The sequence below is a fragment of the Silene latifolia genome, chromosome 2, assembly GCF_048544455.1.
Source record: "Silene latifolia isolate original U9 population chromosome 2, ASM4854445v1, whole genome shotgun sequence".
NCBI classification, from domain to species: domain Eukaryota; kingdom Viridiplantae; phylum Streptophyta; class Magnoliopsida; order Caryophyllales; family Caryophyllaceae; genus Silene; species Silene latifolia.
Genome location: NC_133527.1, coordinates 120,910,216 through 120,982,304, shown reverse-complemented (window position 1 = coordinate 120,982,304; position 72,089 = coordinate 120,910,216). Strand labels below are relative to the sequence as shown.

Sequence of the window (72,089 nt, the reverse complement as noted above, 5' to 3'; positions counted from 1 at the left end):
CCTTTCTTATATATAGTTTCAAGATGCCGCCCAAGAGAAACGCTTACTATGCGAGAGCTGAGACCATGAACATAGATGATGTTGTTAAGATGTTGGAGCACCAAGATGCCCTGACTGAGGCCTTAAAGAAAGTGAATAAGGATAAGGAGGTTGATCACTCTAAGATCAGTCTCTATATAGCGAGGTTTAACCCAAAAGAGTACACGGGAACCGGGGAACCAAACCTTCTTGACAACTGGCATCGTGAGATGGAGAACATCCTGGACCTGGTTCATTGTCCTGATGAGATGAGAGTAGAACAAGCTGCGTTCTACCTGAGGGACGTAGCTGGCAAGTGGTGGGATACGGTGAAGGTGGGTGCTAGGGAGATGTATGTGAACCAGAGCTTACCTGCTATACCTTGGGAAGAGTTTCGGAGAGCTATGAGGAAGGAGTTTGTACCGGAACATGTGAGGAGTAAGCTGAGGGAGGAGTTTGATGGGTTTAAGATGACATCTGATATGTCAGTTGCCGAGTATTACAAGCAGTTTAATGAGAAGTCTAGGTATCCGAGGATATGGGTCTGAGTGAGGAGAACCTAGCGCTGAGGTTTGAAAGAGGGTTGACACCCAAGATTATGGATAAGTTACCCGTGGGAGTCCTTACCGATGTTAAGGAAGCTTATGAGAGAGCTGGGAGAGCTGAGAGGCTGGTTGAGATGGCTCAGGAGAGAGTGAGTGAGAAAAGAAAGGCTGAGAGTGAGGGTGGAGGCCAATCTAGTCATAAGAAAGGCAACCACAATCAAGCTAGAGGGTTTTCTTCTGGGTCAGGGTTTAGTGCTGGGGCTTCCTTCGGGCGTGGCCATGTGAGTAGCTGATCGAGGCCATTTCGTGTTCACAATTAAGTATATATGGTCGTTGGTCAATGGTCGATACAAAACACAATTTATACTTCACAAACAACTCTACAATTAGTAAAGAGGCAAGTAAAGGTCGGATCCCAAGGGACGGGTATTGAAATGAGAATTCTATTGAAACTAGTAGTGTCTAGGGGTGTCACAAATTGGGTTGGTGTAGAAGGTCACTAAACTAAAATAACAATGAAAATAAACTAGCAAGATGAATAAAATAAGGGGTGTAAACAATTGATTAAAAGCACTAGGGTGTCATGGGATCATAGGGGAATCATGGGATATGATCATACAAACATGTTCTCAAATTATAAGCAAGCAATTATTGTTGTGATGGATTGAGTTGGGTTATGTCTTACAATCCTAGGAAAGTTTGGGTCCCGGAGCCGAATCGATTAGATTGTACAACACCTACAAGTCGACTTAATCTTTCCTACTCAACACATGCATGGTCTAATGAGACTCGAGTTGGGTTATGTCTTACAAGTCTCATTGAAAAGATAGAAGATGATAGTAAATGCAAGGATTCATAGGCTTAGCATTTCATCAAATATAACATGTGCATGTATTAAGATCAAAACAAGCAAGCAAATAAGATATGAAAGCATATTAATTTAAGCATGAATCATTCCCCATGTTGGTTTCCCCTAATCACCCATTAAACCCTAGCTAAGAGACTACTCACTCATTATCATGTTGATCATGCTAGCAAGGTTGTCAATCATACCAACAATATGAAACATGATGAATAAATGAAAGTAATTAACAATAATTAAAAAGGGATTAAGAGATTATACCTACTAATGATTCCAATAATAAAGCAAGAATAATAGAAGTACTTGAATGATAGATTGAGAGGTTGTCAATCTCCCAATAATAACCCAAATAATCTTCAATTACCCAAAATAAAGGAAGAACAAGAGAGAGATTAAAGAACTAAAACTTGGATTGTTGAGGGGGAATCCGAGCGGATTCCAAGGAGGGACGCTCGGATTGTGCTGGCTGGACGGGCGGATTGTCTGCAATCCGTTCGGATTGTTGGTCAGCGTCAATTCTTCTTCTTTTCTTCCCTTTTCTTCATAAATTCCTTGGGGATTTCCTTGGGGACGCAAGGATCCTTTCTCAACATTGTTCTTCTACTATGATATGTACAAAGGCCTTCTAGTCTTGTCTCTTCTTGATGCTTGGTCATTGAATACAATCAATTTAGCCTCGTTTTGCCATGAAAATGCAAGATTCTTACTCCTTTCCTACCAAGGGATCAAAATCTCAAAGAATATGCAAAACAAAGAACTAAAGATAAGAAATGACCCAAATAGGCACTAAAAAGCATGGAAACAATGGTAATTCGGGGGCTAAATATGCGCCAATTATGGTCACATCAGTAGCAGTGGTAGTTGGGGTATGACTTGCTTTGGCTGTGGCGGTGTGGGCCACAAGAGACATGAGTGCACGAGTATGCCCGGAGCTTTTCGGGGATCGGCTCTGGGGAGCTATTCTCGGGGACCCGCTCGAGTTATGCGAGCAATAGACCGTGGGTCATGGTCTAACCGGGGAAGTCGAGCTATCGGGTGGAGGTAACCGCAATGGCGGTAATTCTTATCGAAACCACTACGAACAACAACAACAACAATCGGGGGTCGGATGCTAAGCCGACCACATCGCATAATCTTGTTCGGGGAGGTGGACGAGAAGACCCGTGGAAAGTGTTCATGATGGACAAGAAAGCGGTGAGGAGGATGCCCATGTTATCACTGGTACTTTTCTTGTTAACGGTATTCATACCTTTGTTTTGTTTGATTCGGGGGCTTCTCAGTCGTTTGTATCTTCGAGTCATGTTAAAAGGTTGGGTTTGAGAGTATATGAGTATGTGAGTGAGAAAGTTTTTATACCTTCGGGTGAGTCTGTATCATGTGGGAGGTTGTTTAGAGATGTGTCTATGATAGTTGGGCAAGTTGATCTACCTGTAGACTTGCTAGAGTTTCCTTTTGACGGTTTTGAGATGATAGTCGGGATGGACTGGTTAGGAAAGTATAAAGCTAAGATAGACTGTCATCAAAAGAAAGTGTCTTTGAGAGGGCCTAAGGGTGTTAGTGTGTCTTATCGTGGGTTTCTAGTCAAACCCAAAGTTAAGTTGATTTTTGTCACCTTGAAGTCTTATCTGAGGAAGGGATGTCCTTTGATCTTGTGCCATGTGAGAGATGACCGGATAGAGAGTCCGACAGTTGATCAGATACCGGTGGTGGGAGAGTTTGCAGATGTTTTTCCAGAGGAGATTCCGGGGTTGCCACCGAAGAGGGAGATAGACTTCACCGTGGAGTTGAAACCGGGGACGGAGCCAATCTCTAAGGCACCGTACCGGATGGGTCCTAAAGAGATGGAGGAGCTCAGAAACTTGATTAGATGATCTAATAGAGAAGGGATATATTAGACCTAGTATATCGCCGTGGGGAGCACCGATTCTTTTTGTGAAGAAGAAAGATGGGAGTTTGAGGTTGTGCATAGACTACAGAGAGTCGAACAGTGACAAGTGAAGAACAAGTATCCTTTGCCAAGGATAGATGACCTGTTTGATCGGTTGAGTGGTGCATCAGTCTTTTCCAAGATTGATTTGAGGTCGGGGTACCATCAGGTGAAGATTAGAGAGGTGGACATACCAAAGACAACTTTCACGTCGAGGTATGGCCATTATGAGTATGTAGTGATGCCGTTTGGGTTATCTAATGCACCGGCTGTGTTTATGGATTTGATGAACAGAATCTTCAGACAGTTTTTGGACAAGTTTGTGGTGGTGTTTATCGATGACATCTTCGTCTACTCTAAGACTAAGGAGGAGCATGAGGAGCATCTGAGGATCGTGTTGCAGACTTTGAGGGACCATGAGTTGTATGCTAAGCTGTCCAAGTGTGAGTTCTGGTTAGAGAAAGTTGCTTTTCTGGGGCATGTGATCTCTAAGAAGGGAGTAGCTGTGGATCCAGCGAAGATTGAGGCAGTGACAAAGTGGGAAGCACCAAAGAATGTTCTTTGAGATTAGGAGTTTCTTGGGTTTAGCTGGATACTACAGGCGGTTCGTGAAAGATTTCTCCAAGATAGCTAGACCTATGACAGATTTGATGAGGAAAGAGAACAGGTTCGTTGGGATGAGAGTTGTGAGAAGGCGTTCCAAACATTAAAGGAGCGTTTGACCACAGCTCCTATCTTAGCATTACCTGAAGGGATTGAGAACTTTGAGGTTTATACAGATGCCTCAAAGAATGGGTTAGGATGTGTGTTGATGCGGAACGGTAAGGTGATTGCCTATGCTTCTAGGCAATTGAAGCCGTACGAGGAGAATTATCCTACACATGATCTGGAGTTGGGTGCAGTGGTGTTTGCTCTTAAGATTTGGAGACATTGCCTTTATGGGGCGACCTTTAAGGTATTTTCAGATCACAAGAGTCTCAAGTACATCTTCACTCAAAAGGAGTTGAACATGAGAGAGGAGGTGGATGAAGGCGATTGGCGAGTATGACATGGATATTATCTACCATGAAGGGAAAGCCAATGTTGTTGCAGATGCTTTGAGAAGGAAGAGTGTACATTCCCTGTGTACAGCTCTATCTTTGATGAGGTTGAGAGATGAGGTGGGGAAGTTTGGGATACATATGATGCGAGAGAGGGGATCTTTGTGGGAGATTTGTGATTCAACTGATCTTTATGATGATATTCGAGGTAAACAGGCTTGAGATCCTAAGATGAATGAGTGGAGAGTGGAGTAGAGAAAGGGACAGTGTCCCGATTTCTATTCATACAGATGGTAGTTTGAGATTCGATGGTAGGTGGTGTGTCCCTAATGATGAGGAGTTGAAAAAGACAATCATGACAGAGGCACATTGTGTGGGAAATAATTTGTATACTTCCCTTAAAATGAAGGATTATAACGAATTTAATGATGACGATCACTAGTCATAAATTAAAATACATAAACAAAAGTAAAGGATTAAGAATTAACCTTCGGTCCTAGCAAATACGGCCTAAGAACAATATCAAAATAGATATTCTCCTATCAGCTGCACCCAAGATGCTCCGAGAAATGCCCTTGATTTTGCTAGAATCGATCCAAAAATTAAAATAATTTTTAGGTTTTTTTTTTGTGTTTCCGATGAGAGAGGAGGCAAAAATGAAAAATGAATTAGGTCAGAAAATCCTCTCCTCACTCACCTATAAACCATGTATAGGAATGAATTAGGGTAGGCTTTTCTTTTCTATTTTTCTCGGCCCATAACCGAAATAAGGAGTATTCTTTCCTTATTTTTGGTTATTCCAAAAATGTATAAAATGTGTTAAATTGTCATCTAGTGAGGATCGAGCCCATGACCTCTTGGTTTGTGTACCCTCACTATTACCACTATGACACATTCAACTTGTTGATATTAAATATAACCGATTACATTTAATTACGAATTAACAGATTAATTCGTCCAAGCTAACATTACATACATTTAATTAAATATAACTTATTATATTCAATTTACGAATTGTGATTAATTGTCTCAACTAATATTATTTAATCTTCATTAAATAATTGTCTCATCAACACATTGACTAACTGTTTAGTCATATTAGGCATCAATGTGATCATATTTCTATAATCACATCTCTCAAACACATCCTATAGGTGTGACCTTTAGGGACCAGTTGATCACCGCCATCTGTATGATAATAACGTCAAACTTTCTAGCAAGCCAACCGTTATTAGGTAAACGTTAATCAACTGATTAAATATACGAAGTATACCCTTGTGAACCTGTAAGAGATTTACAAATGTTATCACACTAATTTGTGGAGGACACAAGCTCCAACACATTGTATACCGTATTCAAGTACATCCGGTGGTGACAAGCTATACAAAGATTTAAAGAACTCGTTTTGGTGGCCTGGGATGAAGAAAGAAACAGCAGAGTTCGTGGCCCGTTGTTTGACATGCCAGAGAGTTAAAGGGGAACAAATGACCGACCACAAGGTAAGATTCGTCTTTAGAGGTACCTGAGTGGAAGTGGGAATCCATTTCTATGGATTTTATCGTGGGTTTGCCAAAGAGTCAACAAGGTAATAACATGATATGGATGATAGTGGATCGATTGACCAAGTCAGCTCACTTTGTTCCAATGAAAGATACATGGACTAAGGCACAATTGGCTATGGCTTATCGAAAGAATGTGCTAAAGTTACATGGAGTCCCTAAGGACATAGTTTCGACGAGAGATGCGAGGTTTATATCACGGTTTTGGAAAGAGTTGCAGAATCTTTGGGAATAACTTTGAAAATGAGTACGACTTTTCATCCCTGCGACGAGACGGTCGACCGAGAGAACAATCAAAACTCTTGAGGATATGTTACGAGCTTGTGTGATGGACTTTGGTGGTAGCTGGGAACAGAGGTTGGATTTGATAGAGTTTTCTTACAACAACAGCTATCACACTAGTATTGGCATGGCACCGTTTGAGGCTTTATATGGGAGGAGATGCAGGAGTCCGATTTGTTGGGACGACAGTGCTGAGGCAGTGGTTCTAGGCCCAGAGATGGTACATGAGATGGTTGAACAGATTAAGATGATCAGGGAACGGATGAGAGCAGCTCAGGATAGGCAAAAGAGTTATGCAGATCTACATCGCCGGGATATAGAGTTTCAGGTTGGGGATAAGGTTCTTCTGAAAGTGTCCCTTATGCGTGGGGTTATGAGATTTGGGAAGAAAGGCAAGCTGAGTCAGAAGTTCATCGGGCCCTATGAGATCTTAGAGCGAGTTGGGGAAGTTGTTTATCGTCTGGCTTTACCTGCTGCGTTAGAGAGAGTGCATAATGTGTTTCATGTATCGCAGCTGCGAAAGTATGTGAGTGACCCGTCGCATGTGTTAGAGGCAGAGAACTTAGAGCTAGATGAGTGTTTATCATATCTTGAGGTACCTAAGCAGATTCTTGACCGGAAGGTTAGGAAGACTAGGAGTGGTGAGACAGTTTTGCTTAAGATCCTTTGGTCTAACCACGAGACTGAGGAAGCTACATGGGAGGCAGAGGATGCCATGAGAGAGCGCTACCCTTTCCTTTTTTATCAGGTATGTTTGGTTACGAGGACGTAACCTTGTTTCTTTTAGGGGGGTAAGAGATGATCGCAAAGAGTTTTAAGAGCTTTATACCCTTTTTATGTTGTGTCGGTACGGTTGTTGTCGTTTGAGTCGGGCTGAGTTTGAGTTAGTAGCATGTTTTATGTCGAGTTTTGTTTTGGTTGTTGCGTCGGGAGTGCGTAGTGTGAGTCTTTGTTTTGTTGTGGTTTGAACTTCGGGGACGAAGTTCTTTTTAAGGAGGGAAGACTGTAATACTCCGTATTTATAAGTCTCTGGGTACTCTATCGAGTAGGCCTTACTCTGTCGAGTAAGGGTGAGTTGCGTTTTAAAATAGTTTCTGACCTGTTGGGTACTCGATCGAGTAACTATGATACTCGATCGAGTAAGGGGGTACTCGATCGAGTACCTTAGCTACTCGATCGAGTAGCCGGTTTACGGGGAGTTATTTCTCGGGTTTTGTTAATTATGCGATTAAGGTATATAATCTTTTCCGTCATTGTTCTAAACACTTTTCAAAACCTAATTTACTGTCAAGAGTGAAAGCAAAGTACGTTCATCACCTTAATCGCATTGTTAGCAAATCCCGGAGTTTGGGAGGTCGGATTTCATCGTCCTTTATACCGTTGTGATCCTTGCGTCAAGGGTAAGACCTATATACCATTTTTATAATGTTTCTTTAAAGTTGGTTAAACCCTAATTTGGGAATTGGGGGTTTTGTAGTATGTTATGCTTGGTAGTGATTATATGTTTGTATGTTAGGAGGAGGATTCGTAGAGGAAGCTTTTTGATATCAGCTGTGAGATCGTCTGATTGTTGTGCTTTCCAGGTAGGGTTTCCCTACTCAGTATTAGTTACATAATGTGTGGTGATTGTGCTGTAATTAGTGCTTGTTGTTTGGTTTCGTGACGGTTGTTGATTGATTGTTGTTGGTGGATGTGATTGTTTGTCTCTGGTTCTCGAGATGCGTTCTCGGCTGAGTGGAGTCACTTGCGGGAGTGGCTTCAAGCCCTAGTTTCACCCTTCGTGGAACCCGCCACGGAAGGGGATGTGCACATTAATGGGACAGGGTTATCGCTCGGTATGATGAGCGGGGCTTAGGTGGGAACGGCTGCGGTCCCCCACCGCGTGGGTGGTCCGGTGGACGATCGGTGACGGAGATGGAGTGGAGTGGATGATTGTGTGTGATTGTATGAGCGGTATTGTTTTCTGTTCAGTTGGTTATATGATTTATGTAAATAGTACTGACCCCGATTATTGTTTTAAAACCTGCGGTGATCCATTCGGGGATGGTGAGCAGATATTGAGCAGGTATGAGATGAGTATTGGGATAGCTGGGATGTCCCACGATATGATGATATAAGTCTTCCGCTGTAGCTTAGTAGTTTCGATGACATTTCAGTTAGATCAGTAAACAGTCAGTTTGAGAACATGTATCTGTACTTTTGGTTTTGGTTTTGGTTTTGAGATTGTAACCTTTCACTAAGTATTTTTATTTTAAACGTTGTTTCTCTATTGTTATTTGATTATCATTGCCTCGGGTAACCGAGATAGTAACATCCTTATACCTGGGTGGTCCTGGTAAGGCACTTGGAGTATGGGGGTGTTACAAATCGGAATTGACTAATTTTTTTTTCCAAATTGATTAACTCTTCGAGATCTATAAATTGATAAAACGAAATTGGTCATTCAGAAATTTATGATCGAAGATATGTTTGATTTGAGATTTTCGTTAAAAAAAACCCTATAAAATGTCAGTCGGCAATTTTTTTTTCCTCAAATCGTAGATTATGACGAGATTTCATTTAACGAAAAAAATTGGCCGATTCTAAATTACGATCTAGGAGTTATGCGCAATTGAGTTTTTTTAGAGCGACAAAAAGGATATGTTGTGCATGAAAATCAAAGATGGAGGGTACAATGTACACAAACTTAAAAAGTTGGGTACCATGTGCAAAATGGGAAAGTTCGAAGGTACCACGTGAATTTTCCGTAATAATAATAATAATAATAATAATAATAATAATAATAATAATAATAATAATAATAATAATAATAATAATAATAATAATAATAATAATAATAATAATAATAATAATAATAATAATAATAATAATAATAATAATAATAATAATAATAATAATAATAATAATAATAATAATAATAATAATAATAATAATAATAATAATAATAATAATAATAATAATAATAATAATAATAATAATAATAATAATAATAATAATAATAATAATAATAATAATAATAATAATAATAATAATAATAATAATAATAATAATAATAATAATAATAATAATAATAATAATAATAATAATAATAATAATAATAATAATAATAATAATAATAATAATAATAATAATAATCACTGTGACACATGCATCTTGTTGTTCCTATTGTATCTCTTTTAGTATATATCTTTGTTAAGACCTGAGTTAAAACAATATGTACTTCTAATAAGTATTAAATGTACTTCCAGTTTATATTTAATGTACATTCCTTATAAAATCAATGTACATGATGAGTTAGTTAAGTGTACTTGATAAAAATTGAACAACATATTTTATGTACTTATGTTAATTATTCTTTGTATCTATACTTTATATTTAATGTACCTCCAATATATATAATGTGTCCCCGATGAATAAGTGAAATAAAAATAAACAATTGTGGTAAATATGATATGTAGCTATAATTATTAAAATGTACATTTATTATATATTTCATGTCCCTTCTATATTATTAAAATGTACTTGAATAATTATTGAAACATGCCTTGTAACTAATTAAGATATACATGGTATGTAACTTTAATATTTATTATATGTACCTATAATATATATTTAATGTGCCTCTTATATAAATAAAATGTACATAATAAAAAATCGAGTCATAATTGATAATTAATTAAAATAAACATGATATGTACCTTTAATAAGTATTATATGGACCTATATTAAAAATTTAATGTACCTCTCATATACATAAAATGTAAATGATTTATTCATCCGTGAAAGATAATTAATTAAAATAAACATGTTATGAATCTATAATCGTTAATAAATGTACCTATTGTAGATATATTTAATGTATCTCCTAAACAAATTAAAGGTACTTGATGATTTGTTGAAACGTGATTGATAAATAATTTAAATAAACATAAATACTTTGATATGTACCCATAGTTATTATAAGATGTACCTATATCATATGGTCAATGTACACCTTACATATATATATATATATATATATATATATATATATATATATATATATATATATATATATATATATATGATGAACCTAACGAATTAATGATATGAATTTAATAGATAATTGAAATATACATGACATGTCATATAAGAATATATTATGTACCTCCAATGAAAATAAAATGTACCTTCGGCATAAATATATTGTACGTACATTTTTCATTAAAATATTATAACCTATAACAAATGTAAATTTTATAATAAATATGTAAATAATAAGTACAAATTATCATAAGTACATATGATATTTTGTTCAATTTTTATCAAATATATTTAACTAACTAAGCATTACATTGATTTTATACTGAATGTACATTGTATATAAGTTAGAAGTACATTTAATAATTATTATAGGTACATATTGTTTTAACTCAGGTCTTAACATACATACATATATCAAAAGAGATACAAAAATAGCAACAAGATGCTTGTGGCACAGTGGTAATAGCAAGTGCATCTCAACCAAGAGGTCTTGGGTTCAAGCCTCACTAACAACCTTTTTGAAGTTTCACTTAGTGGTTTATCATCTTTGACTACTGGCCGTTGACCGACCGCCAGCCACCGCCATTGACCATTGACAGCCACCGCCGTTGACCGACCGCCATTGACCGTTGACTGAATTTGTCCGGTCGTTGACCGGCGGCGTTGACTTTTCCGATGGGTCACTGAATTTGTCCGGACGTTGACCTTCCTTGACCGGCGGCCAAACCACCGTTGTTGACCGCCATTGATCGGTGGCGTTGACTTTTCCGGTGGTCAATGTTGGTCAATGGATTGGGTTGTATAGGTGGTTGTATAATAGAGTTAATCACAACCCTTAGATTAGATTTAGTGGAGTTAAATCTAATGGTTGAAAAGTGTTCTCACCGTTCTCACCTAATGGGTTGTTCTCATATGATCCCAAATCTAATAATAATAATAATAATAATAATAATAATAATAATAATAATAATAATAATAATAATAATAATAATAATAATAATAAGGGTAAATTCATAACTTATACCTCATATAATTCCACTTTTCAATTTTTATACCTAGGATACTTTTTTTTCAAAACTTATACCAAACATCCTAAGTTATTCCAAAGTTAATACCAAGTTTCACTTCCGACGAAAAAAATCACCGGATTCCGGCTAAATTCAATTTTTAATGATAAAATATGTTATTGTTTGTCAAAATTGCCCCTAGCCAATCTTACCCAATAGTTTCAGCCTCAACGCCCCAACACCAACATCATCTAACAACACCCCCTCATCAGCTAATACCACCACATCACCACCGAATATCACCTCCGTCTAACACCATTACACCACCACCAACTAGCCGCACCACCAGCAATATTCCCCAAGACCAACACCATCACCACCATCGACACCGACCAACAACACCAACACAACGACAAGCATTGAATGTCTAACATCAACACTACCACAAGCACGCTCAAAGCCGACGCACCATTAACTTATCCACCACAAAATCCATCACCACAAGCCTCTACAAGATTGTTGGTGAGAGAATGAGGGACTAGTGGGCGCGTCAATGAGGGTGCCTACGCCGATGTTCTGGTGGTTGCGTTGCACCATGGATATCGATGGGCTTAGGTCGTGGCCGGATGTGCAGGGGAGCTTGGTATTGGGCCGAGTGCTGGTTGTTGGAGGCGGCTAAATGAGTGAGTAGGCCAGTGGTGATGCGAAACCGTAAATGGGATCGATTATGGCTTGATGGTGAGAAGTAACGGGAAGGCGCCGATGACGAGGTGGGTAGGGAGGTCGCTGGCGAGAGTACCTAGGTTGTGGCGGTGGTAGTGAGTGTTGACAGGGATGTGGGATAAAATGGTTGTTGGTTAAAAATGGTGGGGGATTGGTGTTGATGAGTTAAAAGGCCAAAAGGGTAAGGGCAAAACGGTCACTTTGTTATTTTTTTTGCCGGAACTGCGACTTGGTATTAAGTTTGGAAGAAATTAGGATGTTTGGTATAAGTTTTGAAAAAAAAATTATATTAGGTATAAAGTTTGAAAAATGGAATTATATGAGGTATAATAATAATAATAATAATAATAATAATAATAATAATAATAATAATAATAATAATAATAATAATAATAATAATAATAATAATAATAATAATAATAATAATAATAATAATAATAATAATAATAATAATAATAATAATAATAATAATAATAATAATAATAATAATAATAATAATAATAATAATAATAATAATAATAATAATAATAATAATAATAATAATAATAATAATAATAATAATAATAATAATAATAATAATAATAATAATAATAATAATAATAATAATAATAATAATAATAATAATAATAATAATAATAATAATAATAATCGACACACACAACAAAGAAAGGACACATATCGACACAAATGAAACAGAGCAACAGACGGAATCAAGGGACCCATGCCGGTCCACCGGCGGCCGTTGCTGGTGCCGGCAGCGAGCAATATGCGCCAAGGAGAAGAAATCGTTGTTGGGTGTTGCGTGCCGGTGAGGCGGCAGAAGGGCTACCGGCAAGGAGAGCAGAAATGATGCGAGATGGGTTGGGGTGTGCTGCGTGCCGGTTGGCTGGCCGCCGGGGACAAGGTCGGCACCGAGCGTTTGAAGGCAAGGAGAAGTGTGTGTGTGTGTTGGCGTGGGAGCGGTGGCCAGGGAGCCGGTTTGCCGGCAGGGGGGAACAGAGTGTTTGTTGATTTGGTTTCGGTGGTAAGGGAGGCGTGGCGGCTTGTGGTTGCTGTTGTGGTGTTCGTCGGCGAGAGGGGAGTGTTGGGATGCCATGGTGGTCATGGGTAGCGGCCAAGGTGGTCCATGGTGGCTGTTATGGTGGTGAGAAGATGATGTAGAAGATGGTTTAACTTTTGGTTGTTGTTTGCAATGTCGATGGATGGGGGTGGTTGTGAAGAATGTAGTGGCTGCTGGTGGTGGATGTGGTGGCCGTGGGTGAGTGTTTTATGGTAGTGGTAGTCAAGGGTGGCCAATGGTGGTGATTGGTGGCTATCACGGTAGCCGGAGGTGGTAGAAAAACCTCAGCAAAGACGGTCACAAACATGCTCGATGTAGCTTGCTTCTTTACTTGTTTTCCATACTTAGCTTATTTCTCATCCTCCGATTTCCGTCTAAAGATCCCGTCTCATAATTCCGCCTTGCTTTCCCGTCTTGCCTACGCATAATATTAATAAAGTAATAATAATATTAATATTATATATAAATACAACTAATTATTAAATATAACTAATACGACTAATTATTATAAATTAGTAATTAAATGAGCTTTTTAGACATTTAAGCACACAAAATCGAGTCGGAATAAGGTAATAGCACGGGGCTAAATCGTCCTAAATTAAGACGATATCAGTAGGATGCGACAAAGAGAGTTTGATGGTTGTGCATGTTATAGTATAATTGGAAGTAGAGTGTTGGTGTAGCATAAAGGATGGATCTTTGTTGTGGTTGATTTTATTAAAGGTCATGGCCGTGCTTGTAGTAGTTCGATGTTTAGGAATGGGAGAATACTTCGATAGTGTTGACAGTTGGATGATGATGTTTATGAGTGTGAATAAACTTCGAGGACGAAGTTCCTTTTAAGGGTGGTAGAATGTAACATTCCGTTTGATATTTATGAGTGTCTTGATATTGGATTTTCTAGTGGATAATATGTAGTGAGACGAAGCTAGCGACGTTGGTAGATGATATAACGAGCCGTTGTGGAAGTAGGCATAGTTAGTGGAGTTAGTGTGAGGTGTACCTGTTTTGTGCGTTGTGGTTGGGGTTTTGTCTTGAGTTTTGTTGCGTTGTTGTGTCGTAAATAAGTTAGTATGTTTGTTTCTACGTATGGGTTGAACTTCGGGGACGAAGTTCCTTTTAAGGAGGGAATACTGTAACAATACGGTTTTCTGTGCTATTGGGTACTCTATCGAGTAAGTAAGTTTGGTTTCGAAACAGTAGTCCGCCTGATGGGTACTCGATTGAGTACGTGTGGCACTCGATCGAGTAAGGGGCACTCGATCGAGTAAGTCACTTACTCGATCGAGTAAGTCGGTCTTACGGGTTATTTGGTCGGGTTTTGTTAGCAATGCGAGAATGATATAAAAACATAAGTCGTCAGTTTATTTTCACTTTTACCCTGATCTAAATTCATAAGAGATAAAAACAAGTTACGTTACTTCTTCTTCGCATTGCTATCAAATCCCAAGGCTTGAGTCGTCGGAATTCAGTGTTCTTTACGCCGTTGAGTCCGTAGCGTTGTGGGTAAGATCCTAGTATAATTTTTACGTTGTTTCGTCAATTTTGGTTAAACCCTAATTGGTAGATTTGGGGGTTTTGAGTGTTTGATTGGCTTAGTAGTAATTGCATGATTGTATATGTGATTATAGGAGGAGATTTCGTAGAAGAGCATTTTGATTAGCTGCTTGTGACGGTCTTGTGATTGCTTATTCCAGGTAGGGTTTCCCTACTCAGTATTCTTTACATGGCATTGTTGATAATTGATTGTTGTTATTGTTGTTGTATATCATATCGGTATTGGATTTGGAGTTGGTGATTGTTGATAGTATAATGTGGTTGTTGTATAACTGTCTGTGGTTTGCGAGGTGCGTCCTCGGCTGAGTAGAGTCACTTGCGGGAGTGGTTTCACGCCCTTGATTCACCTTCTGTGGAACCCGCCACAGAAGGGATGTGCACATTTAGGAACTTGGGTTTATCGCTCGGATGAGTTGAGCGGGGCTTAGGTGGGAACGGTTGCGGTCCCCCACTGGCGGTGTGGAATACTTGTTGCGATGAGTATTCTGGTAGGACTACACACTTTAGTGTGTAGTCAGGTGTGTGGTGATTTGATGGAGATTGGTTTGGTTGGATTGGATTGTTGTATTGCTTTTGTTGTATCGTTTGTGTAATCAGTACTGACCCCGTTTAATTGTTTTAAAAATTGTGATGATCCATTCGGGGATGGTGAGCAGTTATTGAGCAGGTATGAGATGGCTTGCGCGAGGGATAGTTGAGATGGAGTTATCACATGAGTCACTAGAGTCTTCCGCTGTGTCATGAACTTAGTTTATTTCATTTGGTTTGACAGTTTTGAGAAACAGTTGTATCTGCTTTTATCAATTTTGGGTTTTGGACTTTTATCACTTTAAACTTATTTATTTAAGTACGTTTCTTTATTGTCTATTTGATATACATTGCCTCGGGTAACCGAGATGGTAGCACTTCCATGCTTTAAGTGGTCCAAGTAAGGCACTTGGGGTATAGGGGTGTTACAGGTTGACACTAATATCGATAGGTGGGTGTCTTTAAGCCTAAACAATTATCATTACTATCTAATCCGAGTTTGACATAAAGCATTTACATATATTTGCATGTGTGACCCGACTTCTCTAGACTCTTTCTTTATTATTGTTTTTACATCAACATAAATCAAATCAATCAATCAACCGCATCGACTCAAGATAAAATTCACTCCATAACAACTAATTAACAACTACCGTCTCTTTATGGATTCGACCCCTGCGTACTACATTCATTTGTGTCTAGGGTATTTATTTTTGCATAGGTGTGCGATAGCCTATCAATAAACCTATTTTAAATGAGAATTTACTTAATCGGAACTACGTTAATGTATTTTACCATACCCATTCTTTTTTAAAACGTATATAAGTCAAAAAGGCATTATCAAAAAATTTGTCAAATGAATATTTTTATTTTAAGGAAAACTAATTGGTTTTGTTGTTGGTTTATTTCATTTTTAAAATAAAGATCAATTTATTAACGTAATTTATTTTCGCAGTACAAATTTTACTCGTTTCAGTACATTTTGCACCAAATTTTCCATTTCTCTACCCTTGACTAAAAAAAAAAACCTAATCCTCTCTACCTTCTCTCTATTGTAAATTGTAATTATCATCTTTTTTCAAGAATCATAGATGATAACTTGAATTTAGAACATGTATTTGATTCCTTAATTACAAATTATTTATCTAATCCGAGGAAGAATGCTCCACAGATTAAGACCAATTAATTTTTTGATGGCTGCCATGTGATTTTTTCTCCCGATGCATCATACAAGATAGCAAGTAAATTATTCCGTACTACTAAATTCACAATCATCTAAATTCAAAAAATAAAGATGGTCTATGCCGCTGACTTTGATCTGTTGTGCTGAAATCTTCACACCAAATGCCAATACAAAATTCATCCAATACTCCATAAATCAAACTGCATAGCATTGTGTAAAGAAGATAGTAGTGATGGAAGCAGTGATGACATCATCAAGAGAAATGACAAAGCAAGAAAGCAGAAAAGGAAGCATGAATATTCATGCTTCCTTTTCTGCTTTCTTGCTTTGTCATTTCTCTTGATGATGTCATCACTGCTTCCATCACTACTATCTTCTTTACACTCCCCATCAAGATGAGAGTGGAGTCCTGATGAAACTCCCATCTTGGATAGAAGGTACTTGTGCTGGTATACAGGACACGACTTGGTGAACACATCAGCTATTTGTTCCTTGGTGTTGACATAAGAAGTTGTGAGGAGGCCTTGTTGTATTTTTTCTCGAATGAAATGGCAATCCACTTCAATGTGTTTGGTGCGTTCATGATACACAGGATTAGCAGCTATGGCTAAAGCTGCCTGATTGTCACACTTGAGGTGGGCAGGACCCAGGTGTTTGAGTCCAAGATCCTGAAGTAATTGGAATAACCAGGTGACTTCACACGTAGTCATGGCCATGGCCCTATACTCAGCCTCTGCTGAGGATCGTGACACAACTGTTTGTTTCTTTGACTTCCAAGAGATAGGGGAATCACCAAGCAGTATACAGAAGCCAGTTGTAGACCGTCTGCTGAATGGGCAAGATGCCTAGTCTGAGTCACAGTAAGCTGTGAGGTGAGCAGCAGAGTTGCTGGCAAATAGAATGCCTTGATGGGGTGTTGACTTCAAATACCTCAAGACCCGTTTAGCTGCCTGCATATGGTCAGAGGTAGGGCATTGGAGAAACTGACTTAACAATTGGATTGAGAATGCAATGTCTGGTCTGGAAATAGTTAAGTATATTAATTTGCCCACCAATTGTCGGTAAGTGTCAGGATAAGGTAATAGGGTGCCCTTCCCAGGCTCAAGTTTAATGACAGGGCAAACTGGGAGTTGAAGTGCCTTGGCTTTATCCACCCCAAAGGTGCTAAGCATGTCAAGTGTGTACTTCTTCTGAGAGATAAAAATGCCAGCTGCACTCCTCTCAACTTCTAATCCAAGAAAATAGGAAAGCTCACCTAAGTCCTTCATAAGGAAGAGGGAATTGAGATATTGCTTTAAGGACTGGATTTCAGAAGAGCAGTCACCGGTGATGACCATGTCATCCACATAAACAAGTACAGCTGTGGTGTGGCCATCATGTTGTTTGACAAAGAGAGAGTGATCTGCATAGGATTGCTTGAAACCACAGTTCAGTAGGGCTTGAGATAATTTGGAAAACCACTGTCTGGGAGCTTGTTTGAGCCCATATAGAGATTTCAGCAATTTGCAGACTGTGTTTCCTGAGATGTGATCAGGAAGCTCCCCCTGACCAGTGAATGTGAGAACCCCATCACCATATCCTTGGGGCAGTTTCATGTAAACGTCTTCATTCAGATCCCCATGCAAAAAATGCATTGGCCACATCCATTTGACAAGTCTCCCAATTGAACATGGCTATGATGGCAAGAAGAGCCCTAACAGTAGACATCTTGGCCACAGGTGCAAATGTTTCATCATAGTCTATGCCCTGCCTTTGTCTGAACCCTTGAACAACCAATCTTGCCTTGTGCCTTTCCACTGACCCATCTGGATTGTACTTTGTTTTGTAGATCCATTTACAACCTATTGCTTTTCTCCCCTTAGGTAACTCAGTGAGGGTCCAAGTGTTGTTGTCATGTAAGGCTTGGAGTTCCAGATTTATGGCATGAATCCATTTAGGGTCCTGGGCAGCTTCAGTGAAGGTGAGAGGATCAGTAGGACTGTTGACACAGACATGACCAGCAAAGGGTTTGATGAGATGCAGTTGAGCAACATTGGCAATGGTAGTTGGTGCCATTACAGGATTGGTGACAACATAATCCTTGGTCCATCCAGGAGCCCTTCTATCTCTGATGGGTCTGGTAGTTGGATCAGGTGTAGGAGTGGGAGTTAAAGAGGTTTGCTGTTGGGTCATTGTAGGCATGGAGGGATCAGCACTTGCAGGCAGAGAGGAGTCAGGTTCAAGAAATGAAGATGATGGTGTTTCAGCAGGCATGTCAGGTAGGAGATCATGTGTTCCTGACTGTAAAGAAGGTATGTATTGACTAAACTTAGGAGTTCTGCAAGGAAAGATAGATTCATAAAACTTGACATCTCTAGATACAAAGATAGTCTTGTTGGTGATATCGTACACTCTATACCCTTTCTGAGATAGAGGGTATCCAAGGAAGATGCAGGGAATACCCCTTGGTTGGAACTTGTCTCTGTCCCTGCTCGAGTTGTGTACCATGGCCAGACAACCAAAGACCTTCATCATGTTATAGTCAGGTGCTTTATCAAACAGGGCTTCATATGGAGTGCTATTATTCAGCAATGGTGTGGGCAGTCTGTTTATGATAAAAGCTGCAGTGAGAACACAGTCTCCCCAAAAGGTGAGTGGTAAGCCTGAACTGAACCTTATAGCTCTACTAATCTCAAGCAAGTGTCTGTGTTTCCTCTCCACCACTCCATTCTGTTGGGGTCTGTCAATGCAACTGGTTTGCTGCCAGATCCCTTTAGATAAAATGAACTTCTTACTATCTCCCTCTGTAAGTTCTAAGGCATTGTCTGATCTGAGCACTTTGATTGGTTTTCCAAACTGTTTTTTGATAAACTTATAAAAGTGCATAAGCAATGAAGCAACCTCAGACTTGTGTTTCATCAGATAGACCCAAGTAGCCCTAGAACAGTCATCAACTAAGGTAAGAAAGAATTTGTGCTTGCCTCTAGTTTCTTTCCTGTAAGGTCCCCAAACATCTATGTGAACTAAATCAAAGATGTGAGCAGCTTTCTCATTTCTAGTAGGAAAGGGTAGTTTTGTTTGCTTAGCCATGGAGCAAGTGATGCAAATTCTTTGGCAATTTAAAGTTGATGGTTTTATATTAGGTATAAATTTTAATTTGCTATCAGCAGCATGTCCCAATCTTAAATGCCACACATCATCATCCTTGTCATTAATAGTAGGGAGAGCATTACATGATATACCAGGTGCATTACATGATTGGAAAAGTATGCCACCTGATTTTAGTACTGGATTGCTAAGATTACCATCTAAACTAGCATTACATAGAGTAGCTAAGGTGGGGTGGGATTTCCTGTCCTTATTTAGTAGATAATAGACACCCCTAATTTCTCTTCCAAGTCCCTTAATCTTCTTGGTTTGTAAGTCCTGTATCACACACAGATTTGCATAAAAAACCACAGAATAATGTTCATCTCTGGTTAGTTTATGAACTGATAAGAGATTGTGTTTGAAGGTTGGAACAAATAATACATTTCTGAGAGTGATTCCATTATCAAACCTATACGTGCCAATGTGAGAGACAGTGGATGTCTCTCCATTGGGTAGATTTATTTTGGGTGTGTGTGTCAGTTTAACACATTTGTCCAAGAGATTTAAATCAGAGACCATGTGGTTGGATGCACCTGAGTCTATGATCCATTCTGGTGGTGTGTCTGAGGCAAGATTGCAGTTTAAGAAGGTCATACCTGCAAAGTTAACCTCCATTTCATCTTCTGTTTCAGGATAGTGGCTTGTGCCCTTGCCCTTGCTCATTAACTGTTCAAACTGTTGTGTTGTCAGGGTGATGGTGCCACCAATGTCACCTTGACCTTCATTCATTGATACATTTCCTGCCATCCTCCTATGCTTGGCATAGGAGACAGAACAAAGGGAAATCTGACTCTTATGCCAAGCATGGGAGGATGGCAGGAAATGTATCAAACTGTTGTGTTGTCAGGGTGATGGTGCCACCAATGTCACCTTGACCTTCATTCATTGATACATTTCCTGCCATCCTCCCATGCTTGGCATAGGAGACAGATTTCCCTTTGTTCTGTCCTGACCTAGGTTGCTTGGAACCTGAGCTCTGATACCATGTAAAGAAGATAGTAGTGATGGAAGCAGTGATGACATCATCAAGAGAAATGACAAAGCAAGAAAGCAGAAAAGGAAGCATGAATATTCAACTCCTAAACATAGAGATCCACCTTAGTTCTAGGAATCTACTATGTTAGCTTTAGTCTTACATAAGCAAGTTATTATCCAGTTAGGCTATTACCCTCTGTGTACTACCAAAAAGCACAATCTTGTAACTGCTGCATATATACTCCACTATGTACTCTCTTTTCGTACATACAGAAATAATCAATGCAAAGCTTCAACCATATTCTGCTCTCTATGCTTGCAATGTCCTCTAATCCTGAATATATCTTCAATGCAACACATTGTATACTGCATTATTCCCTCTCGATCAATATCCTATAATACCAAATGCAGATTGTTGACACTTGTCAGTGGTGGCAAGGGTGGATGGCTAACGGAACGTGGTGGGTAGGCCGATGAAGTCACTGTATTACGGGATTTCCTGAATTTTTCTTTATGCAGTACAATGTGTAGCCACAGTGTAGGTAAAAAGGAGAGATAATAAGGGGTAAAATGGTCAAAAGTGTACTGCGATAAGTAAAATACGTACTACGAAAATCAACACCCTTTATTAATTAATGGTTAAATGTTATCTAAAAATGAGGTTAAAATTGATGAAATACAATATTATTAAAATTAAACAAAAACAAGATTTTATAGAATATGAATCACTAATTTAAATATATAATCATTCTCCGTTGCCCTTAAGTAATGAATTTTTTTTCGTCTTAAAAAGCCTTCACATAAAATTGTCCAACACTCTATGCCTACTTTCGTCACTCATTTATATTATCAATGGCTTGCTTTTTTAACCTTCAAATGAATTTGCTAAATTTGCATTTCCTTCGTTCTATTGAGTTATTTGGGTATTTTATTTTAGGTTGTTCCATTAGATTGTTTATCTTTCTCTGTATGGACCTTTTTTAATCATCTAATTAACCAAACTACTCTTATTAAGTACTCCTTATTATTAGTGACTCCTCTTGGTGATTGTGACACTAAAGTTGTGAGTCATGCATGAGGGTATTTTGGTCATCTAGCATATGAAAAGATTATATACTCAGCTTGTTTCCATTAACATTTGTGCAAAAATTAACTGTAAAGAACTCAATGGCAAGGAGGGAGAATTTTTTAATTGATACAAACACTAAAAAATAACTTTTTTTTATAAGTATGGCTCAAATATTAATGGCGTAACCTAACCAGAATTAGTAGTTAAGTAACAAAAAATTTAAGGAGGCAAACAAGAAATATGATATTTTAAAATTTTAAATACAAATTTGATAATTATGTTGCGTGAAGTTATGCCATAAGAATCATCTTTCTTATGAAAAAAAAATGGATTGATAAAGTGAGATTACGCGGAATTCATTATATGTATATATAATCGTATTTGGTAAAAGAAGAGAATTCCTCACTTGAAATTTGTTGCAAATTTGAGAGACTGAGATCCCCTTGGTATACGCAATTCTACTTATAGAATGCATGCATGTTGTTGTATCGTGATGTTGCTTGAAGACTTGTAGTTGGTATATTGTGATAATGTTTTTTGAATAATATAAATATAAATTAGTCATGATAAAGACTCCTGGCACTAATAATGTATAGTACTCCCTCTGTCCCGATCATTTGTTATCCTATTCCATTTTAAGGTGTCTCAGTCAATTGTTGTCCTTTCTATTTTAGGATTGCATTTGATGAACAATTTGATGTTTCATACTCACTTTTGTCCACTTGTCATCTTATAATTGACCTCCTCCTATTTCCTTGGTCTTTGTGCCAAAACCAAAAGACAACAATTGACCAGGACGGAGGGAGTAGTATCTTAGTGGTTAGCCATTAGTCCATTACTCTTTACCCCTCCTGGGAAGATTCCGGTTACCCTAAATGTGTTGATTTATTGTTGGCGCTTAATTTAGTTAAGTTACTAAATTTAATATTTTAAGGGTACATAAGTCTATTAATTAAAAAATAAGTTATTGGACCGTACCTAGTGATAGATGAAGTCTAAGGAGAAGAATGCTGGGCTAGAGGATGCTATATCAAACGCTTGGATGAAGTTTTAGGACACCCGGCGGCGATTATTCAACCACATCCCCACTAAGCAATTACAACTCCACTAAGCAATAACAATGTTGTATGTATGTACTTGATTGCATAGATGAATTTCATTCCGGGCAAATCTTCTTTGGCGGTCTGCCGAAGAAGATTATGCCCTGAAATGCATGGCTGCACTTTACATGGCTACTCATAACAATAAGGACAATGGTGTGTGTACTTGATTGCATAGATGAATTTCCGGGCAAATCTTCTTTGGCAGTCGGCATAACTTAAACAGTGCTGTCTGCCGAAGAAGATTATGCCCTGAAATGCACCCTTGCACTTTACATGGCTACTCATACATCAAACTGAATTGAAACTCGGTATTTATAAACACCATACTCCATCAACATTATTTTGTAAATAACATTCCTGATATCAGCATATTCCTGGTACAAGCGTGTTTGAACTTCCTACATTGATGATATATAAAAGTTAAGGAACTATGGTACATCCATTCTGGATGCAATGCAGTACTAGTGTCTCTGGCATAGTACAAAAGTATTGTATAAGGAACGGTTGCGCAAGGATCACGAGTATTGGCAAAATTTAAAAAGCACTCTCCAAATGCTTTTATGTCTTCTTTCTATAATACCAAGCTGGAGTAGCTTTTCACATTAGTAAAATATGTTTTCACAAATACTTACCTAATCTGAAGATGGGTTATGAAGTAGGCAAAATCTACATAAAATTTATTACTTCCTCCGTGTCAATCATTTGTCTGCCTTTGATTAAAATAACCCTTAAAAAGAATAAGAAAAGACAAAATAAATGATTGGGACAAATCCCACAGAAATTATGCCTCCTGTTTATCTTTAGGCTGTACAGTTTAATTAAGCCTCCTGTTTCGAATTATCATTTTAATTTCATTCTCGGAATAATTACAAAATCAAAATGCTCAAAAGTAGAGCAAAACCAGCCTAAACTTTTCTGAAATGCTATTATTCCCTGCATACACTCAAGATTTAAGCATTTTAGTTGTTGTCACCTTGTCATGCATGTATTTCATTGATATACATACACTCAAGAATAGAATAGAATAAGCTGTCTTCTAAAAGCATATCCAAATCAAAGAAAGTGAAAAAAGGAGTGTGTATGTGAGTGATGGAGTATCATCCACCGGAGACTCGGAGGGCAGGACCAACAAAAGATGCATCAAGTCTTAAAGACATCAAATTATGCCAGCATATGCTGTCTTCACCTTGGGCATATTCAGTTTGAAGCTGAGAAACGATGACGGCATATCAAAGTACCCCTTTCAGAATTCAATACATGAAAAATAAATATATAAGCTTCCTCATACTTAATTGGTGTTTGTTGGTGAATAATAGGGAAATTCTCGTTTGGCATGCACAAAATGGAGATGCATTCTAATTGCCCTGCCATTCACCAATACAAGTAAACCGTCTTTCTATGCTAGCAAATGTGTTTTGTTGGGGTGAATAACGGGGAAATTCTCCTTTGGCATGCAGAAGATTCAAATGCATTTTTACCGTCACGCCAAAGGAGAATTGCCCTGCTATTCACCAATACTTTTTATCTTGGAAGCTTAATTAATAAGGAGTATATAAACTGGCTGCCTTTCATGACTGCTCTGCATGGATCTGAAATGCTGAATTGCATTCTTCAACACCTGGTGCTTGTTTTTATACTGCAACAGTTACCTTTTGCAAGTGATATAGACATTGTCTAGAGGCCGAGAGACTCCTAAAAATGGTTCATCTTACTTAATGAGAACATTAGTGCGCTACGGCATACTTCTATAAACCATATTGGCTTATTCACCATCATTTGCTTCCGATAGAGTAGTAACACTGATTTGTTATCATGCACAAGTTGAGGTGAATGACCAACAATTATCAGTTATCATAATCTTGCTCAAGAAGCTCTTTTGTAAACTATGCTATTTGTTGCTGTCAAAAAAAAGAAAAAAAAAAAGTTATCACGCACAAGTTATTTGTGCAAAATAAAAATCTATTTCTCTGTCATCTACAAACAATACTTTTGGGTTGGTGTTCAATTGAAGCCAGATTAAAATATTGATCGGCCCTTTTTCAGCTATGTTGATGAATGATGATAGTTCAATGCTAGGAACTAATACATACACACAGGGTCGTGCTACGAAGAAATACATACATACACAAACATACATGCGGGATCATAAGTTACACAAACAATAACTATTTACAGTTTCTAACTATATTTTTCGCTTCCCTCGTCTTCCAGAATCTAAATCAAGCAGCCTAGATGATGAAACCTGAGGCACCGTTGCAGTCAGACCTACAGATTCAGGAATATCAAGATTGACCTTCATGGACGAGCTTTCCATGGCACGTTTATTATCAGAGTCTTGTAATTGCTGGACTTGAATTTTATCCTTATTAATCTGGAAAACATAAATGAGAGTAAAGACATGCTAAATGTCGGGGTCTGAGACATGTGCAGATCGTCATACTAAGGCACCACAAAACTTGAAAGTCTAGATTATACTCGTAAATGATAGTTTTAGAAAGATCAAGGCACTAACTAGCTCAATATGATGAATAGATGCATAAGCATTCCCCAGTCTTTTCTGCAGATCATCTTCCTTTTTCCTATGGTAGTCTGAATTTTCCATTTCATTTCCCCTTTCTCCCAGCTCCTTATATAAAGCTGCAATCGCAAAATAATTTACAAAACGTATGGCGAAAATAAACTTTTGTTAAGGAATTTACTCAAAAGCTGATTACCAAATAAACCATGAGCAAGAATTCATCTTTGTTATGACAGAGACATATTAATAACCATTTATATAGTATTATAGTCTATTTGATGCCCATCAAGCCAAACACACGTGCAACACAAATTGAAGGTTGATATCTTATAGGCAATTGATTTTCCTACTACAACAATAACATTACACAATATGCTTCAATGGCTCCCGCTTGTGGTTGGGTAGGAGGTGTCTGGTGTACAAAAGTCGCAGCCTTACCCTTGTTTTTTTTTTCACTATGAGAAATGACCCAAAATGAAAACCGTGTCATTAAGTGCATCAATTTTCTACTACTTCACAATACAATAAGCATCAAAGTTTATTGAACCATTGAACTTTATTCTATCCTATTCCACAACTGAAATCAAGTCTTGGGACTCAATGAAAACGAAAAGCAAATTACCAACTCTTCCTAAGTCAAACATTTCCGCCACTCCCCTCTCCACAGGAACCTCTATTGAAGGAACTGTAAGAATCAAGAATAATAATCCTACTTCATATGAAGCAGATGTTCAATGGCGTGAAGGGAAACAAGGCACCTGATGCACACGAGTAGCATTTTGGCAAATATTTTTTTTTTCCCAAAATATAACATTGTACAGAGTTTTAAATAGAACTAACATGTAAGATAAGGATAATGGGGCAAAAGAAAGGGTAAAACAAAAGAAAAACAATAATAATGGAATTTGCATAGGAGTGAGGGTCGCTTGCAACCATCCATACAAAAGGTTCACCCTTAGGCTCCCTAAGTCGTTTAGGTGGGTACCTCTAAGCCTTCAGCAGCCTCTTTTAAAACTATGTTCGTGCACATCAATGTCAGCTATTGAACCATATCGCGTACCTGTCAGAACAGAGAGAACCCAGATCTGAGTGGGGACGTCATTGAGTTTCTTGGCTAAAGTCAAAGCAGACCTTAGAATTTCTCTAGCTTGAGCAGTGTCATGAAGAGCTAGAGCCAAGCTCCCAAGAACAGTAAGGTACTGTGACACCAGTTGCAGATTTCCAAGAGTACTATGTGTTAACTGCAATCCAGTGGCCAGGCGTATACTGAAAAATAGAAGAGGAGTTGTGATATTAAAACTGAACAAAACTGCTCTCATTTGTGTCCGACAATAACTCTATTTGTAATCAAAAACAAAATCACATCCTGTAGAATTCCGTGGAGACAATAATTTTTTTTAAACTGAAGTACATATACAGAAAAACATTGGGGCAGAACTAGCTAGTCCATAAAAAACAATGTCAAGGCAAAAGCAACATATCTATAACATGAATAAAACTTCAGTAGATTAAGGTTGTCATTGTCATATGATTGAGAAGGCTGCAGGAGCTAACAATATTTCATGCCAACCTAACAAGTACGCCGCAGCAATATTTAACAATTACTGATTTTACACAATTCTTGGATTGACTATTCGTCGTTAAAACATGAGTGAGATCAGAATTAAATAAAAAGTGAACTAAATTTTGGATTCCTACCGTGCATCCTGAAGATTTTGCTGCTTCATTAACAGAAGACCATAACCAAACAGAACAGTTGTTTTTTCGCGCACTCCTATGAAAGAATCCATGACCCTGAACACTGGCCCTATTAAATCAAGAGCCTGAGTGGAAAGCAAATGAGATGACTGCTGGTCTCAGACCAATCAAACAGACAGACGACTGCATAATCTTGTTCTGTAAAAATTTACAACACAAGGGAAGAAGATAAGCTCCATGAGTGAAGAATTACCCGTGATGAAGATTCTGCATCCCCAGCACAAATGTAAGAAACTGCTGCATAAACTTGACACACAGCCTGGATTGACTTGCTCTCCGTTAACTGCAAAATATTAGACATGTAAGCACACTAATAAAGTTATAAAACATGGGGTTCATGTGGAGATATGATATTTTACCAAGAACTAGAGATATAACCAATCAATCAATCAATCAATCAATCAATCAATACTATATATTAAATCCAGAAACCAAGGGACTTCAATGTAATTAAAGAAAGTTATACAAATTAATTATACTATATAGTTTTAAATCAATAGCACCGTGTGATGGACCCGATTAAGGGATCTCAATGCAAATATTATATAGTTTGGGTTAAAATTAAATTATATAGAAGCTTGGTAATTTTCCTAAACATTTGTAAGAGACTAAAACATGGTCGATTTCCTTAAAATAAAATAATTAATTAGTATAAACATGCACACTTATGATATTAATTATTATCATCATAAAATTATATATTAAATTTAAAATTTATGCAATTTTATTAAACTTTATAGTTTATTAGATGTATAGAGATGTTAATTATTTAACATACAAAAATATAATAAGTAGGTTATAAATAATTCAAGTTAGATTCCATAATATATAATATTGCATAATTATTTCGATTTGATTTAATGCATATATGTAATATATTTATATAAATATATAATCCTCTTAAAATTGCATGCCTAAGTAGTAAAAGTAATTTCGTCAGTAATATGATAGTAATCACTCATTTGAATAGTAAAAGTAACAATATTATAATTAACGAGATTAGTGAAAGTGGTGGAAACAACAACAAGAGTAGTATAATAATCAATATTAATGCGACAATAATGAAAGTAACAACAATAATTAAGGCGGGAGTAGTGAAATTATCATATTAATTAATGCGGGAGTAGTGACAGTAACAATAATTACGACGGGAGTAGTGAAAGTAACAATGATTACGGGCAAGTAGTTAAATATTACTATTATTTCATTAATAAGAGTAAAATATTAATAGCGGGAGTAGTGAATTTGTCTCAAAATTTATTTCATCGTAATTTTAGGATATGTCATAGAAATATATATTAATGATAAATTTATGGGTTATGCAACTTTAAGTAATTTTATTTAATGAAAAAAAAAATTTAATGGTAAGTAGAGGTAGCTCGGGCGAAGCCGGGCACCAATACTAGTCTTCTCAAAAATACAAAAACCATATACTGGCTTCCAAAACCTCATTCCAGGCAGATAAATATAGAACACCTCAACCTCAGATGCACGGGCCGCACGGCAGTATGCTTAAGAGACTGAGACACCCCCTTTCATTTCATAGTTAACAAAATTGGCATCTCTGTTGATAAGGTCTGTTTCTTTACAAGTTCATCTTGTTGCATTGCTGCTAACTCACTGACTATTTGTTTAATACTTTAATCATTCGTTTCCGCAATTACTTTTCAATGGTGTAAGCCACCAGAATAATAAGGCAAAAAGGACACAACAGCCTTAATCAAGCGAACCATCCGAACATCTCGTTATTTCTATTAATTTTTATTTTCTCGTAAAAAGTTAAACTTAACAAGTCTAGCAGGGGGATTAAAAACTTTATGCATTCACAATAACCTAATTAAAATAAACAGCAGCCCTAATCTATGAGATGCTATGCTGTCCGTAATTCACACTGAAAGACAAACACTTAAATAAGTTTAGGTTCCTATGATGCGCTGCAGTCATTGAAATACAGAACTACCATTAATCCATAAACCCATATATGCAAATTTGCTCATTCATTTTCTCAAGTGTTAGTGCATCAGTGCATGAAACTATTTTCACGTGTTACTTGTAATAAAACACACTCACACTTAGTGCATTTTATTTGAAGGCTTGACGTAAACATTTAAACAAACTAGCTAAAAACACCAAAAGAGAAATGAATGTACAAAAAAAACTTCCTAGTGCAAGTATAATACGCTAAATTTCCTTAATGATTCTTTAATACACTTTACGAATCTCTCAAGTTATACATACACTACAAATTCACCTAATACATCACCTGTGTTAAAACTCGTGAGGGAGAGCTTTTACCGCCCTAGTGGTCCTACCCGGCTAGAATCCGGACTAAACCGGATGATATACACCAAAAAAAAATCACCTAATACATTATCATTAACTACTAAAAATCCCCCAAAACTAATTATCTTCAGCTCAAGCTATTCCAAATGCTGCAATTGTGCGTAAGTATTAATTTCATGTAAATACATTTGTATCCAGTGTTTGCACATAATAGTTTTAAATAAATTATTGGCACAAATAGCTTCGAAAAAATATACTGTATATTATAGAAACCAGCTGTTCTCTCTCCTTTCTCCCCTTCCTCTCTATAAACCCTAGCATTATAATTTCCTAAGAAGGTCCTAGTTTTGAGTTTCATTAACTAGCAGCAACTCTGATATAGTGTAGATCACAAGGCTGCCAATTGTCTTAAATTCAACAAGGCTATAAAATTTCATAAAAATCGAGTCCTCCAAATAGAATATTAAAAGACTAAAGTAGAGGGCAAGCAATATTAAATTTGCAAAAAGAAATATAATAGTACCTTTGCTGCTTCCAGAAAATGAAAAGATGCCTCACTGAAACAGCCAGCTGAGTGAGCATATTGTCCTCTTAGCATCTCAATAATGCTCTCGCAAGCTTGTAAGATAGTAGGAAATCGGATATACCAATTCCGCATCTGCACCAAAGCCTACAAAAGCATTAAACAATAAGTGAGATGTCTTTTAAGTTTTTACTCATCAATCTATGTTACTCATACTTACCAGACACGGTGTCAAGTGTGTGACACTCCTCTTTGAAAATTTAAGTGACATGTGGAAACAGTCAAACAAATTTCCTTACCAATACCAACATCGCTCGTTTTGTAAAATATTTAAACTACCCATGCATCATGGACCCAAAAAAAGAGGAAATTATATGGCACTCGCCTCTGCCATATCTCCCTCCTCTTTTTTCTTCTGAAAAAGTATTTTTATTACATCCTTTTGCCATTTTCCTTTCTTCTTTTGCACATGTTTGACACCGTTAAAGTCAATCTAAGAATAGCAGTCAAGTGTCAGAGTCGTATCTGAATTTGGTTTGTCTGACGCATGTGCTGTGTCATATCAGCCGCGAATTGTGTCGGATATGCGATCTGAAGCTGAAATGTCGTGTCGAAGTAACATAGTCATCAATACACCAGCTACTGCCTACTAGTATAACCAACAGGAGACATCAATGACATTGTCTCATCTCCATTCTCATCTTGGAAATTAATTTTTGAATATACCACCCATGCAAGTGTCCATCCAATCTAAGGTGGAGTTGCAAAACAAAAAGAATGGCATGATATCCCAGTAGCTTGTAAGTTTTCACAACTTGTAAGAAAACAATTTAAAACCAAGTGAAGCTTGATCGAAGAAATGTCAAAATAATGAGTAGCTGTTCTTTGTTCTGACTAAAATTTGCAATGTTAGTTACCAAGTCTAAAGTTCAATCCTCTAAATCAACTTTCACTTCCTTGACCTCGGGGTATTGAGAGGTCACATCAGAACAAACCTGGGGTATTGAGAGGTCACATGAGTCCAACTTCACATCCTCTCCTCACAAAAACGAACACATAAAAGACGTGGTTTTAAATTTGATCGGTCATGCCTCATCACGACCGAATTATGAAAGTTGTGAAGGGTATCAGTACCGCAAATTGTTACAGTAGCGAAAAATTAGGAAAAGGGCTACAAGAGAAATGGATAGTGAAAGAAAAAAGTTGTGGAAGAACATTTCTATCATAGGCAAAGAGAGTCCATGACTCAACCCTGTAAGCTGTAACTGTCTTAACAATTCCTGCAGAGAGAAGGCTTAACTGTATTCTCCAGCATTCCATTAAAATTCCACTAAAATCCAAAAACAGTGGACATAAGATGTGACTGAATTGGTTGAAGGAAACCTAAAGATATATTCCGTATGATTTAATGTTCTTTATCAAATTCATGCAAAATCAAAGCCAATAACCCACCTCTTGAGCTTCAACAAATTCAGCCCTTGTGAGATCCACAGCAACCTTGTTTTCTAGGAACTGCATTAGCAGCATCAGATAGACACCAGCCATCCAGATAGCTGAGTGCTGCAAATCCACTTCTGTAAACAGACAACACCGTTTCTCATTTGTTACAACACAAGAATGACGACGAAGACCTAAAAAACACATTACAAAAATGAAGCAAAGAAGAGTTCTTCACCTCTCACACCTTCAGTGATTCCTAGCTTGGATAACTCCACTGCAGATAATAGATGTTCATTACTCAAATCAGTTCAAAGCAAAACATGTTTATTGTATATGACTAATATATATACTTCATTTGTTTCACAATGTTCATCCTATTCGACTTTACGTTGTGCTGACGACATCTTGATTATATATCAATTATCATATGCATATGTATCCATATACATATATATACATCTTATGAAAATTTTGGTGAAGAATAGATGTTAAAACACCTATGCAAGACCAAATTATAGAAGTCGAAAATGAACATGGAATGCTACAGTGTGACACATTTCTCATGGTACCCAATTTAGTAAATATGACCACATTTTAGCCCTCGAGTTTTTTTACCTAGCATGGCAAAGATTGTAACATATATAAAATGTTGGGGTTTCTATGACATGTGCCTGAAAAATGGTAAATGAGTTTTGGAGGGAAGTCGGTTATAAATTTGCAACATAAAAAAGCAATCTTTTCATGGGTGCAATATTCAGACTTAAATAGTTTTTTTCGTTTTCAAATTCCAAAAGAATTTTCTCTCCAAAGTTATAAACCGCAAGGGTACTAGGAACAAAATTGAAATATTTGGCTAACTTGAGAAATGTGTTCAAGGCACTCAAAGCTGAAGAATACCATGTGAAAATTACATAAAAAGAAAAAACAAAAACAATGTCATATATTACTATGAGTACCAACCTTGGATAGTCTGAATCCCAGATTGAATCCTCTTGCCACACTCCTTAAATAGTCCTTTGGGACGTCCAAAAATTACAACCGTAAGATCCACCAAGGCATAAACTGCACTCTTGGGCAGCCACTCGCCATCGATGGGATAAGGAGCCAGCTCAAGCTTATCTGCAGATGGCTTCCTCACAAACCCTAGATCAGCTGAATCCATGTCATTACTGGGACAAGAACTTGATGTGGTCAAATTCCGAAGTTGCTGTTGAAGCTGAGCACGCTTCTCAGTTAATGCTGAGCTATCTTTATAACTAACATTAGGCTGCGATATTGTTTGAGTTAGAGCATTAATCTCACTAGTCAGTTCCTGAACACGCTGGGTTCGTTGCATGTCAGTCTTCATAGCAGCATCCAGCTTGTCAATGTGTTGAGCAACATTCTTGTAGTCACAGATACGAAATCGATAGAAAACGTGTAATAGCTCATTGTAGAAGAGTAAACCGGGGCACTGCTCTCTCTGCAAAAATATTGAGCCTACTTAAGGGCATGAACTTGAGATGACCAAACTCTCACACAAAATGGATACCAGATGGCTAAATGCACTAAATGCAAAATTACCATTTAGTAAAACAAATAAAACAGTATTTGCGAAAGTCAAAAGGCCAACTAATATTTAAAACAAAGCTTGCTTTTGAAAATAGAGATCTTCACGAGAAACAACCTAATAGAGAATCAACGATCCCAAAGATTTCTAAGGATCTGTGATGGACTACAAGGACAGAAGGGATGAATAAACAGATTTAGTGGTCCTCGAAAACAGTGAAGTGTTTCTAATCATTTGCCACTGCATGTTTCTGATCGTTCGCCCCATTCTAATAATGTCACCAGTCAAAATATTAAAGTGCTCTTTCTTTCCCACTTCAAATTGATATGCCACCACACCCACCAGTGACCCATCTTATTCTAAAATGCATTGGTAAATCCAACCATGCCTCATTGGAAAATACAGGTGCAATCCACATTTACACCATAGACTTTTGTTTTGATAAGTTAGACCTAAAACTCCGTATTTATCAAAGGGCAACAAGGGTCTCATGGCATGACACCCAAATATAAAATGAGAGCTATAGTAAGTATACAACTATGCAATATGGATAATGGATAAGTGCAGAATAATATAAATTTTTATAGCATTAACAAAAGTATGAAACTACCAACAAAACTAAGTACCAGCTAAAATGGGCAAAGATAAATAACTCATCAAACTGATTTATCAAGCATCAAAACTTAAGAGTATAGTACCTTATTCACTGAAAACGACTCCCAGACTTCATCACATTTCCGTAGAGACTGCTCCACCAAGTTTACGTCATCCCACTGCATCACATGGACATGGAGTATCGACGTTGCAAAATACATCTGATCACCAGAGCATGATTAAGTATTTGAAATAAGCTCTCCCACAGTTTATATCTAAATTTATTCAAGACATTATCTACTTTTATAACGAACCTAAGATACAAAAGACAGTACAAAGAGACTTAAGAAGAAGTTGAAAACATAAATCCTGGCAGCAACAACAAAAGAGACTTCAAAAACTAATCCATGAAATAAACGCAGGAGATAATAGGAATTAATTGGAGCCGAGATATAGAAAAGCTAAATTTGCACAAATAGCAATACAGCTTCATTTAAAAAGCTATAAAACATCTGTAACAAAAAAACATTTTAACTACAAGTCAGTTTTCACAGTGCTAGCCGACCTGGAATTAAGTCACTATCACGGGTCTAGTACTTACGCTATAAATATATAAAAATATCTGTAACAAACATTACGTAATGAATACAATGTAACAAATACAATATAAGAGTACTCTCTAGTATATAGAGACATACAACAAAAAAAGAATTGCCATGACGGCTCAAAGGCTCTTGCTTTCCTGCCTATGGCGATGCCAGGGGGCCTAATGTACAGTTTACACAGACCATTGCTGCAATCACTACCAGTTCTGAAATTTAATACTCCCTCTGTCTCTGAATAAGGTTCACTCTTTCCTTTTTTATATTGTCGCACAATAAGGTTCACCCTTTGCTTCATTCCATTTTTGTCTGTTTTTTGTGGTTATGAGGATTTGTGCTCCCACATTTTTCTCAACTCTCATTTTCGTCCACATATCCTTAATTCTTGTGCTAGTGAAGGAGTGACTCTTATTTAGAGACATAGGGAGTACTACGATGACGATAACGAGGATTATAAAAAAAACTTAGATGCATGTTTACGGACTAGTCTAAGGGTGTGTTTGGACGAGGGGATTTGAAGGTGAAGGGAGGGGAGGAATTTGGAAGGATGAGAATTCCTTTGGTTAGTAAAATGGAGGTGGAGGGATTTAGAGGGGAGGGAAATTGGATCCCTCCATGTCCCTCCTCCAAGGCAAATTATTTCCCCTCCATTAAATGGAAAGACTTGGAGGGAAAAGCACCTTCTCCATTCTCCCTTCCCTCCCTTACCCCTCCTTTTCCCTTCCCTCTTTACCCCTCCTCTCCCCTTCCCTCCCTTTCCTTTCCCTCTTTCCCTCCCATTTGTCTATCCAAACAAGGCCTACATGTAAACTAAAAGTAAACATACTTCTGATGAATAATTTGAAATAAATGGTAACGAGTTAATAAATCTGTCGCATACATATGATATGTTAAATGATAAAACACAGAACCCTAAGCTCATTGATATCTACATATTTTTACCCCATTTAAGGTGCATTCTAGACCCCTCTTAGACCTTACTGTTATGCTAAAGATTACGCGGTCTGAGAGTATTTGTTCACAAAAATACCTTCTTTTCATTAGAGAAACCCAGTTCGAAGACAAATAGTGCCTTCAAAAACACCACCCTGAACCCCTCATCCCCATGCTATCGTTTTGTTTCCTCTTTTGCTTTGCTACCTCAAGAAATAATTCAGTTTATATTAGTTAGTTGTCAAGGCACCTCATCACGTATTTCACCAAAAGAGCAGTTCAATGTAAGATTTGTTGTAGTTAACTTACCCAGAATACTAGAAAAGAGAGGCAAATATAGGAATCCAGTGATAAATCAATATCTAAGGACTAACCTGCAGTTCTAAATAACATATTTCAGCAGCAGCATTGTATCCCTGTGTCAGAGAAATGAGCGAATTTTGATAATCTCCTTCAATTATCAACGCCGTAGCAAGCTGTGAAGTGAAGTTACAGTACCATAACTTTGCTGCAAAACTACAATCAAACACACACAAACCATTCAATGATAACACCCAAAGCCTCATGAAATATTCAGCATATTAAGAGCAAAACTTTACGTTGCCACTAAATAACGTACTCAGCACCTGTGAGAGATTAACAGCATTGATAACACTCAACAGTAGCAACAACAACAACAGTATCCCAGCGCCTTAGGGACTTTCAGAAGTGCCGGGGGATGTGAACAACAAACAGTTCAGATGGTAATGAAAATCGAATTGATAATTACATCTAATCATTGCTACTTCACAATAAAAAGAAGCATAGCCACTGAACTGAACCATTTTTCCCCAACACATCCAAATTCAGAACCAAAGATCAGAAAGTATTTGGCTCCATTTTCAAATTGAAACGTAACAGCATAATATCCCAAAATAAAAAAACCAATACATGCCCATCTCCAAGCGACTGCGTAAGCTCCAAAATGGGCGAAGATATTCAACAACTGTGAAATGCTAAGCATTGACAGCATACCCATGAAATGAACAAATTTTAACATGAAAATTATGTTTCTCTTGGACACACAAGATTGTCAATAGGGAGAAACATAAAAGTAACCGCAAAATGGGCATTACATACCCATCTCCAAGCGACCGCGTAAGCTCCAAACCCTTGTTCAAAATCTGCTTTTGGGAAGGAATAGCTCCAACAAGATGATAACACTGACTAAGTAAACTATACGCCCTACATTTCAACTCGAAACACGATGGTATCGACTTCAACAACAATTGCTGCACAAAATAAAATAAACCACATTACAAAAAATGTTCTGAAATCTTTCCAATTTAACTCCTCATTTTCACATCACTCGCATCGCAATTAAAAGTAAACAAATGATCGGAACGAAAGGAGATACGGGTTCATGTACTGTGTGGGTATCGATAAAAAAAAGGAAGTTGACTTACAGAGCGTTCAAGGTGGGCTTTGGCGTGGTTGACATTATGAGTGTGGCGCAACAAGAGAGAAGCAATACGAAGGCGGGTTTTGACCTCGATGATTGGAAGAAAGGAAACAGAAGATTGGCAAATAGCTTCAAGACATTTGATTGATTTGGGGATTTCTCCATTATGTTCATGGTAATCTGCTAATCCCCATAACCCTTCTGCTACTCTATCCATGCTGATAATCTTGCTGCTTCTAACTCATCACCTCACTTTTTCTACTCTGAATCTTCTTCTTCCCTATAAAATGCACCAATTTTAATCTAACAACGAGTATTGCTTGCTAAAGTACGGAGTAAATTTAATTTAAGGGAAATTTTCATTTGTACCCATTTGGTATGAGCTAATCCCACTTATACCCCTACTTTTCAAGAAAGCCCACTTGTACCCATCAACTTCCTAGTTATTCTCACATATACCCTTTAAATATAGTAAATGATGAATATTGAGGATGAAATGTGGTAAAATGATAAAAGATGAATGTGGAAGATGAAGTGGAGTCATAGAAAAATGAATTTGGAGGGAAAAACTATTTTTGTTAGAGAGAGAACAAATATTTCAATTAAGGTATCATATTGTTGACATAACCTTTAACATCTTACGTGAGGGTACTTAACACTTCTTCCCCACTTCATAATGACAAACGGGAATTCACTTAATGTCTTAATTGTTGGTGCTTAGTGTTATGATGTTGGAGTGTGGACTTTCCTTAAAAGTAAGGGTACAAGTGATACTAATCTATACTTAAGGGGTATAAGTGAGAATAACTAGTAAATTGAAGGGTACAAGTGGGCTTTCCTAAAAAGTAAGGGTACAAGTGGGATTAGCCCATAGCAAAGGGGTACAAGTGGGAATTTCCCTTAATTTAATCTTCTTCTTTCCTAATAACCCGCATATTAGGGTCAAAACCCACCAGACCCGTGACCCGATCCAAAATAGGTAAATTTAATAAAACGTTGTATTTAAAGCAAATCTATCTATCTATCTATATTATTAAATGAACATATGAGAGGTCTCCAACTTTCGCGAACTACCTAATGCATTAAAATAAATTATTAAATATAGAAAACTCAATAAAAAAAAATATTAGATAGACTATCAGTGCATAAGAAATTGAGTACTACTACAATCCTATCAATAAAAAGATATTAGATAGACTATCAGTCTATCACCATAGAAGAAATTGAGTACTACTACAATCCTATGATGAACCTGTCAGAAATTGAATGCTGCTTTCAATCGATATCTACTCAATTTGAAGATCAAATAAAATTTTAATATATATTATTAATTATTAAAAACAAGATGTTATACATTTATAGAAAGTGAACTTTTAATATACTAGGTAGTATCCCGCGCTTCGCGCGGCCTGTTTTAAAATTTAATTATTATAATTGAAGAAAAATAACATAATTTATATATGACCTTTAATATTTTTACTTATAAATAAAAATAAATAAATTTTTCTCAAATTTAATTTTTTTAGGTTTATTATTTTCAATATTTTAAAATAAAATACATACAATTTTAATTAAAATTAATAAGTGATAATTAATTATGCTGATCAACGTTTTATAAATTATTTTGTGACTGATCAAATATCATATTAATTAAAATAAAATTTATTCGAATAATGCAACAATCAACATTAAGTTCTCAAATTATATCATTTCACAATACGTTAGGTTCCAAATCAATTAATATTTGTTCAAAATAATGTGAATATAATTTTATGTAACTTTTAATTTTTTTTTTATGTATAACGTGTGATATTTATGTATCAAAGATATAGAGTTCAAACTCAATTTATTCAAATGTTTTAATTGTGTTTTGCATCTGTTATGTGTCAAACATATCTATAAAAATTGCACCTTTTGTATTTTTAAACAACAATATATAAAAGATGTTTAAGAGTTTACCTGTAAATAAAATAGGTTAAACTTTCTCAAATAATAATTTTTGAGGTTTAACTTCAAAGTATTTAAAATATAACATATAAAATATTTAACTAAAAGTAATATTTAGCTAGTCATAATCAATATTTATACTTGACGTATACGTATTTTAATTGAAGATATTAAAGAAAAATGTAACGTTTTTTTCCTACTTTTTCATGTCTTTTATAATACTATATTATTTAATTTAATAATCATTACTTTTGTTTTGATTATTCAAATTCATTCGCGATCACTATGTACACACATACTCGTTATCATACTATTTAAACCTATCAAAATCTCATATGTATTCAATTTCTCGCAATATAATTTTTTTTTCATTCCCACATAAAAACTTATCTCTTAGTAGTTTTTTTTAAGTTATGTTTTTAAGAAATACAATGACTCTTCCAAATATATTTTTCAGAGGATTTAATGGTATGTTTTATAACTTTCTCAAAATGTCTTTTTACGTAAACATAAAATATTATGAGACACTCACTTTAATCATCTCTACAAATCAAAATATTTCAATAAATATAATGAAAATTATACTCAATTTGAAGCATATTCCTCAATAAACGTAATTATTTACTTTTTTAATAAATTTAGAATCAAATCATCGTAATTATTTAATGTAATTTTATAATAAAATTTATTAAGCTATAATTAATATTTTGCTGAGATTTATACCACATTTATTATGTTTATATTTAATGTTCTGCTGTAATTAATACTTATATTTAAAGTTGGGTTGACACGTGGCGCATCCACAGCGCTTCAACCCAGTTATATATATATATATATATATATATATATATATATATATAGATCTAGGATCCGGTGAGAACGATCACTCGGTGAGAACGGTGAGAACGCATATCTACCATTAGATTAAAAGAGATCTGACGACTCACACTATACTTTAGACAAACACAAACTCACCCAAAACCAAAACTTCTTCCCATCATCCCTCTCCCCCTTAACTCCAGCCACCACCCCAACACGATCTTGCCTCCGATGGTGCCACGACCACCAGATTCCTCCGCCACCGACACCCACCCTGGCAGCCTCCACCCTTCATTTTCACCATAACCCGACAATCTGCAACCACCGCTCATCTTCCCTCGCCTACCGTCGCCGCTAACGATGACTAGAAACACCGGCAAACCACCAGATAACATTGTCGGTGCTGGCGCAACTCCGACGACTAGCCCTGATCACCCCGTATTACTCCAATCAACTTCTCTTTTTATCATCTCTTATCCCTATAATCCTAATGCTTGCTGCCTCCGATGAGTTCCAATTTATTCGATGGTACACCGCTAAAAGATGATAAAGTTAAAACTAGCTGTGGTTAGGCAAGGTTGTTTAATTAATCTGCAATTCAAATTAATGGTTTGTGCTTGGTGTGGGTATCGACTAAAGGGATTGATTCATGAGTGAAGTTGTGTAATTAATTGATTTGCGGAGATTATTGCAATAGTTTATAGACAACATTCTTGAATGTATGCGTTACAAGTGACGAATTGTATAAGTAGCTCTTATGTACTGTGATTTTTTTGTTTTTGCATACATTTGTATTCTCTTCATTACACAAAGGGAAAGAAAAATGTGGTCAAAATTCTCAATGATTTGACATACTCTTCTTTGGATTTGTACCCACTATCTTGCTGAAGTATATTTCATTTTAGATACATTAAATATTTTATAGATATATTAAATGTATTGTGAAATAAATTAATTATACTACTAGATATATTAATTATATGTGTCGTGCTAGAAAGTGTACCTAAAATAAGAAAAAATGTATCTACATGATTATAAAGTGTATCTAAAATCAATATAAAAAGTGTACCTAAAATAGTATATCTTCCATATACCGAGTTATTTAATGTATCTAATGGCTCCAAGTATATATACAAAAAATGGGGAAAAAACGTACCTACGGTAATTTAAAGTGTATAAGCGATTTCGTAAAACGTGTATTTGTGATAAATTTTGGTGAGAACGCAGTAGATACATTTAAATTTATGTCAAATACACTTTTTTCTGTCCTAGGTACATTTTTTTTTCTATCCTAGGTACATTTTATGACAATGTAGATACACCTTTTCCCATCTTAGACACACTTTTATCCCGCTTATAATTAATGCAATTAATGTATCTGTAGTATTTTTTACAGAGTATATGTTTATAAATAAATCAATGGTTAAAATTAAAACCCGCTTTATCACCTATTTCTTTACACGGAGTAGCAACACACAAGTACACAACCATTCACCCACCCACTTTAATCTCCCCTACACGTCAATATTTGTCAGTATCCATTTCTTTAATCATCCTATACCATAATCACCACCCTTGGGCCCAATGAAATATATTGGCGCTGAAGTTTTGAGCGCCACCCATTCCACTACAACGCACCTCCGACACGGTTCCAATTCCTCTCTGTCTCCTCGGAAATTTTGAGCACCACCCATTCCACTACAACTCGTAACCCGAAATTTATTGGGCTTAATTTAATCGGTCTCTTTATCACCGTCTTATCGCCGGAGTGGATCTAAGATTAAAATTGCAAACGATTTTAATTTTAAAAGTTTAATAATAACTGAGAGAAGATTACCGGGATACAGTGCGATGGGGATGGTTGTCGGAGGAAGTGGAAAGTTGAATGGTGAGGAGAGTACACCGGAGTGACGCCTGAGAAAATAAATGATGTCGGAGCTCCGGCAGTACGCAAGGTAATCCACAAAGAGAAAAAAAAAAACGGACGGAAAAGAAGCATATGGGTGGTGCCCGGAATGACGATGTGAGTGGCGACGACGGACGACGGTGACAGAGTTGGTGATGGGTGTGTCAGGTAGTTTTGTGTCAGGGGTGGATGGAGATGAGAGAATGTGATTTCGGGTGACACGGAGTTCGTAGTTCGTATGTCAGTTAGGCGTGTGTTAGTTGTTATTATAACTTATTACAAGTGTGTTCTGACCGTTCTCACCGAATGATTGTTCTCACCGGATCTTGACTCTCTCTCTCTCTCTCTCTCTCTCTCTCTATATAGAGAGAGAGAGAGAGAGAGAGAAAAGAGATCAACTAAGTCTCTTATATCATATTAAGTCCATAAGTCTTAATGTGGGCTGTTGGATCAAACAAACCAATGGCCAAGATTGCACACAAAAAGCGCAGTAAACCCCACTCAACTTATATTTCATATTTACCTCTCTCATCTTACCCACTAACCCATGCATGCTACTGTTATGTCCATCAGTTTGTCATCATTTCCCTCCTCATTTCCAATAGAATTCAAAACAACTTGCGGTTTTTTTTGCCTCTATTTCCTGTCATTTCATCTTCCTTTTTCTTTCTTCACATTCCTGATAACTCCACTCGCCATTTTCATCTCTACCAATTAATTCCAACTCGGCTGCAAACTCGTCTGTCTCCATTTTTTTATAAGGTATTTTTTCCATTCCTTATTTAGTGATTTGTACTTTGTTTTTTGTTAATTATTGTCTTTTGTTAAACTATCATAAAACGAGTTCATTTGATTTTTCAATTTTCAATTATGGGTTTGTTGCTGTTGATTTGTTCAATTGTTAATTATGGTTTTGCAGATCAAATACGAGTTCATTTGATAATTAACAATGGTTTTTGCCAAGAAAACTTACAATAAATCTAAATCAAAGGTAAAAAAATCTCGTCTTTTTTGTATAACTCTTATCGAATGATGTATAACTTCAACTAAATATATGCATAATTTTAATCCCAATTGTTTGTCATCTACAGATGGATGTTGTAGAAAGTATTGACAAGGGACTTGATACCCAAGTTAAAAGTTTTGACTTTTATTTATCTACAGTCAGTCGTTGTATAACTCTTACTACATTTTGAATAACTTTAGTATTCAGTATGTATAACTCTGGGTACTAGATGTATAATTCTACTTTTATTCCGTTGTATAACTCTTCTAATTCTGTGACCAACTCTACTTTCATAATGTATAACTGTTGTTGTTATATGTATAACTCTACTTCTAGCTTAGAGTTATACAATATATGCCTAGAGTTATACATTTTATACCTAGAGTTATACATTTTATACTTGGAGTTATACATTATATGCCTAGAGTTATACAGTATATGCCTAGAGTTATACAGTATGTACCTAGAGTTATACCTGGAGTTATACCTAGAGTTATACAATATATGCTTACAGTTATACATTTTATTGTTAGAGTTATACATTCTATGGCTAGAGTTATACATTCTATAACTTTAGTTTTCAGAATGTCTAACTTTTGTTATTATATGTATAACTCTATTGTTATTCCGTATAACTCTTCTGATTATCTCTTCTTTTGAATGGTGAAAAGAAATTTGGATTTTACAGAATTTTGGTTGAAAAGAAGAGATGACAAACCATTCAAAATTCTTTTTTTGTACAATTCTTATAGAATTATGTATAACTTCAATTAAATATATGCATAATTTTAATCCCTATTGTTTGTCATCTACAGATGGATGATGTACCAAGTACTGACAAGGGACCTGATTCCAAGGTTAAAAGTTTGACTTTTTATAACTGCAGTCATTTGTTGTATAACTCTGATTACATTTTGAATAACTTATGCTTTCAGAATGTATAACTCTTGTTATTATATGTATAACTCTTGATATTCTCTAACTAACTCTACTATCAGAATGTATAACTTTACTTATATTTTGTATAACTCTGACTGTTTATTGTATAACTTTAATTCACAGAATGTCTATTTCTTTGTTGCAAATATCTCTAATTGCAACTACAGTATGTCTAATTTTGGATGCTGTCCTTGTTTTCCCCCAGATTGCTGAGGCCAAGCCAAGGGTAAAGAGGGTGCATGAAATCACGGTTTCGTGTCGACCTCAAAGGTTTGTCTCTCTCATTCAAAAGCTTAATGAGGATCAGGTGGCCGCTGTTAAGAACATTGGGTTTGGTGGCCTTTTGGAGCTTAAGATTAGCAGCTTCCCACTCGCACACGTTCGCCTATTCTTGGAGTCCTTCTCTGATGGGTCATATGTGTTCAGAGCTTCTCGGAAGAAGGAGTTTATGATCAGTAAGCATGATGTGCATGACTGTTTTTTGATTCCTTTTGGACCCAACCCTCTCCCGTTGGTACCTACTGGTGCACAGAAGGGGTCCAATGATGCCGAAAATAAGGCGCTTAAGGACAAATGGCGGCAAGCTTACGGGGTGGATAAAGCTTCTACTTCAATAAGTTTAGGGAAAGTTCACAAGCAACTTATGGAGTACGAGGAGGCGAACGATCATTTTTGCCGGCTATTTGTTTTGTTCTCTATGTCTTTATTCCTCGCACCCACCCCAAACAACGGGATAGATTTGAAGCTTTTAAGGGCTGTAGAAGACCCTAAAGCCATTCTGCATTTTGACTGGTACTCTTATATTTTGGAAATTATGGTGAAAGCGGGGACAGACTGTAAAAAGGGGGTAACGATGTTGGGTGGCTGTATCCCCTTCCTCATGATAACCTTGTTGGAGCTAGTGTCCTCCACAGTTAGTGTGATAACGTATATAAATCTCTTATAGGTTCACAGGGTATACTTAGTATTTTATCAGTTGATTAACGTTTATTAATAACGGTTGGCTTGCTAGAAGTTTGACGTTATTATCATACTGATGGCGGTGATCAACTGGTCCCTAAAAGTCACACCTAAAGGATGTGTTTGAGAGATGTGATTATATGAAAATATAATCACATTGATGCCTTATATGACTAAAAGGTTAGTTCATGTATTTGACTAAAAAGTTAGTCAATGTGATGATGAGACGATTATTTAATACAATTAAATAATATCAGCTGAGACGAATTAATTGTTAATTCGTAAATTGAATATAAACTGTTATATTTAATTAATGTATATAATGTTAGCTTAAACGAATTAATATGTTAATTCGTAATTAAACGTAACCAGTTATATTTAATAAGCAAATTATAAATATGCGATATTTATAGTTAATGTATATATTATGCGAAATTGTCATAATAAAATGTTGACAGACCGGTATTAATAAATCGACTACAAACTGTTGTGTGTGGACTTATTAAATACGTGACGACATAAATGACATTAGAGAAATATGATACACATTATATACAATTTGATAACTACCTAAAAAGAAGAAGATTTTTCTCCTTATTTGTTTTGGGGGTTACTCGGTCAAAGAGGAAAAAAAAGAAAAAAAACAATCTTCCCTTATTCCTCCTTTTACACGGTTTAAAGAGGAGAGAAGGGTGGATCATTTCACTTACTTGTTTTGACCTAATTCTCACATCACAAAAAACCCTAAAATCATTGGCAATTAGGGATCTCTTTCTAGCAAGAACAAGGACATTTCTCAGAGCATTTTGGGTACAACGATTAGGAGAATATCGATCTCGATATTTTTTCTTAGGCCAAATTGCTAGGACTCAAGGTTAATTATAATCTCTATTCTTTTTGTTTATGCAATTTCGTTTATGACTCGTAATTTCATAATTATAATTTCGTTATAATCCGAATTTCTTGATGAAGTATACCGATATTTCTCACAAGTGGTATCAGAGCATAGGCCACAAAATTATTTTATATGAATTTCATAAATGGATTTAAACAAAAAAAAATTTGAAGAGAAAAAAAAAAAAGGTTTCGGCCGAATTAATTTTTTTTTGCCGAGACAATTTTTGTTTTTGATGCCCTATTTCTATTTTGATTTATTCATATTGTTGTTTTAATATGTTAAGATGATAATATGATAAATTTGTAGATGTTTTGATTTAATAAAAATTAAATTAAAATGGAAATGGAAATCGTTTTGATTGTTGATGTTCATTTGTTTTTGCTATATAGTTTTGGCATACAAGTTAATTTAATAATGTTCAAATCAATTGTGATGATCGTTTTAATCATAATTTGGATATTCTTTTTAAGAGATTAAATTGAATCATCTAGTTTGGATCTATGTTTAAATTAAACATTGATGATTATGCCAATCTTGTTATTATAGCAACATTAAACAAATTTGTTCACATTAATAAGTTTTTTTTTTCGTGAAAAGCAATAAAAAAAATTATTTTTTTGTTTTTAGGGCTATATGCCGAGAAAAAAAAAACTGTTTTTTGTTTTTTAGGGCTAAATGCCGAGAAAAGAGAAAAAAAAAACTGTTTTTTGTTTTTTTAGGGCACAATACCGAGAGGTTAAAAAAAATTTGTTTATTTTTGGCCAATAATAATTATACATTAAATTTATAATGTATGATTGTTTGTTGTGAAAAAGTTCACAAATTTTAGATACCCAAATTATTTTAAAGAGGTTTAAAATAATGTTGGATTAATCATATCACTAGTTAATGTGAATAAAGATTGGAATTATTGTGAATAATTGAGGAATTGTCACATAATTTTGATAATTATAAAATAGGTAGTTTGGATAAATTACTCTACATAATTAAGGAATTATGTCTTAAATGATTAATTTATAGTTGATGCATTTTTATTTAGTTGTATGAATTGTTGAATGATTTAATTTACGTATATTTGCAATCAGTTGTAATTTGTAATACCTAGTGTGCCTTAGTTGATTATGTTTTCGTAATGATGGAAACATAATTTTTATGTAATTTTGAGATCTCGAATCTCCTTTGGTTTTCTTTAGTATTAGGTTTTTTGAAATTAGAATGTAAATAGGTTTATTTTGTAATTTTATTGTAATTTTGAGAAGACTAAAGATGGAGATTGGATTGCTCACTCCCGCTACATGGACCAAGATGGAACATCAAGACAAGCTTCTCGGGTCTAAGGATGGATTCCAAAGTTGTATTTATGTTCATTTTGGTAGATATGCCACACTAGGACTTTATTTTGTTTTACGTTTTTTCATTCTCGTTGCTTTTCATTCGCATGATAATTAGTGCATCATATTCCGCCTAAACCAAACCACCTACTAATATGCATGAAAATTGACTCATATAGATTGAATGTTAGTTATCATGGACATAAAGATGTCACACTTTTTTAAGCCATCATCTTAGTTTATTCATTCTCGCATGCTAGATATTAGTTCACTTAAAATGAATAAAATAAAGTTGATGGGATCTTCTCTAAAACTAAAATTGAGACTAGTCTTTATAAGGGCAAACAACTATTAATCCCTTCTTCGTCGGTAGGCATATAGGACCTTACTCTCCATGTGACCCCTTCTACGTTGGGTAAGTAGTTTGTGTTGACTTATTTTACCTCAACATTATAATCCGAAGAGTTTCTCGTGATTATGATGGACTATAGATAGAATTTACAGAAATTTATCAACCAAGAATTCTAACAGTAGAATTAGCCAAGAGGTTGGCTTATCAATTTACAGATAATTGAGTCTTGGGATCATTTATATAATTCTTGAGGGAGGTCAATTGTATAAATGCTTGAGTATTCGCTTATAACAGTTTTGCATTAGACTTAAATCATAACGATGAGTATGCTTATTATATTTTTCTTCTTTTCGCAGTGTAGAATTAGTTTTATATTGATATTACTGCTTACAACAAATGGCTGGAAATAACGAAATCCCTATGCCAAGTGCCACACTTGCACGCGAGTCCTGGCTCAAAACTTTCATGGACCACATGAATTAGTCCACACGACTGAAGAATGACGGGTCCAACTTTGCGGACTGGGAGGCCTCATTACGGAATGCTGTCATTGCTGACGGTAAGCTTAAGTACTTAACTGAGCCTATACCGCCAAACCCAGGCCCCAATGTAAGAGCTAACGAGTCACTTGCTTATAGTGACTTCGTCATGGAAGCGGGTGCGATAAAGAACGTACTCATTTTTGCAATGGAAACCAATTTGCAAAGACGCTTCATTGCCCAAGGTGCAAACAAGATTTTCACCACGCTCACTAATGAGTTCTCAAAAGCACCGAGAATAGTTACTTATGAGCATACCTGTCGCTTCTTTGACGCGAAACTCCAGAAGGGCCAACCGGTTAGCCCACACATTCTTAACATGATTGAGAATGTAGTGAAACTGGAGGCACTTGATTGCAAAATCAGTGAGAGCATAGTCATTGACCGTATGCTTCATTCACTTCATGATGGGTTTGCCCTTTTCAGGGCAAATTACTACATGAATGACATGAAGAAAAGTCCTCATGAGCTACATTCACTTCTCGTATAGACCGAGAAGGATATGAAATTGAGTGGGAGCATGAAGCAAGATGTTCTCATGATTTCCAACAAGAATAAGGGTAAGGGCAAAGCTCACGGCGACCTAACTGTAGGAAAGCCAAAGTTTAAGAAGTCAGGAAACGGTAAGAGTGGGCCTGGTGAGACTAGTGGCTCACAAGGCAAGGAAAAGAGCAAGGGCGGTAACGTTGAGTGCCACCATTGTCACAAGACTGGGCATTGGAGGAGGAACTGTCCCGTGTACCGTGAGGACCGCGTCACTCCTGTTGGTATGTCATCTTATATTCATATGATTGAGATTAACCATCCAAGTTTCGGAACTTGAGTACTTGATACTGGATGTGGTTCTCATCTGAGTAATCATTTGCAGGGCCTAAAAAGCATCACACCCCTCGCAAAGGGTGATGTGGACCTGCGAGTTGGGAATGGAGCAAGAGTTGCTGCAGTCTCAAAGGGAACATACGTAATCCAGCTCCCTAGTGGTTTTGAGTTATATTTATATAACTGTTACTATGTACCCAGTTTATCTAAGAATATTATTTCTGTGTCCGTACTTGATAAAGACGGTTTTTCATTTTCAATAAAGGACAATAACTGTAGTTTCTCTTTTAATGAAATGGTTTATGGCAAAGCAGTTTCCATGAATGGAATTTATATCTTAGATCAAACCACAGATATATTACATGTGAATAATAAAAAATTAAAGGTTGGTGACAAAGATCAAACTTATCTATGGCATTGTCGAATGAGACATATAAATGAAAAACGTGTAAAGAAACTCATTAAGAGTGGGACTATCCCCACATTTGATTTCTCATCATTTGGCACGTGTGAATCATGTCTTATCGGCAAAATGACTCGAATTTCCTTCAAAGGTGTTGGAATGTGCGCCAATGACCTATTAGGACTCGTACATACTGATGTATGTGGACCTATGTCAATCACCGCAAGAGACGGCTATAGATATTTTATCACTTTCACGGATGATTTGAGTAGATACGGATATGTCTACTTAATGAAGCATAAAAGTGAGTCTTTTGAAAAATTCAAGGAATACCAGAATAAGGTTGAGAACCAATTGGAAAAAAAGGTTAAAGCACTACGTTCAGATCGTGTTGGCAAATATCTTTCAAATGAGTTTGATCAACACCTTAATAACTGTGGAATAGTTTTATAGTTAACTCCACCTGGAACACCTCAATTAAATGGTGTATCCGAACGGAGAAATCGAACACTACTTGATATGGTTCAATCCATGATGAGTCACACGGTAGTGCCTGATTCATTATGGGGCTTTGCTCTTTTGTCAGCTGCTCTTATACTTAACCGAAGTCCGTCTAAAGCTGTCGACAAGACTCCGTATGAAATATGGAAGGGAACGGTCCCTAACTTGTCCTTTATTCGGGTTTGGGGCTGCGAGGCTTATGTCAAGTGGAGACACGAGGATAAGCTCAGCCCGCGATCGGTCAAGACATACTTTATTGGTTATCCAAAAGGAATGTTTGGTCATTACTTCTATTCGCCTACCGAACATCGAGTTTTTGTTGCGGCTAGTGCAAAGTTCTAAGAGAAAGAATTTGTCGAGAACAAGTCAAGTAATAGAACCTTCGAGCTGTCGGAGATTCAAGAACCAACAACCGAGGAACAGATGGAGGAAGTTGTTCCTTCAACTAATGATACGGTTAATATTCCTTAGGAACCTAGGAAGTCGGGTAGAGTCTCTAATCCTCCAAACAAATACATTGGTATGGTCGAGGAAAATGACGTTTTGCTCCTAGAGAGTAATGAACCCGCTATCTATAAAGGTTCTATGACCTGTTCCGACTCTAAGCTATGGCTTGAAGCCATGCAATCCGAGATGGACTCCATGTATGAGAATGACGTATGGGATCTTGTTGATTTACCTAACAAGGTACGACCTCTTCAGTGCAAATGGCTTTATGTAGATACCCGTATCCGTCGATATTGGAATTTATAGAGAACCCGACAAACACCCGATGATGATAGGACACATGTATTCTTTAGTTGTCACCGTCATTATTTGGAGCTCGTTTTACGATGTAGAATGGGCGTCGTCGATGAAGTATTTTATTAATTTAAATGATATTTAAATTAATGTTTTTTTAAGTGAATTCATTTTATTAATTTAAATGATATTTAAATTAATGTTTTTTTAGTGAGTTCATTTTATTATTTTAAATGATATTTAAATTATGGTTTTTTAGGTGAATTCAATTTATTTTATTTTATTTTGAATTTATTTTTCCAAGTTTATTTTATTGAAAATAAAATAAATAATTGATTTGAAAAATCATTTTATGAATATATTTGATTTGAAAAATCATTTATTTTAATGTGTTAATTGATTTGAAAAATCGATTTAAAATTCGAGAAAAACTCGTTTTAAAAGCATGTTTTTGAGCTCGATTTTAACTCGGTTTTTGGGCCCGTTTTCTTTACGAGTTAGCACGAATATCGAGTACACTAACCAACCTAAGCCTATACCCATACACCCTTGTTCGAACCCCCTATCCACGGCCCAAAATTCCATCCCAAACACCCCCCAAACAGCCCGCAACAAACGAGCAGCCCCCTGTTTTGGCAGCTCAATCCCGAGCCCAAAACCCGTACCCATTAACCCTAACCCATACCCTAATATCCTACCCATATTACCTTACATTAATCACCAAGAAAACCCCCCATACGAACCCTAGAAAGCCCCCCAAAAGCTGCTGGACAGCAGCTATGCTCAACAGGCCTGATTGCCTCTCCCTCTCTTTTACCCTACTTTAACTCCTTATAAATACCACCCCTTCACCATACATTCACTCCTCGAAGTTCTCCATACATCCTACCATCACCCACAAGCTTTAAACCTCAGAAACAAACCCTAAACATCCTTCAAAAACCCTAAACAAAACCGACACACAAACTGAACTGTTTGTGTGTCTCCTTCGAAAACCCTTTCGTTCCTCCATCAAACCTCCATAAAAACTCGAGTTTCTTGTTCCTAATTAACCACATAACATCCATCTACACATTAGACAAAGAATTACGAGCCAAATTGCCCTTGAGAGTACACGAAATCCCTAAAAAAAAGCAGTGAAATAACACTCTGTTTTCGCGATTTCTTCTTGTCTGTCCAGTTCTGTTTGTGCTCGTTTTTCGTGCCCAATAACCCAAAACGAGCAGGTGTTGCTTTAAGATTCCTGTTCTCATCTCTTTCTAGTTTCCAAAACATCTTTCGAATCGAATTTTCGTCGTGAAACGAGGGAGATATCACTGTTTTAAAATCGCTGTCCAGAAACTTTCCAAAACGCGTGTTTGCTTTATTCTTCGTCGACGACGGCCTCTCGAGATAAAATCTACCATCGATTACGACCCAAGACGGTGTCAACGATACATGTAGGTTGAGGGTGCATCAAATCCCCTTTTCTCTCCTTTTTTTATTTCGTTCTTTTTATGCTTTTTTTATAGTTTGTTTTTTGTTTGTTTTCGTTTTGTTTATCGATTGTTTTAAATTAACTATGAAACTAGTTAGTCCGAGTATGAGTTAAAGTACCACCATGAACACCCGCGTTGACTTGAGATGGGAAAAGAAACCGCTACTTCTGTCGGTCGTACACCCCCGTCTCATTTACATATCCTCGTGTTCAAGGTAGGGCATAAATAAAACGAGTTGTCTAACTTTCATCGCTTTCGACCCCTTCTTGTTTCGCCAAATCGACATACCCTAGGACCCGTTGTATGTTAGTTTAACCTCTGATTGTTAACCTATGACATATTTAGATAACATTAATTTAATTTAATAACCTAATTAGACACGATAGGTGGCTTCGACGTAAGTTATAAAATCAATCGACGATTCTGTAAATAATTGAATGCATCTCTCTCTTTCACCTAATTTCTCGCTAGTATAAGAGTGCGTGATTAGCACCTTCTTATTGACACTCGATGAGTTAAATTAATTAGCGAATTTGACCTAATTAGACCCTTTAGGCCGTGTAGAATGCACCCTCATGCGACAATCAATCAACATCGTTTTTAACTCGTTTTCTAACTTGGTTCCTATCCCTTTTCGCAATCATTCGATCTAACTAATGAACCTAACTTAGGAACTAGGTTGGCCTTGTCTTGGCCGTGAGGGTGGCCGTTGGTTTGGGCCGTGAGGTGGCCGTTTTCTTTACCTTTCTCGTTTTGTTTTTATATCGTTTGTTTTCTCGTTGTTTCATTGTTTGTAATTTATCGTTGGTTTATCGAGTTGTAATCTTTCAAGTTTGTTTTCTTTTATCGAGTCAAATGATTTCTAAAAACCTTAGTCTTGTTTGGTTAGACGGTTGTTCCCCAATGCTTGTAGAAGCGTAGTAAACCGCATGTTGTTTAAAGCGACATGGCCCGGTTTATGCTAATGCATGCTTTGGTGCGTAGCCCTATGTCTAATTCGATGAGATTAAGCGCGAGCACGCATTACGAGGAGTGACCCAAGGACCGTGGGTCATGTGAGCCGTGGGCCACCCCTCATGTGCACGGTTTTCAAGGCCAAACGGCCGTGTGTTTTGTGTCGTGTACGGTTGTATGTAGCAATTGAATTTAGATCGAGTTGTATCTTTAATTTGTTGTTGCGTCGGCATGAAATGCCTGGTTTGTAATAGGTAGATCCCAACGGCTCCCCCATTCCCCCTTAAGCCTTGTTTGCTTTCGTTTGAATGTTGCTAGATCAATCAACCCACATGCTAAATTATAACTTTGACAAAGTTAGTTTAGTTGCATCTAAAACGACATAGAAATTGTTGTCACATGATAGGGTTAAAACAACATTTGCATATCATACATCGTACGTAGCTATGACCTTGTTTGAAATCCGACACTTGACTTAGTAGAGGCCGTTATTGACGGGCGGGGTTGGGTGTCCTTATGGGCTTCCCAACACGTACCCTCACCCCTTACTCAAGATCTATGGTTTGTGGATCCGTCTAAATACCATTGGATTACGAGAGTCATTCTAATCGAGTGATATAGGGTACAAGTCTTTATCTTTAATCACTCGTAGTCGATTGGCTTTATGCTTTTCGATGAAAGGTGTAAAGTTGACTTGAACGGTTCCAAGTTCCCAAAAAACTTGGTGGCGACTCTAATTTGTCTTAATTCGATTCGAAAGAACCTCGAGTCGATTATGCCTAGTGTGGATCCCGCGGACGCAGTTCCCGAGGGCCTTGTCCACACTTTACAAAATAAAGCATTCTGTAGAGGGGCAACCAAATACCTATAAGGCACGACTAGTGGCAAAAGGTTTCACTCAAGTGCACGGATTGCATTATGATGAAATTTTTGCACCCGTAGTTATGCTGCGTTCCATTCGGATAATCTTAGCGATTGCCGCTTTTCATGACTATGAAATTTGGCAGATGGATGTGAAAACCGCCTTCTTAAACGGTTATTTGGAGGAGGAATTGTACATGGTACAACCCGAAGGTTTCATAGATCCTGAAAATCCTAAGAAAGTGTGCAAGCTTAAACGTTCCATTAATGGACTTAAACAAGCTTCTCGGAGTTGGAATCATCGTTTCGACCAGGTGATAAAAGAGTATGGTTTCACTCGATCGGTAGAGGAACCATGCTTATATGTCAAGTCGAGTGGGAGCAAGATTGTTTTCTTGATATTGTATGTCGATGACATACTCTTGATTGGGAATGACATTCCTCTCTTATCTTCGGTAAAAGGATGGTTGAAGAACCATTTCCAGATGAAAGATCTGGGTGAGGCACAACGCATATTGGGAATTCGTATCTATCGAGATAGATCACGACGGATGTTATCACTGAGTCAGGAGTCTTATTTAGATAAGATTCTTGAAAGGTTCAGCATGACCAACTCCAAGAAGGGGAACCTTTCAATGACTTCTGGGATGCATTTTAGCAAGTCTCAGTCACCCCAGACACCTGAAGGGGTCAAACGCATGAGTCGTGTTCCTTATGCATCAGCCATAGGATCAATCATGTATGCCATGATATGCACACGTCCAGACGTGGCATATGCATTGAGTATGACGAGTCGGTACCAAGACAATCCAGGTGAAACACACTGGATGGCTGTTAAAAACATCCTTAAGTACCTACGGAGGACTAAGGATTGGGTATTGACTTATGGAGGAGATACTAAGCTATGTGCAATCGGTTACGCAGATGCTAGCTTCCAAACAGATCGAGATGATTCAAAATCTCAGTCTGGATTCGTCTTTACTCTTAATGGTGCTGCGGTCAGCTGGAAGAGTTCCAAACAGGATGTTGTAGCAGATTCTACTACTGAATCCGAGTACTATGCCGCTTCAGAAGCAGCAAAAGAAGCTATATGGATGCGTCAATTCTTACAAGAACTAACCATAGTTCCTAGTTCGAATGACCCAATCACCATCTATTGTGACAATAGAGGTGCCATCTTCCAGGCCAAGGAGCCTAAGTCTAGCAACAAGTCTAGACATGTACATCGGAAGGGCAAGAGGAGATAGTGATTGACAAGATTGCTTCGGATGACAACATCGCGGATCCTCTCACTAAACCATTGAAATATGATAAGCATGAAGGGCACGTCATTTCCATGGGAATTAAACGTGTTCCTGAGTTGTACTAGTTGCTAATGGATTCAATACATTATCTTTTTCATATGCTATTTATAACTTCCATCGTATTATTTCATATTTTGTTTTTCATGTGGATTGTACGATGACATTGAACGCCACAAAGTGAACTGAATTACATTATATTTGTTTTGGTCCGTAATCGCCTACATGAGCTGGTAACTCTGGCTATTATTTTGTGAAGTTGATTGATGGTGGGTTCAATGAGCCATAAGTCAAACGGTTGGTTGATCGATCATAGATGCGAGTTATAACGATACCTCGTAGGACATTGTGACAACGTAATGGAGTCCTAAATGTTTAAAAACATTCGGTGCCAGGTCGTGGATTGGACGTCCATTGTGTTCCTAGAGTCGATTCTTTTGACTATCGACTGTCTCTTGAGATTAAGGCAGTTTTTGGGTGACTTTGGTTTCTTTCTCATGGTCGACCGTAACAGGAGGCTAAGCAGATTTTTTCTGGGTCATTTCATACTGTGTTTATATCTGCAGGATTCGAGTTGAAGAAAATATCCAACCTTTATCAGGTTTAGTCATTTCTCAGGGCCACTCGAGGAGTTTTAACTGAAATGCATGACCATGCTCGAATGATGATTCGTTTATCAGTTAAGTTACTCTCTAGTCGGGAAAACCACTCTTGATATTGATCACTTGTAAAATACGACCTTTGTGAATACGGATTTTGCAAATTGTTTTACATTGAGTGGGAGAAATTTTAGGATATGAGAATCGGTTATCGCACATACACTTGTGAGGACAAGTGGGAGATTGTTGGAGCTAGTGTCCTCCACAGTTAGTGTGATAACGTATATAAATCTCTTATAGGTTCACAGGGTATACTTAGTATTTTATCAGTTGATTAACGTTTATTAATAACGGTTGGTTTGCTAGAAGTTTGACGTTATTATCATACTGATGGCGGTGATCAACTGGTCCCTAAAAGTCACACCTAAAGGATGTGTTTGAGAGATGTGATTATATGAAAATATAATCACATTGATGCCTTATATGACTAAAAGGTTAGTTCATGTATTTGACTAAAAAATTAGTCAATGTGATGATGAGACGATTATTTAATATAATTAAATAATATCAGCTGAGACGAATTAATTGTTAATTCGTAAATTGAATATAAACTGTTATATTTAATTAATGTATATAATGTTAGCTTAAACGAATTAAGATGTTAATTCGTAATTAAACGTAACCAGTTATATTTAATAAGCAAATTATAAATATGCGATATTTATAGTTAATGTATATATTATGCGAAATTGTCATAATAAAATGTTGACAGACCGGTATTAATAAATCGACTACAAACTGTTGTGTGTGGACTTATTAAATACGTGACGACATAAATGACATTAGAGAAATATGATACACATTATATACAATTTGATAACTACCTAAAAAGAAGAAGATTTTTCTCCTTATTTGTTTTGGGGGTTACTCGGTCAAAGAGGAAAAAAAAAGAAAAAAAAAATCTTCCCTTATTCCTCTTTTTACACGGTTTAAAGAGGAGAGAAGGGTGGATCATTTCACTTACTTGTTTTGACTTAATTCTCACATCACAAAAAACCCTAAAATCATTAGCAATTAGGGATCTCTTTCTAGCAAAAACAAGGGCATTTCTCAAAGCATTTTGGGTGCAACGATTAGGAGAATATCGATCTCGATATTTTTTCTTAGGCCAAATTGCTAGGACTCAAGGTTAATTCTAATCTCTATTATTTTTGTTTATGCAATTTCGTTTATGACTCGTAATTTCATAATTATAATTTCGTTATAATCCGAATTTCTTGATGAAGTATACCGATATTTCTCACAAACCTACTTTCAGCGATATGATTACAAGGGTAGGCCGTGCCTCCACGATCTACCTTTGATTAAGCATTGGGATGAAACCTCGCTTGCAGAAAGGCTAAAATTTGAGGTGTCTCAAGGGGGATTGGGTCGTTTAACTTTGTCTAAGACCAAGTATCCGAGGTGCCTTCAAGATCCCTCTTATATTAAGAGTTTGGACAGTATCACCCTCAGCGACCCTCGTGAACCCAAACTGCTGTTGCTATCAGCCCCCCACCCCCTCTCTCCTGCTCAACTTCTGAGAAGAAGTTCATTCATATTGAACTACCAGCAGGTGTCGAGGATGACCAGGAATTGAAAGCTAGGGCCGTCGATGTAAGTTCAAACTATTATATATTTTGCAGATTGATTCTGTTTCAACTGAGCGAACCCATCTATTATAATATAACTAACTTACTGTACTTCTTCAATGCAGCGTACTCACGAGCTTTATCTACAAATGCAAAGGAACGCTATTTTGTTCTATTCATGGTATGCTGATGTAACCGCAAGGATCAAATGTGCAACTAGTGATCCGACTGGCCTAAAGCCTAGTCAGGCCTCTCAAGAATTCTTTGAGGGTGAAAAGATTCAAAAGTAAGTCGCTGAAGCAGAACATATTGCAGAAAGGCTGAAGGTTTCTGTTGGTAACGCACCTGTATTTGGAGAGGTAGTTCATGAGTCCCCCCAAAAAAGATGACGGGATCGATGCATCTACGCATCAAATAAGTGAAGTTCTGTCTAGTCTGGCCAATGAAGGGGGTGGCAGGGGTGGTAAGCCTTGTGTTGAGTCGCGTGGAGAGTCGGACAAAGCTGACGCGCCAACGAAATCAGTTGCAGTTTCATGGTCACAGATTATGGAGGAAGTGGGAGGTGTTACAGTAGATTCTAATCCGTTGTCAGATGCTAGCCCAGGGTTAGAGGATCATGTTGTTCACAGCCCCGTCCAAACTGACAGAGAGCTGTTGTTGGAGGCGAAGTACACCGTGGAGGAAATTGACCAAGCTTACGGACGGTCAGAGGACGCTGAAACTCGGCCTGGGGTAGGTGATGAGGTGCATGAGCAAGTTCATGGGGAGGGAATGAAAGAAAATGTTGAAACTCGGCCCGGGGTAGGTGATGAGGTGCATGAGTAAGTTGATGGGGATGGAATGAAAGAAAATGTTAAAACTCGGCCCGGGGTAGGTTATGAGGTGCATGAGCAAGTTCATGGGGAGGGAATGAAAGAAAATGTTGAAAGATTGTCAGACCATTAACCGTCAGATAAGGAGATGGAAAAATCTACGGTCCCATCATTGCCAATGGATACACAAGAATTGATGGAGTCTATGTTTTCTACTGTTGAAATGAAGGAAGCTTTATGTGGACCTCCAGCAGACAGGAATGGTCCTGGTGGCGTGGTAAGTTTGTGAATTTGTGCTAAATACTTGTTATACATTCGTTTTTTTTTTATACACTATTAGTCCTATAAATTTCATATAAGGTAACAGTATGCACAACTCCAGGAATTCTGGAGTGAAACTTATATTTACGTATAATAGTTATGTGGATCTGTATAACTCCAACGACCATTTTGTATATGCCTAGAGTTATACATTCTATGCCTAGAGTTATACAGTCTGTGTCTAGAGTTATACATTATATGTTTAGAGTTTTTCATTATATGCTAAGAGTTATACAGTATATGCCTAGAATTATACATTCTATGCCTAGAGTTATACATTCTGTGTCTAGAGTTATACATTATATGTTAGAGTTTTTCATTATATGCTAAGAGTTATATAGTATATGCACAGAATTATACATTATTTGCCTAGAGTTATGCATTCTATGCCTAGAGTTATACAGTTTGTGTCTAGAATTATACATTATATGTTTAGAGTTTTTCATTATATGCTAAGAGCTATATAGTATATGCCTAGAGTTATACATTCTATGCGTAGAGTTATACATTATATGTTTAGAGTTATAGATTATATGCCTAGAGTTATACAGTCTGTGTCTAGAGTTATACATTATATGTTTAGAGTTATACAGTATTTGCATAGAGTTATACAGTATGTGTCTAGAGTTATACAGTATATGCCTAGAGTTATATATTCTATGCTTGAAGTTAGAGAGTAAATGCTAAGGGTATACATTCTATGCTTACAGTTATACATTTTCTTGTACAGTTTAATTTTATTTATTTTCATTTAATTTTATTTATTTTCATTCAGGCCACTGTACTAAAGGCTGAAATTGAAAATGTGGAACAACATTCTATCCACGGGGGTGAAAACGTAGTTATTGTTGATGGTGCGGAGGTCACCCCGGGAGATATTTCAACGGAATGGAGTGGAAATCACATCCCTCTGACTTTCATGAGCACGACAGATGTGAATGAGGCATTTGTCGGGGTTAATGAGCGCACGAGTAGTGCGGCCAAAGAAGTTGGGGTAGTTGAAAATGCTGGTGCTAGGGTGGAGCCGGTTGCACCCCCTCCCCCCATTTATGTGCCGCGATGTGACATGATCCACCATCCTTTCTTACTTCATTCAACTGTCCCCCTATCGTGTATGGACATTATACCCGAGAACCTAGGTTGTTCTGAGGATTGTGGGGCACCCGAACCTGACCAGCATGTATGCTCACAGTTGTTGTGATTTAATAAGAAACGTTTCAGGACGGTTTTCAGGTTGAGGAAGGATGTAATGGATTACGTCTTTGATCAATTCCACGACCATAATAAAGAGTAAGTAAAAGATAAGTTTTACCTAGATTTCAATAGGACAGTGAAACAGGTCATGAACAACACTTGCTGCGTGTCTCATTTTGCTAATCCTTTGTAGGGAACAATTGGTCACATATAACACCCCAAATTGCATAACGCGTATTGATCTCTAGACGTTGATGCCCGGGTTTCAGATTATGAGCAATGTCATCGACTGCTGGTCTGTACTACTCAATCAGCTTACGCACGCGAACACCGTGGTGCAAGTTGCAAGTTATTTGTTTCTTTGGCCTAGGTCACGCTGTAAGTGTGCTCGAACTCCGCAAGTAATTTTGTGACTAAATGTACGTAACTTGTGATATAGGCTGGCTAACCCCCGTCTATCATTTTTATAGGACCTAGCAATTGAAATTTGGAAAGGCAGGAAAAAAAACGTGGTTGTTGATCAATCTGAAGGCTTTTGTGCCTCGTGGGACATGTGGCAAGAGTCGTGTTCTAGTTCATTCCAACTGGACTCTGATATGGTGACCTCAGATATCAATATAGAGACATTTCCATACTGGAGTTATATATTATATGCCTAGAGTTATAGAGTATATACTCAGAGTTTTGATGAGTGACTAACTTCACTCCATAACTCTAGGCATAGAATGTATAACTCTAACTATAGAATGTATAACTCACTGCACATAATGTATAACTGTAAGCATATGCCTAGAGTTATACAGTATATGCTTACAGTTGTACATTATGTGCAGTTAGTTATACATTATATGGTTAGAGTTATAAATTCTATGCCTAGAGTTATAGAGTGAAGTCAGTCATTCATCAAAACCCTGAGCATATACTGTACAACTCTAGGCATATAATGTATAACTCTAGACCCAGAATGTACAACTCTAGACATATAATGTATAACTCTAACCATATAATGTTTAATTCCAATTATGCACAAAATGAATACCTCTAAGCTTCTAATTATGTTTTATAACTCTTAGACTTTTCAGTATAATCAACTAATCTTGTGGTGCATGTTTGTAGGTTTTCTTCCCGGTAAGCACTGGCGATCAAAATCACTACTCTTACATTTGCATAAATTTCCTCTCTGAGCAGATCGAGTACCTTGATAATCGTTCTTACGAGGACGATCTTCTGACGTTACCATATGGAGGGATTGCGCGTATTACTTGTAAGACTTATAAAACTGGTGACTAAATTAATTTTCAGCTCCATTGTTTTGTTAATTGGTCTTCCCTTTAAACGCCTTGCCTAACTTCTGTCAGGCTGATGAGATGGTAAAGTATATGGTCTCCAAAGGGCTCGACAAAGGGAAGAAAGTTGAAGGGTTTAATTTTGTAAACATTAAATTCAACTGGCAGGGAGCAGGGTATTCTGACAATGACTGTGGTCTTTACGTCATGGTTCATATGTTGCTATACCGTGGAGAGCCATTTGAGTGTACCATAGGGACAAAGGACAGCAATGCCCTCATGCGCGCGGAAGTTGCTGCCACCCTTGTCCTCAGTGACATTAACGTGGAAAGAGAAGTTGTGTTATCTAGGGTAATAGAATTTAAGGAGGTTAAAGACCGTGAATTGGAGTCGATGCGTGAGGCACAGAGGTTAGCCGGAAACACAAGTGGAAGGAAGAGAGGTATTGGTATCGCCGGAGAGAGCAGTACTGCTAAACGCCCTTGCTCTAAAGTCAGTCCAACCTATCGGACTCCACCTTCCAAAATAGCCCTGGGCCGGACGCCGTCTAATCGGGCCCTCTTAGCTGTTAATAGCCGCTCCCGGGTAAGGGCGATGGTCTTGGTTGCACCACATATTGCGGGGAACCAGATGCCGACCTTATAGTGGTCGCCAAGATACTCAAGTTAAACAAGGCATTAATTAAGGATATCCCGTTGTATCGCAAACAAGTGGCAGATTACGTTTTCCTTGATGACTACAAATTTCCAAATGGGTAAGCTGTCTAAAATCAACAGAACCACTTGAGTACTGTTTTATGCTTTGTATAACTTCAACTATGAAATGTATAACTTTACCAACTAAAGTTATACATATTGTTAATGGATTTACACATTCCTAATCTGCAGTTATACGTTTCATCACTGAAGTTATGCAGTCATTTTAATAGCAGTTATCTTCCCATTTAATAGACGTTATAGCATGATTAACACCTACTGTCTGAACCACATTGAATCACTTGTGAACTATGCCCGACACGCAACAATGAATAGGTTGCAAATGTTGTCGATGCTCCCTGAGACGCCAATAGATGATTCAGTAGTTGAGTGTTGGTCCTTGTTGCTTAATCGTTTGGAGGCAGAGAAGTGCGCGTTTTCTCATTCGTCTTTCTTCGGTATCCGTCATATGGTATGGTTTTAATCAATCCTTTAATAGGCTATAAGAGTTTCACATACCCTCTATGGAGTTATACATAGAGGGTATGATATTTAAAATTTTCACAGTGGAAAATATGACTAAAGTTATACATACCCTCTATGGAGTTACACATATTGTTTTGAGAAGTTATTAACGGCCAGTATGAAGTTAGTCATACTTCAATATGAAATAAGAGTTATTGTGCAACTCCATTGCACAACCCCTATAACTCCTCTGCTATTCTCATTCATATACTTCTACCTGAGCAGGAAATAATCTTGGACTTTGTACGAAACCATGTCCAACAAACACAGAACATCGAAAAGTTGTACAATGTGTGGGACGTCTTCAGAATCGTGATACGTGCATTTTATATAGTCTTTTTAGCCTATTTTATGCACGTATTTCTATGCTTTTATCGTAGTTTTATGCTACGAAATGCCCCGAATATGCTACTTTGGGTTATTTTGTCTTATTTGCAGGAATGAACCATAAAGTAGCGGAATCAAGTCATTTACCGTCCATTTTGCATGCATTTGGAGGAAGAGTAGATTTGGAGCGGGAAATGTTGATGTCTTGGGATGCGTGGAGGTGTTTCGGGAGCTAAAAGGACGAGTCAAGGCAAACTAATCAAATTTTAAGCTGCTGAAGTCAAAGATCCACTCGATCAAGTGCTATTCTAGTCGATCGAGTGGTTTAGGAGTCAATAATGAGTCGATCGAGCTCTATTTCAGTCGATCGACCGGTTTCTTTTATAGCCTTGCTCGATCGAACAGTGTCCTTCCTCGATCGAGCTGTTTCCTGGCTGAGTTTGCTCGATTGAGTGATGTATCTACTCGATCGAGTGGACTTTGCTACGGATTGGGCTTTTTAGTTAATTTTCCGTCATTAGGTTTAATCCTATTCCTAATTTCTTATAAATAGGAAGCTTTAGGAGTCATTTAGGTATCTCTTTTATCCGGAGAGACCCTAATTCTCTCTTTTCTTTCCCTTCTCTATACACTGTTACTTTTGTTCTTCATTTCCGGATCCATTAATTTAGTAATTATTTCTTCCCTTCTCTCTTTAATTTAATGTTTATTGTTTTTATTTCTTATATTCTTGTTTCCCCCATTCCCATGTCTAGCTAATTTCCCCTTGGTATGTTAGGATTAGGGAAGCCGTGGTAGCGATGCCTTAACTGTATTAAATAGATTAGTCTTGCGATAGGAATTGTATTGGGCAATTTAATTGTTATCCGGTCGAATGAATGCATGCAGGAGACCATAAATTTAGTTAACCCCGACCTAGATCGAAAGATTGGAAGGGAAGGCTTGCTTAATTACAATAGGGTATTGCAGTGAGGGCGAAAGTTAAGCTGTTTACACTCTAGGGCGGTTTAAGGACCGAAAGGTGACGACCATAGCTCTTCTTATCAATAGTCTAATCGCCTTAATATTCCCGATATAATAGATCGATAGTGCCACGGTGGACCGACTCTTAGCATACTTCTTTCTCTTACTGTTAATTCTTTTCCTTTGCCTTAATTTCTAGTTTAGTTAAATCAATCAAACCCCTAGCATTGTGACATTAGACAGATAGATAGACAAATAGATAGTACACCGCCTCCCTGTGGAGATCGACCCTACTTACCGCTGACTTCTGTTAGCAGTAACTTAGGTATTTTATTTTTGGTGTAGAAACGACCGCATCAAATTTTGGCGCCGTTGCCGGGGAGGCAATCTATTTATTTATTTGTTTAAATTTTATCTGTTTTTAGCCTCGGGGATTTTTCCCTTGAGGCCGTTCTAATCTTTTGTTTAGTCTTTGTTTTGATAGGCCTTACAGGTACTACCTAGACAGTTCTAGGTGAAAGACAGTCAAAGGGAAGGCTTGAGTACCTTTGACCCATCACCGATGTCCCATTATATGGAACAGCAGGTGATCTACTTCGGGAGATGTGGTCCTGCTGAGCACAATGCAGCTGTAGTTGTGCCGCCACATCCACCCTATCAATGGCCGCCGCAACAAGATCCTCCTGATATACAAGAAAAAGAGATTGCAGAGCTGAAATCCTTACTGCAGACACTTGCATCTCAATTGCAAGATCGTGACCGAGAGAGGCAAGATCATGATAGACACACTTCTTCGCGACTTGAAAAGCTCGAAACTTACATTGCTCAGTTAGCAGCTGAGATACAAGAAGAAGAGGTTGCAGAACTGAGGTCTTTAATGGAGATACTTGTATCTCAAATACAGAATTATGATCGAGTGAGGCAAGAGAGTGATAGACGTGCGGATGCTCAAATCATTGAGCTGGAGTCTAAAATTGCTCAGTTAACAGCTGAGTCGGATAATTGGCAACCAGAAGAGGTATACCTTGCTGAGAACGGTTTTTCCCATGAAAAAACCGTGTTGCCCAATGCTGAGGATGACTTCTATGACTCGGACGACGAGTTTCTATCACATTTCATTGCCCCACACGAGGATTTCAGATCAGATGCGGGAGGAATCACTCGATCGAGTGACTTATACTAGTCGATCGAGTGATTTTCCAGAAGAACTTGCTCGATCGAGTGATACCACTGCTCGATCGAGTGGGATTCAGGAGGAAGTTGCTCGATCGAGTGATACCACTGCTCGATCGAGTGAAATGCGGGAAGAGATTGGTCGATCAAGTAATTATTCTGCTCGATCGACTGAAATGGCCATTGGGAGCTTAACTCCGTCACTTGGGTTCATATTGGATGACGAGTTTGACGATGATGAAGACTACGGTGAACCTCCCCTATTCACAGCCGAGTCGGATACACTTGAAGCTGCGACCTACGGGGCAGACTCCACTGAGGAGGTTGATGAAGAAGCAGTTGAGACGGTAATTGCTCCTAGCACGGATGAGGTATCACATTCTTTTGTCTGTGATTCCGTAGTTGAGAGCAACCAACCTGAGGTAGTAAACGGTAATTTTATTATTGTTTGTATATTACCTCGTCTGATTCACGCATGTCCTTTTAATGCTTTACCCCCTCATATGTGGACGCATAAATTAGCAATTTCTCACCATCCTTGTCATTTTAAAATTGTTAATCTAATTGGGAGCCCTAAATTATTGACAATTGCTCCCGCGCTCCTTTATTTGGTGGATAAATTTAGGAGCGCCCATAGGAAATTTGTTAGACTTAAATGTTTACATATCTTTATTTCCTACCTTGCTATTCCACTATGGTGCTACTTATGCTGTTGTGTAGCACATGCGCAGACTTTTGACAAAGTTCTTGCTGCGCTTTGAGAGTGTTTTGATCACGATTAATCATAGAGGCTCGAAGAAAAAGAAGGTCGAGCTGGGACCTGACTGAAGCTAGCGCTACCCGGGAGGCAACCCGGAGATTGTATTTTGTTCTTTATTTTATTTCAGTTGTAATAAATGGTTTTATACCATAGACTTTATCAGTTTGCTTGTCTAGTTAGTTTACGGGCTGTTTTTCATTATGTTTTGCAGGTACACGCTGAGATCCACTCGATCGAGTAGTTTCTCTACTCGATCGAGTACCTTTGCTGATGAATCCAGTCGATCGAGTGAAGATGTTACTCGATCGACCCCCTGCAGAACTAAAACTACTTGATCGACTGGTGCACCATTCGATCGAGCTGTTCTTGAGCGCCCACTCACTCGATCGACCACTGTTGGACGTACATCGAGTGTTTTTGACTTGGATTAGCTTCCTGAGACGGTTTTCCGGGCCTTAGCAACCTCCCATTTCATGGTCGGTTTGGGGAGGTCCCCTTATTCGCGCAATTTTGTGAGTTTTCCGCTTTTACTCTTTTCTTCCTTTAGTTTGCATTTTCCTTTCCATGTTTTGGTACAATGGGGGCATTGTACAGTTTGGTTTGGGGAGTTATGCATCCATATCCGTGTCTGCATATTGTTTTTATTGTATTTCAGTAATCACGTTTAATTTTCTGCTTGCATCGTTGTTTATTTTCATTTAAATCAAAAAAAAAAAAAAAAAAAAAAAAAAAAAAAAATTGTTGAAATTCAAAAAAATATTCACGTTTATTTTAGCATATAGGTTGAGTCGGAACGGTAGATTTCAATGATGATATTGCACTGCAACTGTCTTTTGCTTAAGCCTTGCATTGAACTTTTATCTTTAGCATTGTCTTATTGCATAATCTACGAATTAATGTTAAAATTTAGGTTTGAACATATAGACTTGACACAAATTTTGGCAACCTACTTATAATTTCTAAGATTTAGAGCCTTATAAACTGGTGTCATTTATGACCAGTTTCATGTAGGATTGTGAGTAGTTACTCCTTGCATAACATGTATCATCAATTTGCACATATATGAAATTCAATTGCTTTTTGCCGTCATACATTCGGGTTAGTGGTTGGTGTCACATGCAGGGAAGTGCTTACAAATTCCCTTTCTTTCATTTTTACCCATTTAACTCCACATTAGCCAAATTTGCCAGTTGACCCTTAGCTACATCCAAATTTAGCCTGCCTTGTCAAGCTAGTTTAGATTGTTTTGCGGTATATTGTCTACTGTATCAAATATTGGCGCATATTCTATTAAATTGGAGTTGGTAATTTATGAAGAGAAGGAAGACGTGAAAAAGAAGTTGAAAAAAAAAGAATTCGAAAAAAAGAAGAAACCGAGAAAAAAAGAAAAAGAAAAAGAATGAAAAAAAAAATTATGAAAAGATGTTGGTTGGTTGACAGTTTCCACTCCTATGTTCTATCTTACATTATTTGAGGAGTGAGTTCAGTTTGGTTTGGTGAGATTTTGTGCCAAATGAAGGGCATGTGCTTAGATTCATAATTGAGTTGGAAATGGATATGTTTCATATGGTTCTGTTTAGGTACTAGCTTGATCACCTATACCTCCACATTCCCATAAATGTTTTGCCTTTTCTTACCCATTGCCTCACTTTACCATATCTTTGTAAGCCCTCGGCTGTGACGGACCTTGTTTGGTTGGAATGTATGAACGGTAGCTAGAATTGTCTATCATATTAGTTGCATGCATGTTTATGTGGGTCGTAGTCTAGGTGAGCGACTATTTTTCCTTCTCTCTTACATATATATGTTCACCCTTTGCTTCATGAGAGAAAGAGTGACCCGTGAGAGTCCGATTTTAAAGGTCTTGCAAGGTCGACGGTTCAGCTTTATTATAGACATCTTATAACTCGTTTGCATTTGACTGTTTAGCTATAAGTGTTAGTTTGTCTGCATTAAATTGGCTTAAGTGGGCATTTGTAGCTAGCTCTGAGTTATTTTTCCGTTCCATTAGCGTATAGTTTTGAGTTTACTCGAGGACGAGTAAAGGTTTGGTTTGGGGAGATTTGATACGTGCATTTTATATAGTCTTTTTAGCCTATTTTATGCACGTATTTCTATGCTTTTATCGTAGTTTTATGCTACGAAATGCCCCGAATATGCTACTTTGGGTTATTTTGTCTTATTTGCAGGAATGAACCATAAAGTAGCGGAATCAAGTCATTTACCGTCCATTTTGCATGCATTTGGAGGAAGAGTAGATTTGGAGCGGGAAATGTTCTTTGTCTTGGGATGCGTGAAGGTGTTTCGGGAGCTAAAAGGACGAGTCAAGGCAAACTAATCAAATTTTAAGTCATTGAAGTCAAAGATCCACTCGATCAAGTGCTATTCTAGTCGATCGAGTGGTTTAGGAGTCAATAATGAGTCGATCGAGCTCTATTTCAGTCGATCGACCGGTTTCTTTTATAGCCTTGCTCGATCGAACAGTGTCCTTCCTCGATCGAAATTTGTTTCTGGTTGAGTTTGCTCGATCGAGTGATGTATCTACTCGATCGAGTGGACTTTGCTACGGGTTGGGCTTTTTAGTTAATTTTCCGTCATTAGGTTTAATCCTATTCCTAATTTCTTATAAATAGGAAGCTTTAGGAGTCATTTAGGTATCTCTTTTATCCGGAGAGACCCTAATTCTCTCTTTTCTTTCCCTTCTCTATACACTGTTACTTTTGTTCTTCATTTCAGGATCCATTAATTTAGTAATTATTTCTTCCCTTCTCTCTTTAATTTAATGTTTATTGTTTTTATTTCTTATATTCTTGTTTCCCCCATTCCCATGTCTAGCTAATTTCCCCTTGGTATGTTAGGATTAGGGAAGCCGTGGTAGCGATGCCTTAACTGTATTAAATAGATTAGTCTTGCGATAGGAATTGTATTGGGCAATTTAATTGTTATCCGGTCGAATGAATGCATGCAGGAGACCATAAATTTAGTTAACCCCGACCTAGATCGAAAGATTGGAAGGGAAGGCTTGCTTAATTACAATAGGGTATTGCAGTGAGGGCGAAAGTTAAGCTGTTTACACTCTAGGGCGGTTTAAGGACCGAAAGGTGACGACCATAGCTCTTCTTATCAATAGTCTAATCGCCTTAATATTCCCGATATAATAGATCGATAGCCGCCACGGTGGACCGACTCTTAGCATACTTCTTTCTCTTACTGTTAATTCTTTTCCTTTGCCTTAATTTCTAGTTTAGTTAAATCAATCAAACCCCTAGCATTGTGACATTAGACAGATAGATAGACAAATAGATAGTACACCGCCTCCCTGTGGAGATCGACCCTACTTACCGCTGACTTCTGTTAGCAGTAACTTAGGTATTTTATTTTTGGTGTAGAAACGACCGCATCAAATCGACAGTGGATCTGATTTCAGCTTGAAGACTGATTTAATCTTCGTACCCATTAAGATTGAAGCCCATTATGCATGTGCGTGTATCAACTTTAATTCACGTACGATTGATCTTCTTGACAATAAGTACTACTCAAATCCAGGCCAGTCGGAGATATGCAAAGCGTGTCACATAATTGTAAGTGGAGGTGACATGTAATTACGTTCAACTCAAAAGTGTTGTTACCGCTTTACAATTTCACTTTTGACGTTTCTTGTTTGTGCCAGGCGAGCCTCATGAGCGACTATCTAGAATCTACGGACGAGGATAAAGGGAAATTCATACCGGATTACCAGTTTCGTCAGGTCCATTTTGCTTGGCACAAACAAACGATCAACGACACCGAGTCTAGCTTGTTCATAATGATGCACATGTTAATGTACGAGGGTGATACTTTTGGTCATGTTGATCTTGAGAGGAAAGTGAACCGTCGATATTTGGTAATCCAGCTGGCAGCGACCCTTGTCCTAGCGGATATGAACATCATCGGGAAAGGAGTTCTGACCAAGGTCAACGGTTTCATTGGCGAGAAAGACCAGATCCTGAAGCAACTATAAGCCAGATGAAAAATGGCGCGGAAAGCAGAGAAAAAACCCGGGAAAAAATAGAATGTATTTCCATTCATTTTGTAGTCTCTGTTTTGCAACTCTAGTATGTTGTCAAGAAACTCCTTATCAACTTAGACAACTTTTTCAGAATAGATCGTTATTATATCATCTTGGTCTGTTATAGTTAAAATCCAAGTTATGCATACAAGGGTAAAAGTTACACAGAATTATAAGTGTTATACAGATAAGTATAAGAGTTATACACTCTGTGAAGTAAAGTTATCCAAATTGTGTATAAGAGTTATACAACACATGACTGCAGTTATGAAAAAGGCAAAATTTAATAGGCTATGAGTTATACAAAAAATGCTAAGAGTTATACGTTGAAGGCTTTAGTCAAATATATCCACAATTTTACAAACAAGGGCACATAATTAGAAGTGTTATACAGATAACTATAAGAGTTATACAATATGTGAAGTAAAGTTGTCCAAATTGTGTAAAAGAGTTATACAAATGACTGCAGTTGTGAAAAGCTAGCTACTTAATACCAAATTGTGAAGTAAAGTTATCCAAATTGTGTAAAACAGTTATACAACATTAGCTTGAAATTGCACATTCATATTACTGAAGTTATACAATCTGGAAGTTGAAGTTACCAAATTACATCATTTAAGTGCAAACTCCATTCAAAATAGACAAAAGCTAGCTACTGAATACTCCTTCCGTCTCACCAGATTTTTTACCTTTTAAAGAAAAAAAGATTGTAAATAATTTGTTGAGACGGAGGTATTTTTCTACTGCCTACTACTACAGCCTGTTAAGTTTCTCTCTTCTTCTTCTTCTTCTTCTTCTTCTTCTTCTTCTTCTTCTTCTTCTTCTTCTTCTTCTTCTTTAGATGCTGGTGAAGACGGTGGATGCTCAGAAAATGGGTTAGGGCAGTTCCGTTTATCATGGTGTGCCATTTCTTTACAGTTATTACACACGCGCTTTGGCTTACAAGCCAAGGCAATGGCTTTAGCCTTAGCTGACACCATTCTTTTACCGCTGCCTTTGTTTTTGGATTGTTTTGGTGGAAGTATTGTTACCTCCTCACTGGTGGGGCAACCAAGAATTTGCTCCAATTCCTGTTGCTTAGTCAAAACTTTCTTGTACGGTAAAAGTTTCTCCTTGAACTCTCTAATTAAGAAGCTTAAGTTCACAACTTCAGTCACACTCATGCCACGAAGTAAACCAATGGTCGCATGAACTTCTGACCACAACTTCACCATCTCAACTTCTTTTCCATCAGCGCTACCATTTGAATTCGTTTTTTCACCATCACATTTTGATTATCTGAATTGCAATGCATCTTTTCTCCATCTTGTAGAAACGTAATCATCTGGAATTGTCTTCTTGCCGTTAGCCGACAAAATCCATACTATATGTCGGCACAAAATTCCCATCCTTTAAACATCATACAGTTGCACCGTGCAACCAGTGTCCCTGTAATCAAATTAAATTATGAATTACTGTCATCTAAATAACGTCTCCATCCATATAGAAGTAGAGTTATACATATGGCAACAAGAGTTATACATTCTGAAAGTGGAGTTATACATATAATAACAAGAGTTATACATTCTGAAAACTAAAGTTATTCAAAATGTAATCAGATTTATACTACAAATAAGCTCAGATTCGGTGAACAATTGTATAACTTCTAAAGTTATTCTGAAAGTAGAGTTATACATATGGCAATAAGAGTTATACAGTATATGCCTAGAGTTATCCATTCTATGCCTAAAGTTATACAGTCTGTGTCTAGAGTTATACATTATATGTTTAGAGTTTTTCATTATATGCTAAGAGTTATACAGTATATGCCTAGAGTTATACAGTTGTCAACAAGAGTTATACATTATGAAAGTAGAGTTATACATATAATAACAAGAGTTATACATTCTGAAAACTAAAGTTATTCAAAATGTAATCAGATTTATACAACAAATAACTCAGATTCGGTGAACAATTGTATAACTTCTATGTTCGAGACAATATAACTTTGGCACGATATCTAGCAACTTCAGTGAACTACCACATAGATAAAGATTATGCCAAAATGTTGTTACCTGGGTTGTACTCTACGTTGAAACTTTTCTCTCTGCTTGAATCCTTAACGACAGTCACTTCAACTCCATCGACTTCAGCATAGCCCCCGGTCTTACATGTATCGATTGAGTAAATGACCTCTAGTTAGAATTCCTTGAAAACCTCACGGGTATAAACATTTGACGCGTATTCCTCTATGGGTAAATGCATCCCCCTTGCTGGTGTTGAGTGTCGGTTTTCATGGTCAAGTCTCTTCTGCGTATGCCGTTGATAGTCCATAGCGCTTTCAAAACGCATCCAAAACTCCACTAACGTACCCGACTTCTGCTCAAACTTCTTAAAAAAACTATTAATGCTCTCTGATCTCTGGGTTGTCCTCATTACACCACCCATTTTCAAGTCCCTGCAATGCTCCATCACCCATTGGCTCCTTTTATCGTACGCTTCTGTAAACCACTCTTCGTTCACAAGACCATACGCTTCCATTATTTCTGCCCACCTAGCGTCAAAGTCGTCTGCTTCTAGGTTGTCGTCCCATATAATGTTGTTCAATTTCTCAAGGAACTCCTTATAATCCTCCCTTGTCACCCCGAACTTCGTTGGCACCTTGTTCATTATATGCCACATGCAAAATCGGTGGCGTGCAGTCTTGAAGGCAAGGGGTACGACCTTAATAATGTCCGCATCCTGATCTGTGATAATGTACTCGGGCTCCTTTCCACCCATAGCATTTAAAAATCTGTTGAAAACCCACTGGAAGGATTCATGGTCTTCATGGGCAATCAATGCCCCACAGAATGTTACTGATCGCTTATGGTGATCTATACTAGTGAATCGCGTGAAAATCATATCGTACTTGTTGGTCGAGTATGTTGGGTCGTACAACACTGCATCTTCAAAAACGGAGTAGTTCCTTCTAGCTGTTCTGTCAGCCCAGATTGCCCTTCGAAGGCTATTATCCTTGTCAACTTCATAATCAAAATAAAACCCCTGCCTATTTTGTGCCATATTCTTGAACCAGTCTATGAACAATTGACCGTCCCGTTTATGGATGAAGCATTTCACATCTCGGTGGAAGTTCTTAAAATCAGTTAAGGATGCACCAATGTTCTCGAACCCATTTACGAGTTCCTTACACATGTTGTACGTCCTAGTTGCTCCTATCCTCAACTGCAGTGGACAACATATCCTGATCAGTGCTGACTAATAATAAAAAATTCCTCAACTATAACTCTTACACCTTTTCGTATAACTTCATGAAACATATGCATAACTCCATTCATTGATTGTGCAACTTCTTATTATTTAAAACTCTTACATCTGAAAGTATAACCTTCACTGCGATTATGTATAACTCTAACAACTTTCTATATAACTCTAATGCTGTTATAAATTATTTTAGAATTTTAAAAAATATTTAGAAGTTTCACAATCAATTACTCGAGGTTTACATAACTCTAAGATCTCGGTGTATAACTTTAGACCACACTACGTATGTATAACACCAACGAGTCTTGTTTGCCATTCAATTATTGGAGGTTTGATTAATAGTAAACTAACCCTTGAGTTGTACATTATCAAGTACTTGTGAAAATCTTCGATGTTCCGCGACATCTTTTGAAACTGACGATCCTCACTAGATACAAGCTCATGATTATGCCCCATATGGAATCGATCAATTACTAATACTCCATTATTCATAAATAGCCTGACATGTGCTTTACACCCTACCCTC

The 72,089-nt window shown here is 37.2% G+C and overlaps 1 protein-coding gene across 1 annotated transcript; it reads right to left on the bottom strand.

The window, feature by feature from the left end:
• Positions 1 to 24,517: 24,517 nt before the first annotated feature.
• On the bottom strand, positions 24,518 to 36,711 carry LOC141642922 (sister chromatid cohesion protein SCC4). The gene is made up of 13 exons (XM_074451914.1): positions 36,236 to 36,711; positions 35,910 to 36,061; positions 35,165 to 35,306; positions 33,360 to 33,476; positions 32,073 to 32,574; positions 31,348 to 31,386; positions 31,125 to 31,246; positions 29,673 to 29,819; positions 27,060 to 27,149; positions 26,807 to 26,931; positions 26,169 to 26,374; positions 25,103 to 25,227; positions 24,518 to 24,961 (listed from the first exon to the last, which is right to left on the bottom strand). Exons 1-13 carry the CDS (start codon positions 36,446 to 36,448, stop codon positions 24,773 to 24,775), a joined length of 2,169 nt encoding a protein of 722 aa, XP_074308015.1. The 5' UTR covers positions 36,449 to 36,711; the 3' UTR covers positions 24,518 to 24,772.
• Positions 36,712 to 72,089: the final 35,378 nt, after the last annotated feature.

Bases quoted from the DNA above. Each gene is read 5' to 3' on its own strand.
- LOC141642922 (XM_074451914.1), bottom strand. From the start codon at position 36,448: ATGGATAGAGTAGCAGAAGGGTTATGGGGATTAGCAGATTACCATGAA. The intron at 33,477-35,164 runs GTTAGTCCTTAG...TCTGGTGATCAG, and splicing joins TATGTTATTTAGAACTGCAG to ATGTATTTTGCAACGTCGAT. The intron at 24,962-25,102 runs GTTAGTGCCTTG...TATGTTTTCCAG, and splicing joins CTATTCATCATATTGAGCTA to ATTAATAAGGATAAAATTCA.